General features: G+C 43.7%; 1 protein-coding gene across 2 annotated transcripts; it reads right to left on the reverse strand.

The window, feature by feature from the left end:
• Positions 1-13,453: 13,453 nt before the first annotated feature.
• Efnb2 (ephrin B2) lies at positions 13,454-56,806 on the reverse strand. 2 transcript variants are annotated; one of them, XM_005316995.5, is made up of 5 exons: positions 55,974-56,806; positions 34,886-35,169; positions 19,388-19,480; positions 18,565-18,678; positions 13,454-17,111 (listed from the first exon to the last, which is right to left on the reverse strand). In XM_005316995.5, exons 1-5 carry the CDS (start codon positions 56,093-56,095, stop codon positions 16,726-16,728), a joined length of 999 nt encoding a protein of 332 aa, XP_005317052.1. In that variant the 5' UTR covers positions 56,096-56,806; the 3' UTR covers positions 13,454-16,725. The 2 variants fall into 2 exon arrangements, with proteins under 2 accessions (XP_005317052.1, XP_040137646.1); XM_040281712.2 differs by lacking the exon at positions 19,388-19,480.
• Between the last annotated feature and the right edge of the window lie 6,525 nt (positions 56,807-63,331).

Consider the following 63,331-nt stretch of genomic DNA (forward strand, 5'->3'; position numbering starts at 1 on the left):
GCTCCTGCCTGCCATGGGCCAGGCTGACCTCTCAAGAACAAGCCCTGCGGTCAGCCCTTCCAGTGTCCTGGGGTGGCAGAAGGGGTCCGGAGACAAAGTCACTCCTGGGAAGGGGAATCTGAGGTGGACTCCGCACTGACTGAGGGGCTGAAAGCAAATATGCTTCTATCCAAAGGGAGTTGCCCCAACTCAGAGGTTGGTGAAAATAAAGACGTAGTTTTTGTTTTGTTTTTCCTGTCTGAGCTTATAGATCCCAGAAAAATAATTACAAACTGTCTGTGGGTCACAGGTAAAAAAAAAAAAACCCAGCAGCAGACGATGGTAAAGTGAACTTCTGTTTTCTGGATCAACTAGTCAAGGGTCAAGTGGGCTTCTGATTACACAGGACTCCTCTGTCTCTAGCAGGTCCTACAGGAGTCCTCCAAGGGAGCCGTACTGTATTTAACAAATTCCTCTTGACTATAAGGCAGGAGTCACTGAGTTTCTCCTCTGCCAGAGGAGCCAAGGTCCACCAAGTCCCTGCCCAAGACACTGAGCAGCTGCCACTGAGGCTGCAGCCTGGCCCAGTACCCCTGGCAATACTGTGCATTGGCGTACTGCACAGACAATAATGATCCGGAAAGGTTGCCGCCGAAACGTGGAAGACATCATTGCGGGGGCTGCTCATTCACCCTTGAGTGTTCTCATCTCAGTTTTCAATGGCTGCCTTGAAAGGGGAAGTGAAAGGAAGCAACTAGGTCCATTTGCATTTACGGTTTTAAAAATTAAATAATCACGAAAAAGCTGCAAATTTATCTAGTCACTAAATCCGTGTGTAAAGGCAACAAAAATAATAGCCACGCAAGCAGACAGTGCTGTGCCTTTATTCCCCTAACACCAGGCCAGTCACTGAGGCAAGATAGTGAGAATCATAAACCCGAGGCCGCAAGAATACCTCTCACTGTCCAGGGCTCCCGCAGTGTCCGTGGGACACCCCAGCGCGCCCCTGATCTGGTCGGAGAATTGTTCACTCCATCCAGTGTTTCAGGTGGTGGGTTTGGGCCCCTAGAAGTTAGGGAAACTTGTGAAATAAATGTAATGAGTCAGACTGCCTCAAAAACAAAAATTGAAGAGAACAAAACAGTATACGAAATATCACATGAAAGAAAGTTTGTGAGGAATAGTCAATGTTTCTGAATTTTTTGTTTCAGTTGCATGGTGTGCGGGAGTGTGCTTCTGCCTCCGCCTAGCTCGCTCACTGTGACCTGCAGCTGGCTCTTAGGAAAAAAAAAATCAGCACTGTCCCTGGCCCTCACTTGGTCCAGGGGCAAGGCTGTGCAAATTTGGGCTCCTGCTGTGTTAACTAGAGCCTGTCTGCAAATTTGTACCTGGCCCTGATCCTTATCTGAGCAAAGATAGCCTATCACGTCCCCTCTGGAGCACAATGACAGTATCTGCCAGTCCTCTCATGGTGAGAGCACCAACGAGAGCACATTATCCTCATGGCAAGAGTTAAGTACAGACCCCAAGAAATGGAGCTCCACAGGCGACAGGATTTGCCAGGGACAGTGATGGTGAAGGAGCCCGCCACAAGGCTTCGCTCCTTGCCCTCAGTGCCCACCCCCCAGGCCGCTGGGGCCCTTCTCCCGGAACCGCCGCCCTCCCTCCCTGCTGCCCGGATGGAGGCTGATGGATGCTGTCCCGAGGTAGCAGCCCACCAGAGGCCCATCCTCACCTGCCGTGGGTTATAATTACAGCCTCTTACCCACTCTCTCCAAGAAACAAAGGCCTCTTGGTGACTGACTCAGCCATCTTCACCTGTGTCTCTCTCATGCGCCGCTCGGTGTCAGGCACAGCTGCAGATCACTTAGTAGTTGTTCCATCTGAGGGCCTTTCCTTCTGGTGTAGACAGTTTCATATTCAAGTTAGTTAGACCTCATTTAGATTTTTAACTGGTACATTAAAAATCGTGCATATGTGTGGGCTCCATGGGATGTTTAGATACAGTGTACACTGTGTAAGATTAGCACTAAATGGCCGGGGTGGTGGTGCCTGCCTTTAATCCCAGGTACTCAGGAGGCTGAGGCAGGAAGATCAGGAGCTTCACACCAGCCTCATCTTTTTTTTTTTTTTCTGTCTCAAAAAAATAAACAAAAAAAATCTTAATATCACACACATAGATGTTTAAACATAATTTAAACACAAAGGTTAAAAAATAGAATTATTTAATGATTTCTTCAAAGAAATATGTAAGCTATGTTATGATTTGCACATGAAGCATCCCCATGTGCAAAGGCTCAGGTGTGAAGAAGGCTCGGTCCTCAAGGCTTGATTCACAGGTGGGCTCTGGGGAGGTCGCGGGATGGTGAGGGTTCTGACCGCCATCAGGGGGTTGATCCAGAGCTGAACAGAAACTGTAGGTGGGGGTCCTGGTTGGAGGAAGCAGGCCACTGGGGGTGCCCCAGAAGGGTATTTCATGTCCAGAGCCCCTTCTTTTCTTGCTGACGCCCGCCCCTGCATCCTTGCTTTCCACCTGGCTACCATTAGCGTCAGCTTTCCTCCACCCCAACTTTCCTTGGTGATGTTTCTGCCTCGGAACCATGGACTGAAACCCCTGAAACCATGAGCCAGAATAAAGCCTTCCTCCTTCCAACTGTCCACATGAGGTACTTGTGCCAGCAATGAGAAGCTGATCCACACGAGACACGAGTACCTGTGCCGTGTGTGCCTGTGGGACTTGGCACGCTGGTGGTCAGCACAGATGCACTCCAAGAAATAGAAAGCAACGCTCCGGAGAAGGGAAGGGCTGGCCTGGTACCTTTTTGCTTCAGCCTGATGCTGCAATCTGATGCTGATAGCTTTTCTGGACACGGAAACTTCTCAGGCTGTGCTGGACTCAGCAGGTGTAGCTGGTCTCCAACCCCAGCACTCTGTGCAAATAGCTTCACCACTGTGCGCTTTAGTTACCCATTTATCATAAAATTTGGAGGTATGACTCATTGGCAGATAACGTCCAAGAAAATTGCCTGCTCTTGTCAGGCAGGGAGATGTAAAAGAGTCGTCCTCAGCTGCGGTACCACTCACTGCCTGACATCCACACGAGATTGGGGACAGGGCGACATTTTCCCTCTGCTGTATCACATATCCTCTCTGAGTCGTCACTCTTGCCTTCACGATAAAAAAAATGCTTATATTTATTTAGCCAGCATGTTGTTTATCCTGATCTTAGGATGGGGCCCCTGTGACACGTCTTTATACCCATTGTCTCCTTTGATTTCTACACACTTCCCGCGACCATCTCCAGTTCACATGGAAAACGTTTAAGACTGCCGCGTTTAGGGGGTACAGCCAAGGTTGCACACAGGGCAAAATCGAGAGCTGTTTGTAGCATGAAACGAGCATCAGGACCCTGAGCTCTGGAAGTAACACTTAGTCCCACGCTTCCCTCTTAACCTCTATGCTACTCTGGCTGCCCAAGTTGCAGGGGGACCCAACAACCAAGTGCAGACACCGCCCATCACATCGAGAGCTGACTGTTCCCTGCCTCACACCCTCGTGGTTGTGTATGACCGTATAACAAATGTTTACTCTGCTTGTGGACACTCCACCTCCTCCCTTACCTGTGTTTGGGACAGTCCTGTTCCCTGACTGCAGCTACCAAATGCAGAATCCTGATACAGGGGCAGTATTCTGTAGTGACACATTCAGTGTGCACTTTTATATGACTGCACTTTTAGTTTATTGCAGAAACCAGGAAAAAACCCAAGATCTCCCTTGGGTCTGAGTCAGTGGCCCTTTGGTGTGTAGCGGATGTTGGCACTGACATGGGCAGAGCAGAAGGGCACCAAGATTGTTCTTTCCTTACTCTGGAAAAAAATTAAGAATAGTTTTCCCCTTTATTTGGAGACATTGTAAGATGCTTATGGAAAATGTAATGTTGTTAACATTAATGTGTGCAACTCCACTGAAAGAGACTTAGATATATATATTTTTTTAAAAAAAACAGCCACATAATTATTTGTGATCAACAGTAAGATCCTTCAAAAAACCAGGCCTGAGATCAGCTATTTGAAATCTGAACACACCAGTCAAAGTTCATCACTGAGTACCTCCTCTCTCCCAGACCCCTGTGTGCACATTGTTTCTACTGGTCTTCACAGCAGTTCTTCAAGTGGGTGTTCATAGACCTCACTTCCTTGATGAAGAACTGAGGTGCCAAGAGGTTAAGCAGCTTTCTCAAGGACCCATAGCGAGTGAGTGGCAGGACAGGGCACCCCCAGAATCCACCTCCAAGGGAAAAGAACTTTGAGTATCCTCCACAAGGCCACTGGGATGCCATTGCAGTCTGGACAAGGGCCCCTTCCCATATCCAACAGAGGACCTGGAGTGATAGGAGGCCACTGCTCAGCCGTGGCTGACAGCTGCACAGCCCTGGATTCCTAACGCAGGGGGAGGCATCGCTGCTGGCCAAGACTGCTCTTCCTTGCAACAGGATCTTCTCCTAATGTGTTTTCCTAACGCTCTGCAGAGGCCTCCTGCAGCTCAGATCCACAGAGCACAAGCCCTGTGAGCTGTTGCCCTGTGTGTGGAAATTGGCAAGAAAGAAAGGGAGAGAACCTAAAAACAACTACCACCCAAACCCACTCCATTGTCTCTCCTCTTGGTTATCACCGCTAGCTATTGACTGCATGTGTTTGCTGAAATAACGAAAAGCCTCACCCAGTCTCTCAATTTCTATAAGAAAAAAAATCGAGACTGTTCGTGGTGTGAAAAAAAAAGAGGAAGAAGCAAAGCCAATTATGCTCATCCTTCCTGTTCTAGGGAAGTGCGGCTGAAGCCAGTTGGGCATCTGGAGGGGGAATTCGGCCTTTGGATGCTACTGAGGAGCCTTTGCTGCCAAAAAATATTTCTGCATGGACTTTCTATGAGCTGATATTTTACTGGGAAAAACAAGAAAAATTAGGGGGCACTGTCTTCAAAGGCCCAGTTAAATAAACCACGTGTTTCTCAAGCCAGGCCTTTTAAGCTTTAGAAACTGTTCATCAGATTAAACAGTGAAAATTGGGGGTGGAGGAACCCAGATATTAAACAGGGGCTTCAGGGGGTGTGGTTCAGGGCAGAGTAAACTTGGCAGCCCAGTGGGATGCAGAGGCCATCAGGGAGGGGCACTGGCCCCGGAGCTCAGACCCCAGACATCCGCCTGGAGACTCCGAGGAAGGAGGAAACAGAGGCATCGAACAATCTCTAAGGCGGACCCTTTGCCAGCCTCCCTCTTGTCTGATCTGCTGGCTTGATGTCTATTTTCAGCCCAGCTGTGCTGCGTGCAGACCCGTGAGAGTCAGAGGGGCACCGAAGAGGCCAGGCAGAGCAGGTGTATATCTCTACTGGGAGTCCTGCAAGATTAGTCGGGTCCTAACCTAGACAAAGTGGGCGGCCGCATGCGCAGTATGATCTGAGGAGTTTGAGATCTGAGTTTCATTCCTATGTCTGAATAATTATATATTTTTAAAAAAGGTATGTGTAAGCAACATATTCTTCTCCCCATTCTTCCTTCTTAGCTGGTAACTGGAATTATGCTAGAGAGCTTAGATTCCTTAATTGAAGAAGTTGAGCCCTTGAGAGAAACAATGGCCTGCTATGATGGGGTATTTCCATGCTAGGCATCTTGTGTGACTGCTGGGAAAAAGACTCTTTGTCTTTTTTGGTCACACCAGCCACACGGAGTTTGAGCCTCTGGCTTCAGACACAAGGACCTCTATTTTAAAATGGGGTATGGAAATTTACAGAACTGCTTCAGTAGACCTCCATAATTCTCAAAACAATGATTTACTCCTTAAAATTCTAGGGTTTTTTTAATAGAATTTTTTTTTCCCTAAAAGGCGTGTTTCTTCTTAGGAAACTAAGGTCACCATAGTGTGCTGTGATGGCTGCTGCACAGCAGCTCCGTCATGTGTGCCTGCTGCCTCTCCTGCCAGGCTCCCAGCATAATTTTAGGCAAATGGAGAGGTTGTGGGGAGGGAGTAGTGAATGTGTGGTGAAATGAACAGAATGCACGTCTCTTACCTTTGCACAGGACTATCATCAGCTCATCCTCCCATGGGCTCCTGGTCTCGGTCTGTGTTTTTGGAGCCCACAGAGACGAAGAAGTAATGAAGTATATGAAACCACAAAGTTACTACCTAAATTTAGGGAAATTTAATTTTGTTTTCATTACAAAGATTACCAATTGCAATTAAGCGATGTATGCTTAGGCATCGTCTCTATTAGAAACATAAACCTCTGCATTATGGTCTAAGACCCACAGCTCAGGATCCCAGAAGATCTGAACTCACCAGAAGATGTCAATTCCTGTTTTAGTAGCAAATACACAACGACTGAGCTGTTGTGCATCCAGAGCTACGCAACAGAGGACAAAACCATGACAAGTTGGGGTCAGGATTTTTGATGTTTTTAAGTATGTGACTTTTTTCTGATTCTGAGAACTGGCACCAAAGTGGTATGTAGTGTTTCAACTATTGTGGCTTAAATAGAGGTAGTAGTTCAAGTACAGCAACACACCAACAAAAACTTCCTTTAAGTATTAATCTTTTTTATATTACTTGTCCCTTATAGGTTTCAAAGAACATCCCAGAGTAAAATTTGTAAACATATTTGAAAAGGGAAGCAATGGAGTGGAACAGAAAGTGTATATTTAAGCCCAAAAAGAAGAGGAAGGAAATTGGAAGACAGTCCAGCAGGGCTCATCAAAAGTTCAAAAAGTCATCCCCTATCACACAGTAACCCTAGGTACTCACACAAGTCGTCCCTCAGGAAAGTACCTGGAGCTGTGTGGTGTGCACAGGGGAGGTGAGCTTGTGCTGTGGAGTAAGCCTCCAAGTCTTCAAGTGTAGCTCATTCATTTTATTTCTCATGCAGAGAAGTGAACAGGAGGTTCCATTCCACTTAGTGACTCAGGAACCAAGCCTCTACCACCCTTCAGCCGCAGCATCTGAAACTTGGGACGGCCTCATTCACCACAGCAGGAGAGGCAGGGAACCTGAGAAACCATATCTGCTCTTTTAAGCTTCCCCACATCTTTCCAATCGGGGTGCCTTGCTCTCAACCTCACTGCAGGTGAATGAACACAGGGAATTCTGTTACTTGGTGAGTCCACCATCTCAACCACAAATCAAGAGGTGCATAAGGTCTCCGTGTGGGAGCTTAAAAGCCAAGTTTTGCTAGTAGGTGATGATTTAAAGAAACCATGCCATATTATGTGAGTTTTTAAAAGTAGATCTCCAAATGTATTATTTCCAAAGAAAAGGAGTAAAACCATGGGTATAATTGTAGCATTCGGTTTTTTTTTTTAAGAGTACATGCATTATATGCAAATGTGGGCATACTATATTTTCCTGAAAGGATAGATAAAACTGCTGTTGATGGTTAGTTTGAAGGATGGAGAAAGGGATGGAAAAGGAAATATGGTTTTTTGTTTGTTTTTTGTCAGATACAAGTATTTTACTATTTTTAACAAGAAAAAATTAAGCTAAAAGGATAAATTTAACAGACTAGATAAATGTTTGTTAATGCTCTCAAGATTGATAGTGATATTGTGCTGGTAGGGGAGGATCTCTTCTCTTTCTTGGATGCTGAGATGTGAGAGGGAAGCATCGTGAACTCTGCAGATGCTGTGGTATAAAACACGCACCCATCCACACACATATATAAACACCTGCCTACACACACAGAAACACAGGAAGCGTGCACACATGTGCAGAACATGGCTGCTGCTGGAAGATGTTTTGAGGCTCCTTGATCTTTCAACTGTTCCATATATCTGAATGTTTTCCAAGTAAAATGCTAAGAAAATAAAACATAGCAAAAGGAAAAGTAGCACAGAAACCAAGAACAGTAAGCTCCACAGCTCCCCAGTCTTTGCTTCTTGATGTTGGTGAAGGATTTAGGACCAGCCATGTTCTAATGGCAGAACTCAGGCACTGATCTCTCTAATCAAGGAACACCACAGTGGCAGGTCTGTCCCGCTCAGCACTGTCCTGGGTGGCCTTATGATGCACACCTAGACTCCTCCCAGGATGTCCTTCCGTCATCATCCTGGACCTGTTTGCCTAGAGGTGCTGCTTAAAAATTCTACTGCCATATTTCAAATGTCTTTCTGGAATCTGTTCTGCAAGTTGGTGTGAATGAGACTCTTAAATAAAATACTGCACGTGGGCACGAGAACCCACGGGATTGCCCCCATTCTCTCTCATGTCCTGAAGGAGGTGTCTGAAGGCAAAAAGCATGCTCCTGCTGGTCCTCCTCAGAGGCGAGGTGGGCACATCCCTTCCAGTGGACAGCTGCTGGTCCCCGCGTGGTCAGTGACATTGCACACCAGGCTGGTGAAGCTGGCACCGGTGCCGTCCATAGCTGGTGGAGTCCCCCACTTTGCCAGCGGTTCCCTGCAGCGGGGCGTGGGAGCTTGGGCCAGCACGTTCTCAAGGTAGACTTCCCATTGGTCAGCCCGGGGCTGCCCCTTTGGAATTGGCAAACAGTGCTTCTGCCACATCCAGCAGATGTTTTCATAAACCCTCATGTGCCTGCTACGCACGCCACCAGTGTAGCAGGTGCCATGGAAAATGGTGCAGCCATTTTCTCGTCCCTCCCTGATCCTTGGCCAGCTAGCTTATGGAGGAATAAACCCACGGAAGGTGATGTGTGATTAATGCTGTCATTACTTTTATCTGAAATATGTAAAGAGCTGGTATCTTTATCTGCTCCTGCCCCTTTGCGAGGAGAGCTGCTCGCGGCAGGCCTGGGCTTCTGCGGGAGGAGCCCTGTGTCTGCCCGTCTGGAGCGCTTGTGCTGCCCGGAGCTGGGAGGTCACTTTGGCAAACATCCCAGATGCTCAGACTTCATTTTTTTTCCTGCTGTTTTCGAGCCCAGTGCTAACTACTGTTAGCAGACATAAAGCGCTCTGCAGTTCTTTCCTCAGCACTAGCTACAAGAAAACTACCAATTATAGCCAAGAAACAGTCTTTCAAGTACACATACACATTGTAATGTGGGCTGGAAACCAATTGGAAACCTTTTGATTTGCCCTTTAAGGCCAGAGGCAGGCACGTAAGGCGAACTCCTAAGATGTTTTGAAGAACGGAGCAGTTATACTAAATTTAGCATGCTAACCAGCCAGTTGGCACATATGTAATGAAAGATTTAAAAGGAAAAAAATTCAACCACAGAAACAGCAGACATAGATGGATGAAAAGAAAGCTACAAATAGACAGAGACATTTTTTTAAAAAGATGCTCAAGGAATACAACATGGGGGGTTATCAGCCTTATCACCTCCTTTCATGCAAGAATCTGAGATGCCCAATTGCTATTCATGAAAGTTTTGAATTCCCTATTAGGAGGAATCCACTCTTTCTTGTTGTAACTGCCAGCACAGTGCACACTGCCTGGCATACAGTAAGGGCTAAATGGACACAGGTTGCATAATTGAACAAATTGATGTGTGTGTGTGTGTGTGTGTGTGTGTGTGTGTGTGTGTTCACTGTACAGACGCTTCTAGACCTTTCCATAAGCAAGAAGTGATTGGGTGGGCTCAATTCTGTGTGTTCGCCAGTTGAGTAAAAGGTTCAGCTGAGGATGGAAGACACAGTGCTGTTTCTGCCTGTCTGTCGTTGCTCTTACTAACTGGAGAGTGCTTTCCACTGGTAAGCCAGAAACAATGCTTTTGACTTGTTGTATATTATAAACTACATTTCAAAATGTAGTTTGAATACATGAAATTGAGTTAAACCTTAGGAAGCTCCAGAGAGCACCCATGAGAATCCACATTAAAGATGGTGAGCTGGGTGCAGTGGTGCACACCTGACATCTCAGGAGGATCTCAAGTTCAAGGCCAGCCCTGGCAACTTAGACTCTGCTCAAAAAGAAACAACAAAAATGGGAAGTACTGGAGATACATCTCAGTGGCAAAGAGACCTTGGCCAAAATATATAAATAAGTAAATAAAAACAAAGGCGGTTGGTGTACATGGAGGAGCATGGTTTACCTGTGGTCACACAAGAAGCCCGGCCTTGCAGACAGCAGAGCCTGTGCCTCATCTCAGAGTCCACTCAGACTTCATTGAAGGAAACCCAGTTACACTAACACTCATGCAAAAATTTTGGAGCGATGGTCGTGGAAACCTGTCTCACATTTTCCCCAGCATCTTGAATATTATGCACAATACTTTGTTGATAAAGAATGAAGGGACCCAGATGGAGATGGATCAAGCTGGGAATTCTCCCTTTTTTGCTTTTTTTTTCCTTTCCCCACTTGGTGAATCCTAGAACAACACATTCATTTCTACTACTTTTTTTTTTATATGTTGCATTAATGGAGTCTCTGCACAAAAATGACATACCTGAAGAAGAATTTTGTAAAATTTAGTTGAAGATTCTAGTTGATTATAAGCAATTTTCTTTTATCTTCCCTACTGTCCTTGGACTTAAAGTGTTCTTGTGCCTTTAACAACGCACACCACAAAACACACACACACACACACACACACACACTCACACACACACACCTCCCAAAAAACACTCTCTTAATTAAGCATGAATGGCATTTAGTTAGAAAATAATGGCCATATTATCAACTCCAAGGTGTTTTTCAGCTGTGCGGTTTTCCGTGGCAGACTGCAGATCCGAGGTATAAATAATGAAGGAAGCATAAGGACCTGTTCAGATGCAGGTCTGACAAGAGTGACGTACTAAGCAAATTCCTCGAAAGACTACAAGGAAGAGGAAGTGAAGATGGGTCAAGTTAGTTGGTGGCCAGGGACTCACTGCCACCTGCCACTCTGCCTGGCCCACATCACAAGGGCCCCAACGAGGTGATATGAGAACAAGAATGTGTTGGATATGCTGGGCTTGGAAATGTTTTTAAATAAAGAAAAAAGATTTTACTTGACAATTAGGCTGAAGGATTGGAAGCACTGACTCCATTTGGAGTGTGTCAATGGTTAGCTCAGGGACTTTTGGGATTCTGATTCTGGGAAGGGTAGAGAGCAGCAGAACTCTGAGCCTCAGATGGAGAAGGCAAGTGGATGGTCAGAAGCAGCACAGCAGGACACACAGAAGCTTGATTCAGAAACTTTCTTAGAGGGGAAATTCCTGGGGACTTTGTTTTGAATTCTTAGAAAACTCAGGGCAACCTTCAATATCTTTGATTCCACCCTTTCACTTTGCAGATGGGACAACTGAGGCCCAGGACACAGATGGCTGTGCTGAGTGGCCCCAGTGTGAACCAAAGCAGAGCTGGAAGCCAGCTATGCTGTGTTTATTCATGAAATATACTTACTTAACTCTGTAAAGTGGACCTTAAACTGGGTTGGTAATAGTATTTCTCTTATGCCATATATTTACATACCTGAGGATTTTTTTTAACGAGATGGGTAGTTGCTTTCTTCAAATAAAATTGACTTCATATAAAGAATTGTTTTTAAGAGATTCCATCAAGCAATTTATTGATGTATAAAAATCTTATGCTGAATATATCTTTAGCATTGGAGCACAGGTTAATCACTAAAATTTTTGATTCATTTACCTCATTTGCTACATTTAATTACAAATATAGTATTTTAATACCCCGCCCCGTCACTAATGAGTGCTTGTCCAGCTAGAATAGTGAGTAGAGTAGGAAATGCTCTTTTTCATTACAATATTGAAAACTTTCCTTCCAGTACATCTACAGTGGACATATCACAAACACAATTCCAAATCCAATAAAAACAAACCAAACAAAAGCACACCATCCACTTGAGTGTCATTGGTACTTCAGTAGCAATTATGTCCCCCAAATTATTCTCCCAAGACCTATTTGCTATCCAGTAGGACAATTGTCCCTTTCTTTTTTTCAAAACTTTCTTTTCTTTTTTACATAAATAAATTTTTTAGAAAAGTAATTTTTGCTACTCTGGATTTTGTGGGTTTTTTAATGCATCAATTCTCTCTGGGCTGGGTCCGGAGACCGACAGCAAGCTAGACAGCAGTTACTGAGTGAGGGCTCTCTTACTGATACTTCCCCCCTTTCCTTTGAGAACCTTCACTGGGGTAGCACTGGCAACTCGAAGAGCTGCATTGTTGGCACGTGGTGATGGTCCCACAGAGGTTTCGACTCAGAAAGGACGAAGAGCATTCCCGCCTCTGCAGGAAGTTTCAGGAGGTGCCATTCCTTCTCCCAGTTGAAAAGATAACACCCAGGCACATCTGAGCATGAGCCCAGCTGATTCCATATGGGAGATGTAGCCTCAAGAGCAAGGCATGCTTTGAAATTTACAGGATTGTAACGCGGGCCACAGAGTAACAGAAGTACAATACTTCATTGTTTCTCTTTTCTTTTTCTCAGATTAAACATTAGGCATCATGGTACGTAGGACTGAGCATCCAGCTTAGTGACTTCCCTGTAAATCGTGCCCCTAAACTTGGATCTGCCAATGAGAGGCGGTTAGGTGTAGCAGAATAAATGCTGCCAGGTGAAAACTACCTTTCTAATGTCAACCAAGGCAGGGGGCCTCCTGGGATTTATGTATTTTTAACAGAGACATTTACTCAAATAACGTTTCTTTAATACAAGTGCTGTGCCAGACTGAAGCTGCAGAGAGCCATGGCTCCCAGAGCAGCCTTCCTGGGTGTCTCTTGCTCCTTCCACTTGCCCGGGCTGGGGTCTTGGGCAGGGCTGTCGGGCTGGCTTCAGGACGTCAGGGCCTTTCTCATCCTTCCTACCTAAAATGCCTCACTCCTTCTGGGATGGATTAACTGAGATAATGTGCACAGATTTTAACCCTCAGGTCCCAGGTGAGGAGGCTTTCCCTGGGGGAAGACTCTCTGCTCCCAGCTCCTCAGGGAGCTGATGATACAAGACCTTAAGACCACCAGAGGCCTGGAAACTACTACCGACCCTCAGGGCACACAGTCACCCTCCTCGGAAAGGAGATCGCTGAAAACTTGGTCAGTCTCCCTGCTGGCCTCTGGCTCATCATAATCCAGAAGCAAAAAATGATTTTCCTCAATGTCACACTTTACAAAGAACACTTGACTTTTTTCTCTCCCCTGGGATTATTGTGTGAAGAAAAATAAAGCGATCCATTGTGAACCACTGTGCTTAAATGGGAACAAGATAAACCTGCAAGTAAGTGCGAGGTAAGAGTACATTCCCTTCTTTGTCCTCCATAGCTACCTGTGCAGGTGACCATTCCTACAGTGCATTGCAGGTGTGGCAAGAGACACGGCCTGTTCAGGATGATTAGGATGTCATAAACCATTATTCACATCATGTGCGTGACCAGATTTGAGGAGCCAGGCCCAAAATATTCATGGGCAGAAGGGTCTGGATAATTGTAATTTTGGAGTAACAGAGTTGAAAGAGGCAAATCAAAATAAGAAACAAAAAGAAAGAAAAAATTGAAAAAAAAAAAAAGGAAGAAAAGGAAAATACTTTGAAGGCACTTTTTTCCATAGGAAAAAAATATTTTATTTTTTTAAGAACAAATTCAGTTTGAAACAGACGTGGAATGTGACTTCACGGGTCTCATTTTCTGGGGGGGGGGGTAACTGCAATGTGGAACTAAAGCAGATTTAAAACCTATGACAGGCTATTAAAATAAAACAAAGAAAGAAAAAAATATTTATAACTCAAGCATAATACTGTGTTACTTACAAATTGGACAACGAAATTTTAAATAAATATTCATGGTACATAATTACGGCACAAATATGCAGCAATTTGGCAACCTTTTATACCATTTTTTTTCCTCATTACAGCACAAAGGGGAATGACACTGCCGTTAAACAAGCTGTAGCTAAATACATTGCAAAATTCAGATTTTATACAAAACATCTTGCTTAGACTTTATAAAAAACCAACATTGCTCTATGTACACAATCTGGGTAAGAAAAACCATTTCTGTCTTGTTTTCACGTGTATTTTTATTAAAAAGGTGAATAAGGCTACTGTAACACCCCGAATCCATAGACAGTAAAATCTGAACCTATTTACAGCATCTTCACTTAAACACGATGGTGCAAATTCCGAAGTCAGGTGACTAGGGACGATAATACAAGCAAGGCATTTACAGTAACTTTCCAAAGCTGAACCAACTCCAAATAAGGGGACAGTTGGTAGATTGTCATCTTCTGCACCAGACACAAAACAGACTCGCAGAACACTTTTCAATTGGTTGCAGGTAACTCTTCATCAACTCATTTGATTTTTCACAGTTTAGCATATAACCCAAATGTAGCCAACTGATGATACATAAATTGGATTTCATTAAAATCAGACTGTTTCCCATTTTTCCCCTCCTCGACCCTCTCCCCCATCCTACAAGTCACTTCTGATGGCTTACAAGAAAATCTTGTATGAATGCACAGAAAGGAGAGGTTGGGGTGATGGAAAGAATTACATATGTACTGTGACTGGTCACCATGGCAACCCTCCACAGAAATATGATATAGATATATATAATATATATTGGAGATATATATTATACATATATGTACACATGTATACCACACACCCAGTCATACACACAGACACGCACTTTGGACCAACATCATTTTCAGGTTCAGGAAATAGGGAATAATAATTTCTGTGACAACTCATTTTTGCAGGTACTCACTGGAGGTTTGAGAACCTTCAAATGCTGTCGCTACATTTTTTTTTCCCTCCCAATTCAGAAAGCAAAGTGTTACCATAGTAACAGGACTCTGCTAAAGATGTCTATTTTGCATAGCACATAAAAAGTAGGTTTCCTGTTTACTCTTCTTGTTTCTGGAAGGGTGGGGTGGGGGGAAGGAGAGGAGGAGGGAGCCCAGCCAGACTTTCAACCGAAACTCCCTCAGTGTGACTGCTGGATTCTAGAGAACACTTCAGCCCATAAGGCAAGGGAAAACCCAACACAGAAAATAAATGCCGGAACATCTTGTCATTGTTAAATAGATGACGCAGTCACATCGACTTCCTGGTGTTTGGGGCTTGTATTTCCTAGTCTACAGTCTGTGAGATGCTTTCCGAAGACTGTTATTTTTGTATTTGCTCTCATTATTGTTATTTTTGGAGTGGTATTGTTTTTCCCAGAAGTCGCTATCCAATTGTTACATTTCATTTCTTAAAGCACTGAGCGTTGGGATCACTTAATTGCCACGAATGAATTTCACATCTTCTGGTGTGTACTGTGTGCAATCTTAAAATATATATTAGTAAAAATCTTTCATTTTATATCCCTTGTGTTCTATACACCTATTATAAATATGTCCTATCTTCCTTCTCCCCCTCGACATCATAATTCACTTCCGTCTTAAGGACTCTAAGAGGTTTGCCTTGTGTGCTTCACTTTGACACCGAGCACCGGGCACTGGACTCGGCAGTACCTCCCTGTGGCCTAGCAGCCCAGACAGCACCGCCATAAACCAAAGTGTCGTAAGGCTCAATTGGGGGAGGGGGTGGGGACGGGGGCATTTAGGGGGGCTGGGGAATCTGACCTACCTTTTACATATGAGAATTCTTTAATAATGCCAATGGTGATGGAATTACAGCCTGTTTGACCTTTGGCTTTTCAACTTTTAGGTCAGATTTGGCTCTCTGCTATTCTCCTAAATGCTTTCCCTGTGTTTAATAAAATGTGACAAGTATAGCAGCTGAGTCTGCTTAAAACATCACCCAAAGCAGACGACTCTCCTACAGCTCCAGCGCTGTATGTCTTATTGCCAGTACCACGACAGTCCTGCCCGAGTGCGTCGCCAGCGGCCGACTTTCTCCCTCCCCGCCAGGCTCTTCCACTCCAACAGTGCCCCGCTTTGTCCCACTGAAGGAAGAGGGACTTGGTTTCCCTGCACATTGCTGTTTGGTAACAGTGACCGCCTCCCACGACCGCCATCCCCTGCGTGTGTTGTGTCTACTGGCTCCGTCAGTCTTAGCAAAGCCAAAGTGCTGTGACCTACTCGCTTCTCTCTCCTCCCCCACTTTCCACTTCAGGGGCAGCAGCGTGGACCTGCAGTCGCAGCCAGCCCTTTCCCTGTGGCCCTGCCACCAACTCCCAGTCCTCCCGGCTGGCTGACCGCCTGGCGCCTGGGGGGCACCTACAGCGAGCAGGGTTGGAGGGGACTGCCCACGTGACCCCAGCTGTTGTTGCAGGGGGCAGGAGCGGGGCTCCGGCCACGAGTGTCCCGTGAGTGATGCAGAATGTGGAGGTGCGGAGCTCAGGTGCGGAGCTCAGGTGAGGAGCTCAGGTGAGGTGCTGCCGAGCCCCGGACAACAGGAGTGAGACAGTGAGGACTAAACGCTAGGGACCGCGGAGAACCTTACTTAGCCCGAGGTCCGAGGGACAAGTCCAGTGTGCACCGCGGGAGAGACCCACCCGGGCAGGACTCCTGGGCAGCAGCGCCTTCGGACGCTCGGCCCTCTCGTCCACACCTCGCGCCCTCCCTGGGCTTCGGCAGAGGCCTGAGTGACTGCCGCACATGGCTTCGAGGACGCGGGGCGCGCAGCAGTCCCCACGATCGGGCGTCTCAGTCTTCCGGCTCGCAGGGAGGGTTTGTGGTCACCAAGGCCGAAATGCTACAGACTAGAAAGCTGTCCAGCTGGGCTCTTCCCGGAGGCGTGATCCCGCTCCCGCGCCTGGCTCAGTCAGGGGCCGGTGCTGACCGGGCGGCGACAAGGCGGCGGCCGCCCTCAGCGGGAGGGGCGCCGAGGTCCCTCTGGGGCGAAGGAAGCCGGAGCCTCAGACCTTGTAGTAAATGTTGGCGGGGCTCTGCGGGGGCATCTCCTGGACTATGTACACCGGGTGCCCGTAATCGCCGCTCACCTTCTCGTAGTGCGGGCAGAAGACGCTGTCCGCAGTCCTTAGCGGGATGATAATGTCACTGGGCTCGGAGCCGTTGTTGTTGCTGCGCTTGGGCGTGGCCAGCGTGCTGAGCGACAGCGTGTTGGTGTGCTGCGGCGAGTGCTTGCGGTGCCTCCGGCGGTACTTGAGCAGCAGCACCACGAGCGTGATGATGATGACGATGAAGATGATGCATCCTGAAGCAATCCCTGCGAATAAGGCCACTTCGGAACCGAGGATGTTGTTCCCCGAATGTCCGGCGCTGTTGCCGTCTGTGCTGGAATCTAGGGACACGGAGCGGGGAGAGGAGGACAGAAATAGTTACTGCTGTCGCCAGGGCTAATCAGCGGCGTTAAAAACGCCCCCCCCCCCAAAGCCAGCAAAACCAGTGACTTAAAGGGCAGCCAGACTTCCACGAGCCAGGTACCTCGTTTAATAGCTAAATGCTAAACGGCAGACGTCAGCAGTCAGTGGCAAAGGGGACGGATGCCCAGGTCGGACTTCCAAGCCATCCCCAACCACATCGTTTCCTTTCATGTGTCCTCATCCCTCAGGAGCGCGAACTGGCGTGACAGCCAGCCCTTGATCTCCCTGCCTCTTTAACCCGAACGCCAGCCTGGGGCCACCGCAGGGAGGAAGAAAAAGAGCGGCCACCACTGTGGGCAGTGTTTAGCCTTCCTGTGGCCGGGCTCGTCCCCTTCCCTTCAGAAACCCGTTTCATGTGGATCTTCAAACAGCCTTTCTTCCGCGGCAGAACCCTGCCTACGGCAGAACAGCGCCAGAACCTGAACAGAGTGACGGGGCTTGGGAAAAGGTTCAACTCGAAACTCGTTTGTATTATTTGATTTACACTTAAAATATATTTGGAAGGCAGCAGACACTCTCGCACTGAACAGACTGCCAACCCAAATGTTAAGCACTAAAAAATTGCCTGGCATCATTATATTATCCATTTATCAGTTTGTCACAAGAATTTGACACATCTTGTCATTGAAAATCAGAAATAACAACTTCCCTCCTTGACTCTTGGAAAGAGACAGAATATTGCTGCAGATGCTAAATTTGCACAACTACCAACCAAGCACACAGATCCCTAATACAAAACGCTGACGTCTGCTCACCAGCTATGTATGAAACATTCATTAGCATAGTAACCAATATACACAGTTCCAAGACTGTTAAGAAAATCAAGTTCAAGGGCAGCCAATTTTATCGGGTATTCTGAACCTTAGTCAGGAATCCATTTAATATTTTATTTTAGTTAGAAGATGTGAAAAAATTAACAATAGCCACCTGAAAAGCATAGTATTATGCAGTATTAAAAATGTTACCATCTAAAATTCAGAAGAGGATCAGTGAGACTCTTTGTGGATTAGACATAATTAGATGGAGGATTAGAACATTAATTACATATACATTAACATCAGCTTTAAGCTGGTGTTGACAATGAGCTCCATAAAGTGTTTTCAGCCAATGAAAACTGTGATTTGAGGGAGTAGTACTAATAACTGGCTCTTACATCTGATGAATTCTGCTTTTCTGAATGTAAGACTTTCATGGCAATGAATTATTTTGTCTAGCTGAGTTTAATAACAACACACTGAGAGCAAAGATTACTGATGACTGTAACTACTAGTTAATTCATCTGGCACAGAAGCACTTTGACTCTCTTCTACCTCTTAGGATACTTAGAACGTGGCACACACAAACCCACAAACACAGACCACACTGCTGTACCTGGGTTTCGTTTTACAAAGGGGCTTGTTGTGGAACTTCTTCCATTTGTACCAGCTTCCAGTTCTGGACGTCTCGTTGGATCATTATTCCTGGTTGATCCAGCAGAACTTGCATCTACATGAAAAACAAATGATTAATTACAGCACCAACATCTGATAGCATCTAGCTTTAAGAGATGCACATATATCTCAAGAGGCATGAATAGCAATGAACATAAGACTCCTTATGCAAAGCACTGTGAAATACAAGAATATAATTTTCCTTTTAAAACACAACGGTTATACTAGTTATTTCTGAGGTTTAGATTGTGAGGCCATCTGTGGAAACTATAGGGATTCTTGCATTTGGCAGGCAAAGCACTGCAGATGACATTTCAATTTAACTGAGCAAGTTGATTGACTACTATACCAATTTCTAATTAGAAGAATAATTCTTTCTTTCTGCACAATAGGTTATCTCTATGTGAAAAGGCACAACGAACACAGCTCTTCTGTAGTCAACATTCAGAAGCGAGTAAAACTGCAGAAACATAGTTTACATTGTGGAGATTTTGAATTGAATCAAAGAGGTGTTTTGCTTTTTTTAAAAGAATATACATATATGGCAATAGACATTCTGCCTGGCTGACCTTAACTTTTAGAGAGATCTCCAGTAAGAGAAGCTTATTACACTGACTTGAGGAAATTTCAGTGGCTGGAGGTGCAGAAGTGTCTGCTTTCCAAACTAAGGAGAAGAGGGATGAAAGCAAGTGTCAACACTGGAGCCACACTAGTGGGGCCTGGCCAGGGCACAGTGACTTCGGGAAGTAGCAGGTGGTCTTTACCTTGTCCAACCTTCATGAGGATCTTCATGGCTCTTGTCTGGCACACCCCTCCCTCCTGGTTATCCAGGCCCTCCAAAGACCCATTTGATGTAGCTGATTAAAAATAAAATGGACAAAACAAAAAAATAAAGAAAAATCAGGAAATCAATAAGCCAAGTTTACATGAACATGAAATGTCTGAAAACAATTTGAAAAATAAGAATTTACTCTTAATCACAAGTTTTCTAAAAGTATGGGATGCCGAAAGCTGAAAAAAAAAAAAAAGAAAGAAAAAGAAACAAAGGAAAATGGACATTGGGAACATGGCTGCATGTCAACTACCTCCTCCTTCTCCTTCCTTCACACGCGGCTGACAGGGCTGGCCTATGGGGAAAGGGACAGCATCTTCCTTTCTTTGGGGCCAAGCTCCAAAGAGCAAAAGAGTGAGTATGGCAATTCTGAAACATGGTAATCACCCCAGGACACCTGCTTCCTCCACTACAGATTTCCTGCTTCGAGAACAATTAGTTTGATGCTCCCTTTGTCAAACATCCAAGTTCTGTAAACACTAGAAGGGGAGCTTTCCCACACCCTTTTTCTTCCTTCTCCAGCCTTAAATGTACTTCAGAAGTCCACCAGAATTCAAATTTTCAAAGTCTGATTTTCTTTCTCCATTAAGGTAGAAATCAGAAAGAACCCATGTGTGACTGTGGCCAACCTCCTCCACCAAGGTCCCTGTTGGGTTAACACAGGAACCTCTGTCTCTGGGTCCTGTGGCTGCTCTGGCTGTAAGGTGAGAACTCCTAACAACCGCCAGCCCCCAGTTCAACAGCGGGATTCCCTTCCCCCATCAGCACTGAGGGGGGACAGAGCGCTTCTGCCATTTTCAGTGGGGATTTTCCCCCTTTTCGTTTTTCAAATGCAGACTGTGCTCTCTTTAAACACATTACTGTCTGTCTCTTTAGGTCGGGGGTTCTCTGAACAGCTTTGTAACTAAAGCTGCAGAGCTAGGCTGCCGGGCACTCTAATGAGGAGCAGGCTTTCAATTACAGATCCAGTTCCAGGCGGGCAGAGGTGGAGGGTGCTGGACACTGCACACCCCTAAAGTTCAAGGGCCAAGGAACAGAAGTGTTTCATATACACTTCTGCAACTTAAATCATCTTCCACTTTGATTGCTGAAGTCTGGTCTACGAACATTGCACTCTGAAAGGAGCTGAAAAAGGGACAGGTGTTCTGGTAAAAAATAAACCTGAAGATATCCTTTAAATCAGGTTGCTTTGTTTGCCAGATAGTAGGGTCAGCAAACAAGTTCATTTACAGTGGAAACATGCACTCCATGCATAAGTATATAACTGAAAAAATAAGGCACTTATTTATTTCTCCTTGTGTTCTTGAGTTATCAACTTCTACCATCACCATTTTCCTTAAAAACAAAGGCAGTGTCTTCTGCATGTAAATATCTGGCTTATCAGAGAGCTCTAACTCGGGTCTCACCACTGCATCTCATTTTTCTGCTATTGCTGACACCAAGTTTTTCCTGGGAAAACAGGCAATAGTTGCCATAATAATGGGTGTTGTTTTGGCAGGAAGGGTAAGAAGTAGACATAATCCGTTCTTAGATTATGGAGAGAATGTTTAGCAGATAAGTAAAAATAAACACCTGAAACCTTTGTATGCTTCTGGGAATCTAAACAACCTCCTCCCCATTCTTCAGTCTTCTTTCCCAGCTTCCCCTTCTCCAACTAAGTGGCTACATTTCAAAGTATCTACTCCTCCCAAGGCCTCAGAGTGAATTCCCAGGAGCAGACTCTGGTTCTGCACAGTTTCAGAGCAGCAGTATAATCTCTGTTTAATAGTTTAGTTTTCTCATTTTATTTTTAGAAAATTAAGGTATGTCTTCATATAGAAAAGTGGAAAACTGATCTATTTGGCAGATGGTTTTGCATGTTCAGTGGACTTAATTCAACTCAAATCCCAATGTCTTTTTAAATTCACATACATGTAAATGCACCTCCCTGCAAAAAGTGCATGAGCTTCAAAGTTAAATGACTTTTTCTTGCTAAAAGTTTCAATGCTAAATTGATAAATGACAAAATGATGTCTAAGAAGTAGGGCACAGGAAAAGATAAAGAGAAACAGAGATGTGTTTACTTTAATCTTGAGGTGGGTGGAGGGGACAAGTAAAGATTCAGAATGAAAAGAAAAAAAGAAGTTAAATGGATACCAGAAAGGGGAAGGCAGGCACTGGGGAGCCTGGCGCTTCCCAGCGTAATTAACACTGCATCTGCAGAGGGAGGAGCCTCTTCAGACTGCTGTGCCAGCTGGAGGGCAGGAGAGGTGGGCATTGTCGGAGTGACTTTTTTCCTTTTAATTTGTAGGTCAGTGCCTTTGTGCCAAGCTCCCAGGTTTACTCAAAATGATGTCCAAACAATCCCCAAACCATAAACAACTCTAAAGGCATTCAAATTAAATTGCAATCCATAATTTGACATCCATGGACTGTTAGGTTAGTAGGAAGAAAACTGTTATATAAGGATGAAGTTGCTTTGCACCCTGAAGAGTTGAAACTTTTTCCTCCTTAGTTAACAGAGGGGGAGAAAAGAAAGAAAGGAAAAGAAACAGGCAGACAAAAAAGAAAACAAGGAGAGGTGGAGCCTTTGCATAGCTCTTCTCAGGAAGCTGCTGCTGGGTAAGGACAGTGCGGGAACATGCAAGGGAGACACCATTCTGAATGAGGACAATTTTCCTCCCACATTCCAAATTCTGCTCCTTTTCCCATTAAGTCAGCTTATAACTTGCAGAAATCACGGGAAGGTATTGAAAAACTTCATTACTAATGTTACAATAGCATCTGGGATGACTGCCTGCTTAAAAATGGGCTGTACTTGAAATTACCATTTCATGTTCCACCATGAAAGATTTTGACCATGAGTTAGGGATAGTCTATGTTATTACAGATAATCCTTTCTCAGACATTTACTACTAACCAACACGCAGAAGGTAATCTTTAAAATTAAGCTAATTTGGAATGACTTCCCTTTCTTATTTGATATAAATATAATTTTCCATAGTGAAAACTAACTTCCCTCTTCCTTTGGGAGTGCTCATCAGAGAATGCAGCTCTAATTCTAGAGGTCTTGGTCTCCACCTGAACACTGACATGACCAAAGGTGTCCTATCCTGAGTGTACCTCTTTCCCAGCAGTAAACTCTGAAATACAACCACAAGATTAGTTTTCTGATTTCTCCTGCAATAGCCAGGTCCCCAGAAGCTTTAAAAGGCTTAGTGGTTGATTCTGAAAAAAAAATCATAAGAAAATTTATAATGCTTGGGAATAAAATCTATTTCCATTTGGGGAGACAATTTTGCAATTATTTTTATTGTTCATTTGAATGTCCTCAGAATTTTCAATGTAAGACAAAGAGTAAAAATAAATCGTTATCTCATTACATTGAGTTTTTCCTTGTATCTCTCCATCAGTATTATCTAATGTAGCCACACTCAAATTATTACTAAATGGATAAAATTGCATTTAATCATTGAGAGACAGGAAAAAAAGAACATTTTTATACCTAAGCTTTTAGTGCCCAAGCATTTTTCCCCCTTGGCCCAGAGGGAAAAATAAAAAAGACTTTATAAAATTAAAAATTACAAGAAGTTTCTCCCTCCAGTTGGAAAATAGGCTTAATAAAGATACATGGGCATTTTACAGTCTGCTTTTAAGAGCTTTTGCTCCAGGGGTCTAAATGCATGCAGGGAGTCTACAGAAATCATTATATGGTTCCTCCAGGGTCTGACTTCCAGTGGGCAGAGATCACTGCTCAGGAAAGAGAAGCACCCCCAGTTCACAGGCCCTGAGAGTTGTATGGTACATCTGAGAGCAGGGGCAGCAATTGCACCTGCTTATCTTTGGTTCTCACTCACCAGGCAGAGTGACAAGGCTTATCTGACTAGAAAAAGAGAGAGAGAGAGAGAGAGACAGAGAGAGAGACAGACAGACAATATGAATGAGAATATGAGAATCAGCAGGTGGTAAAGGGCTCAGAGGTCGAGAATATTCCTGGCTGTATTTTAGACCACCCCCAAAGAAAGGAAGACTATTGCATTTTCACCTGTCTTGGTTTGCTTGTTACACCTCTGCTCACCAGGAGGCTTAGCTGCAGCTCTGGGTAGGTCTTGCCTGCTGGAGTCTATCAGGCTGGCAAAACCATGCTAATCAGATGGAGAATCAAACTGCTGCCTTTGGGCCCCTATGGGGTCTCATTCGCCAGGAGATTAGAAATGAGGGCAACCAAAAAATCCTAAAGAATAGGAGCATCTCTATGAAGAATGCTTTTTAGGTTCTTAAGGGAAGAATGAAGCCTCAAGATAGGTTAATACTGTAGGAGATATGCCAAACTATTTTACTATGTAGCTTATTGGTGGGGGTCCTTGAAAGGGCTGCAGATTGATGGACATTTGAAAGCAAATATTTATATCAACTTCAAACAAGTCCACCAAAGAGCAACAGATAATAAGCATACAGAGTCAGGAAAACCACAGAGTAGTAAGAATAAAAAACCTTAAAGCTTGTCCTTAAAGCTGAGCTAGACATAATTCACGCTCATTTGATCATGAAACAAACAGCATTTTATGAAAATCTTCTGTCAATATCACCCTCTGTACTATTTGTTCCCACCATGCCATCTCATGCCCTGTGAAGGAGGGTTCTTAGGCCAGATTGCCACACATGGTTCTCCTAAGGCTCAACACAGACTTCTAAAGAACCAGAATCCTGTTATCTGGCAAACCATGGGACTAAAAAAGAAAAAAAAAACATAACCCAGTGAGAAACATGGAAAGCAAAGCCACGACTTTAAAATAGACATGACACACAAAACTAGATCACTGTTTTCATGTATCATGGTGATTGAGAAAAAACAAAACAAACAAAAAAGGAGAAAGTAAAAAGAAGGGGGTATACGCATTTGAAATACAAGGAAGCTGACAGAATGTGATTATTTAAAGCCAATGCACAACCCAGGAAGTCAAGATCTATTTACTTTATCTTGGCATAGATTCAAATCAAAATATGTGATGCGAACTCTGTTACAGAAACAGGGATTCCATTTCTAGAACACAATTCATGAGATGTCATGCCTTGAATAGCACAGTTGTCCTCTAAGATACTAACTCAGAAGGGGGAAAATCCTAAACATAAAAATAATGTGTCAAAAATGAATGACTGCTTTTTAAAAGTTAATTAACAAAGTATCTGAAACCTATATTTGTATAATGTGCCCCCAAAATCACTCGAAAGTCTTTTTTTTTTTTTTTTTTTTTTTTTACTGTGGCTTTAGAGTGAAAGAAATGAGGACCATATCATTCTGACTTTCCAAGGGCAGTTAAAACATTATTGTTAATATTTGGCTTAATATAAAAAAAAAGTTCAGCATTACTTTTAAATCACATAGCATGTCATCCAACAAAGTCAAATTTGCCTTTTCTTAGAGCAAATGTATATGTGGTATACTTCTTCAATAGCTTTATTTGAAGAAAGAAAAAACACAAAGGGTAATACTTTCAAGATGAAACATTCACCAAATCTTTTTTTTAAAAAAAATAAAAACCCCTCTCCTGGATGAGATAACTCACTGACTCTGGATGAACCCTTACCTTTGAAACTGGAAAACTGTTCACAGCTAAAACACAGTATGAACTATCAGTGATGTAGGAGGTGTGAATTTCTCACCAACTGAATATTGTTCTAGTTCGATAAGAAGAATCACTTGAATTAGGCCACATTGTTATGGTTGTGTTTTGAAATTTTAAAGCAGCAAGTCATGCATAGAGAAGTAATAACTGGCTGAGGTTCAGTGACTTCTATACAACACAATTAATTAGTTTCTCTACTAAGCAGAATGATGTGGAAAAAGTGAATTCTAAAATGGATTCACAATTTAGACCTTCCCTCCTGTTTTCTAGCACTGGAGAATGACTGACAATACCACGAATCATGTACAAGTTCTTGAATAAAATTGTTTAATTTTATTTCCTCGATTTCAAAAGTTCATGGTAAACAATGATATGGTAGATCAATGACAACTCAGAAACAGAGGTTTTAAAAAAATGTTGCAACTCTGAAAAATGTTTACTAAGCTGCTTTTGTTTGTATGTGCACTTAAAAGAGTTTAATGACCTCGATTCCCTAGCCACTTTCACTTGGGAACAGACAGGACCTGAGATATACGTGGAAGGAGTGTGAAGATGCTAACAAAGTGGAGAAGGCCTGGACACTAGGAGGCCAGTGCATTGGAAGGACAGTCATAATACACAGCCAAAAATTTCACACCTAAAATGCAACATGATTTATCATAGCTTAATCATAAAACCTTTCAACCATCAAAACTGTGCAAAAAGTAAACAAATGGCAATCATCAGAGATGACAAGAGCCTTAGCTGTCTTTGACGGCATATACTGGAAAGTAACTAGCTACCTACAGTGGAAGCAGCAGCAGTGTACACACTTGTGTGCATCCAGGAGCAGTGATTGGGAAGAGAAGCAGAAGTGCAGTATCCCTATCTAAAATGCTTGGGATCAGAGGTTTCAGGTTTGGGGATCCTTTGGGGTTTGGGGATTTTGGACTTTGGAAGGTTTGCATAGACTTGTCATGCCAACACTCAATGTTTCAGATTGCAAAGCATTTTGGATTTCAGATTTTGTATCAGGGAAGTTCAACCTGCATCTCCAGGTTCAGCCCAGTATGTTGACACCTTTCTGGGAAAAGATCAAACAGTGCTGGCAATAAACTGCTTCCACCCCCCACATTTTTTTTTCTTTTATCTGAGCAGTGCTTAAACACACATGATTATTTATGAAGTAGTTTACTTTATTTCCCCTCAAAACATTGCTTGCAACAATGTGGTGATTTGGTTTTTGATAAATCTGGCTGAGGAGAAATATTGCTATCCAGGACTAAAATTTTATTGCTAAAGTTATGATGATTTATACAGGTAGAATTTCTCATTAGGTTAAAAAAATTCAACATGATTTCATAAAAAAGGCTTTTCATCTCATGCACTTCAAGGAGTTTTCCTATTGCCACAGTGATTCAGACAGTTAATATACTGAAGACATTTTAGTCAACAGTAAAATAATAATTACCTTCCCACAGAAGAGTCAACCTCTACATGGGCAAAAACCTACTAAGAAAGGAATTGTGTTTTAAAAATAGGTGTCCAGATGACCAATTCGATAGTAATGACTAAACTCACATTTTTTTTAAAGAAATGAATGATGTAATAGTTCTCAAGATAAAACATAATTCTCTATTGTCTATATTAGCTTAAGCATCAAGATTTTTAAAAGCCAAACTTCCTGGTTAAGAGAGCGTGATAGCATCTAATGAAAATATTCTGAACCATGAAGCAGCATGTGTTTGAGTGAATTATATCTAGCACATAATCCATTGCCCACTCTCTAGTTTTTAATGATTTTCATCATTAAAATACCTTTGCAGAGATATGGAAATGTCCAGCTAGGACAGGGTCAGAGTAAAAAGTTCATGGGCGGGGGAAGGGCACACCTCCCACAAACCTCTAATTCATTCTCCTGTCACTAATCGCATGCAATGATATTAATGACCCAGTAATTGCAAGCCGAGCAGCGCTGAAGTGGAAAACATCCCTCTGAGGCTGGGTTCATCTCTAGGTGGTAGGACTTCACCAGTGACTGAATTAATGCCTGCTGACAGTTTAGAATATAACACTGCACATGAGAAAATGTGTCACTCTCATGGCATAAGACTTTAGATGGACATGATGTTATTTGCTGTGACCATGTAGAGACCAGCAGTAACCCCAATAAAGTGCCCCTGTCTAAATCTGCCCTGCGTGTGAACCTTATTCCATTCAGGGGACGTGTTCTACACTCTAAGAATCCAGGGCAATTTTCCACATGTTTGCTTCAATAAAAGAATACCTTCATCTCCTGGTTTAACATGGGGACAACAAAGCTGGGCTACTTCACTAATGCAAAAAGCCACTTTTGAAGCAGAAGTGTCTTTTAGTAACACACAGACTGGCTCCTCTGTAATAGGATCAATTACACTCCTGCCTGAGTTTGGGCCAATCCATCCAACCGTGCATCTGTCCAACCACCCACCCATCCATCCATCCATTCATTTGAACTTGGCTAAGGAAATTTGAAATCTCTGTTATCTCTGTTTTTATATTTGACAGATTTTTATTTTTTAATAAACTTACTATTTAGTACTATTTTATTACATTAGCAAATTTCTACTTGCTAATGTAATAAAAAGTACAAAATAGCAGACTCTTATTTAAGAAATGGAATTAATAGACCTAAAAGGAAGAAGAAAATTCAGGATAGCTAACAAATTGCTATTAGGATCTTTCCTAATGGCCCTTACTCCTTTCTTACCAACCCGTAGGTTTTAATTATGTCTTTGTTTGTTTTTTGTTTGTTTGTTTGTCTATTTTTGAGACAGGCTCTTGCTCTGTTCTCCAGGCTGGCCTTGAACTCCTGGGCTCAAGTGCTCCAGTTTCCCTTGTAGCTGACGATAGCCACGAATTACTCTACCTGATCCCACCTACCCTATAGGATGTGTGTGTTCACCTTTGGGGACATAGGATTAAAGTTAGTTGTGTGTTGTACAATGTATGTCAGGGTATCAGGGCCAACGTGCCTGATGCCAGCAGAATTCATCATTTGCTTTGCATGAGCTCCTTTATTGTTGCTATGTATGCAATGCAATATATGCACTCTTCACTGTCATTGTTTCTATGCTATGAATATAGGGACTCTGTCTTTTGTGCTACCATGTATGCAATGTGTGTGTTGTGTGTGTGTGCGTTTTACTTTCTATAAATGTGTGCTAGGGGTGTTTATGCACCATTTTTATCACTGCTGTGGATGTAATGTGTGTGCACGCACACTCTCTGTGTGCCACATGTGTTTGCATGCTGTGCACCTGAGCCAGGAGCACCTTTACACACTAACAACTGTGGTCTAAGGGTGTGACAATCCAGGACTGTGTTTCGCCTGACATTTCTGCACTAAGCGACACACACCATCGAGTTTTGGTTTTCTCACAGCAGCGAAAACTGCTTCATCACCTGTGCTTCTAGACTTGAAAGTGAGATAAGAGTGTGTGAAGGCCACCCCGCGTCCCTGAGTGATCAACACCCAGGCTGAGAGTTAGAATTTTAGGATCAAATGTGTGACTCATAGCAACTATATAAATCAGTTTTCTCAAAGTAATCTTTGCTAACGTCTGTCTATGCCTGTTGGCTATTTTTTTAAAGTTTTATTTTGCTTTAAATTTTATCTTCATGATGAATATTTTAAGTCTGTTAAGAAAAAAACCTTGTCCTCTTTTATGTTCGCACTAGGTCTCCAGGATTGTTCGATTATTTATAAATCTAAGTGAACCTTTGAAAAGCTATAAATACAGGGCTGGGGATATTGAGATGAGTTCTATGAAACAACAAAGGCAGTTTTATTCTGAGCAGTTCCTAGGTAACTCTTCCTCGGGCTGTCCTTCATTCTTCATCTGCTCTGAAATCTCTTTGGCATCCATAGCTTTTCGTCTCCCTCCCTTCCTCACCCAGTCCTTGTCACTCTGGGAAGCACAGTCATCTTTTCACTGGTTCCTTTGGGAATGAGGACTGGTGCTGAATGGAGATAAGCTGTCACCACTGCCTGGGCGACGCCACAGAAGGCAAATCAAGTCTTCCAACCCCTGAGCCACCTGGGACAGACATCCCAACCGTCATGACTCCCTCAGACCCGGAGCTGGCAGATTCTCCGCCACTCTCCAGCAAAGCAGGGGTGGAGCTGCTGCTCCTTAAGTGTAGGTCTTCATTCTGAATCCATGAGGAGCCTTCCTGGTCCACTCCAAGGGAGGCCTCCCACAGCCCAAAGAGGAGCTCACACTGCTAATAAACAGCAAGATCCACGCTTCTGTTACGGTGTCCTTTCCCAGCTAGTCTCATGACAAGGCAACCTGACACATTTGTTCCCTGAACAGATACTTGTCCTGTATTAAAGTGCTGCTTAATGTATCAATAAAAATGCAGGGTTTTCCCCGCTGTGTTCTAGGGAACCGAGAAGAGTACTGAGAAACGGGTGAAATGGAAAGTGGGCAACATGATCACATGTGTCTGAAGACTCCTCCCCTGTCTGTCTCTTCTGGGTCTGACAAAGGACCTGTTAACAAGCTTGGGCAATTCCAGGAACAAACCATACATAAATGCATGCTTCCTGGTAAAGAAAGCCCAAGGACAGAATAACTTTAATAAGACTCAAAGAAGACAAAGAGAGATCTTGTAATTAAGTCACCCAGCATTACTGAAACTTGTAAACTCTCTGCAGCTTCATTTTATGGGTGGACTTCAAGTCAGTGAGGCATTCTGTGTCATCCCGCTGGGTGCTCCAGTCTTCAGGCCCCTGCTTCCTCCCTGCTCCAAGGTGAATTCTTACTTGTGCTTTTTGTGCCAAGCTTGGAAGCAGGCTCCTGACATCTACCTGACACAACCCACATTACCCTCTGAGCAGGTGCTACCACCATCCCCATTCGCAGATGGAGACATCAAGGCACAGTAACAGGTTAGATTACTTGAATAGGGCACTCAAGAGCCCAGGACTGCCAGACCCCAGACCTTCAGCTCCTCGGCTCATCTGTGTTAGTGGTACGTATGTTTACTTTCTAAGCACCATACTCTACAGTGTCTGGCAAGATTTTGACAATTACATTACAAAAAGAACTGTTGTAGGGAAGGACAGAAATGGGTTTAAAAGCTTACACTTAGTAATTATGTGCAAGTTAGCAAACATGAATCTCCAACCCTAAGTCAGGATGTAAGGGACAGGATGATTTTGCTGTATCACTTAGCCTGATCTATGTTAGGATGGAAGTGTGTTGCTTTTGCCACATTTACATGTAAATAATCCACCAAATGAAGTGCATTATCACTTTATAGAAGTCACGTATTCTTATGTATTTCAAAAGATATCTAAATACCAAAAGACATTTGAAAGCTCCCGTAACTTATTTTGCTAGGAAAGAGATGACAGCACATTTAGTATATGTTCGTGTCCCCTGTCATTCCTATTCCCCAAACCTAGATCCATAAATGAAAAAACAGCAGAAGAAAACAAACATACATACATATGCTCAATCAAAATAAGGAGTAGGATCTACTGTTCTGCTTGGGTTTTTACAAGTGTTGTTTCATTCTATTTGTGTAAGCATTTACTTGATTTTGTGATTTTGCTCAAAAATGGAATACATGTCCAAAAAAACTGCAAAAGGTATCTGTGGAGCCTTCCAATTTTGCATGCTCTTATATTAAAAAAAAAAAAAAAACAAACAAACAAACAAACGGACAACCAAACCAATGAGGGGCCTAAGAAATGGCAGTTCCTCCAGAATCCTTCCGTGTTTATCAAGGAAGGCTGGAAAGTGAGGGCTGACTTCCAGAAAGACTACTGTGAACACTTCAGGCTGAGCATGTGTGTACACATAACAGAACAACTATCAACCAAACAGCCTTTAGAAATGATGACCTACAGGCTACGCCACAAGACCACGTCCTGGCTACAGGTTGACAGTCAAATAATGCAAAAGCCACATTAAACTAAATGGGGAGGCACTCTATGAATATTATTTTATCCACAGCTCTGTTGTGGTCACTGTGCACTTAAAATGCACGATCACAAAGGCATCCGCATCTCGCCCATCTCTGATTCACACAGTTCTGGTAGTGTGACGGAAATCTCTGTATCTTGAAGGTTTTATGCGAAGGTCATAAGCAACCTACAGGACTGCCCTCAGGACTGTGTGGCAAAGACCCACACACCCAATGGCCGCGCCACACAGCTTGGGATTATTACCTTTAAAAAAGATGGTAAGCCAAGCAGAGAGGGCCTAAGGGACACTGTTTGGATGAAGGACAGGGAGGCAGGAACACTTTTAATATTAGTTGGAATGTTTACTTATGTCCAACACAGAGCTTCCCTTGAAAATGGGAATCAGCATGAACATATAGTTATTTCACAAACATTTGCACAATTTTAAAGACATGATAAAAATAACTGGAGTGGAGAACAGGGGCTTATCAGACCATCTTTGAATCATTTAATAATTAGATTTTTATTATGCAAATTAAGCCCAAGGCTAATTAATGAAACAGGTCACTTGAAAAAGTCAATTGTAAACATGAAGAAAATCCATATATATCATTTTGCCACATGTCAAAGCAAATAATCATCTATGAGAAGTATTAATGAGGATATATATCATTTTATTATGTCATTTCTTAAGAGAATTTAGTGGCTATTTGGTAGGATTAAAATAGTTCTCATTAAACAGTAATATTTATTTTTAAAACTCAAAGTGTGATGACTATTTTAAATTGGGTAATTCTACAAATTGAATGAAGAGTCTTTAAAGAATTCAGAGTAGATCCTGCCCGTGTCAGCTGAGAGGAGCCACCTTAACAAGGTCAGGTTTAGGATCCTGTCCAGCCATAGACAGCCTGGACCTAGAGGAGACTGCTATTGTTCATCTGAACAATAACACCAATAATCAATGTATTTTCTAGAGAAGGAAATTAAAGTTCATAGAAATAAAGTGACTTTCTTATTATGCTCAGGCAGCAGAACTAGGATGCAGGACTCCGGGCTCCTGGTCCAATTATTCCAAATCTCTGTTCCCCTGTGGAATCACAGACCCCAGTGTAGTCCATGGGGACTGTCCCCGGGGGGTCCATCCCACCCCCAGTGATGAAGATGCCACCAACCAGACACAAAGGTTTGGAGTTAAACAGAGTATTATATTTCCTAGCAATTCAAATGCCCATATTACTGTCTCAAAGAGAACAAGTGCTTTCAGGAGTTAAAAATACACTTGTAAATCTGGTTATTTTCCATCATGCTACCAGCACCATTTTATGAGTGTACCATTATAAAAATCAATATCTTCAAACATTTACTTTCCTTCTTCTGAAGAAAGGCAAAGAGTCTGACTGTGACCCTGTGTGTGCGCACACACGGGTGGGCATTTGTTTGATATAGAAATTAGTAACTTTTACAAATCCCTTAATTATTTTGGTGTCTTGGAAGTCTTGAAGAAAACAATTCAAAGTCAACATTATTTTTTAAGACTATTTTAACATCTGTTCTTCTAATTTCCCATTTCCCTTCAAGAGAGATTTGTGTATTGATGAGCTTTGCTATAGGGTGGGTAAGAAACTGGCTTCTGCTTTTTCCTAAGCATCTGAAATGCCCTCCTCTGCCTGCAATGTAGTAGAAACCTTTCAACTCTGCTAAGGTGTCACTGGACTTCCAGGCCAATTTCTGAGCCTGGGCACTTACCAACCCTGGGGCAGTCTCTCAACAGCCAACATTCAAAAATCTCCTCCTTTTGCAAATCTGCAACCCTCAATTCTGTTTAAGATTCTTTTATCTCAGTTCACCCCATGGTTTTGCACTGTAAATCACAATTCTAAGCAGAGTTTTGGAGGCCAGAGTAGCTCAGCTACCTGCAATGAACCTGCTAATGTGGCATAATGAGTTTCCAAAAAAAGAAAAATAAAGGATGCCATTATTGTGTAGATTATTATAATTATAAATTAAACTATGCTTCTAAATACAAATCTCTCATGCATTGATAAAAGCTAGCTATTAAATGCACTACATTAAGCAAAGAGATGTTGGTAAACCATTTATTTATTTGCATTTCTTGTGTAGTATTTCAGACTAAAGGTTACGCCTTTAATGTTTACTGAAATCCCACGTGCACTCAGTGGGATCTTAGAATTCACAAAGCCATCTTTATGAAGCCATGAACTAAGATAAGAGAGAGAATGGGTGAGGGTCTGTTGGCTATCCTCCATGGCTGGGTCAGCAGGCAGCCTCAGGCGTAGGGACAGGCCTTCACCACCACGGAACATCAATCTAGTGCACCCACTCATCAGAGGCTGCCACTTGCCATCTCTACCCCACAGGGGCAGAAACCTCTTCCTGAATTCACTGCAGGTCATTTTCACTATCAATGTTATGCTAGGCATTAGGATCCACTGAAAAAGTCTTTACATGGTCTTGAAAAAAAAAAAAAACACTGTTCAGCTTACGAAAGTTTGGTTTTCATCTATTTTACCTTGTAACTATTGTGTATTGTCAAAGATTTCCCTATTATTTTGTACACTTTACCACCCCATCTGCTTTGTTTCATCTTGGAATGCTTTTATTTTCATTTTATGATAATTATTCCATTAAATACATAATTTACCACTTTCTCCTTTTCTTTGTTACTTATTCTTGGAAAGCTGCTCTCTATGTATCAAGTTGGCTTCAAACACAGGTTTTTAGTCTTTGTAGCATTTCGAAGCAACAGACAAGATAATTAGGTACCCATGACCACCTTTTTTAAATTCCTAATGTAGTAAAACATACATATTATGGAGCACTGGATAAATATTCAGTGAATTATTGGTTCTGAGCTCTAAAGAAGCCGCTTGTACATGGAGAAAGCCAGACCTTTAATCTGATCACCAAGCAGTAGGGGAGCCCAGCCAGCAGAGGCAGTTCCCTAATGAGCTCAAGTCTACGGAAACAAATGGAGAATTCCACTCAGTTAAGAGTATAATTTTAAACTGAAAATTTAGGGAAAAATATTTCATTGCTTGAATCATGCACACAGCTGTCTGAGCCTCCCAGACTCCACTCTGACAGAATCCAGGGCCCTGGGAGCAATCTGGGCTTGGTGCTAGCTCAGGGTGCACACAGTAGGCCCATGTTCAGGGTGTCCTCGTGGATTTGGAACTCACAGCCTCATGAGTTTCCATCAGATATAATCCAAGAACTCTGTACCATCTATTCCTGAAACAATGTTATATTTATGGGGAAGGGAAGTAATTCAGTGAGAAAACTAGGTTTTGCTTTACCCTTCAAAATCTGGTTTTAAGAAGTCCATGTATAATGGTGCTTAGTCTTGCAACCCTAAACCTTCCAACCTATGAGATCCATCTTCTCCAGGCTGGCACCGTCATGCAGGAAGTCATCATTATGCCACCATGTCCAATGCTGAGTCCCTGACACTGAAGCACTGTCACCAGAACAAACACTGAATGGATGGATGAAGGGACAAATGGATGGGTGGATGGATGGATGAAGAGAAAAGGCATCGCATAGATTTACCCATCAAAATCTCATCAGTGGTCCTTAAAAATGGTTTTGTCAGTAGAGCTGCTGAGTATATATTCATTTAATCCATTTATGTCAATACTGTAGGAATCCCAAGATGTTTTTTCCCCCTTTGGGTATTTATATTTAATTAATACTGTTACTACAGGGTCCCAAATTCAATTAAAATTTCCTTGAAAAAGTGGACAACTCTTCAGCAAAGATTCTCACCCAACTATTTGCCACAATAATTTTAAGGAAACAAAAATTGATACAAACCTATTTAGCTTATCCTAATTTCTACAAAATAAGGAAACACAATTATACTTACATATAATGTAGTAATCTTTGTTCTTCTGAAATTCTAGACCCCAGAGATTAGGGCTGAATTCTTGAAACTTGATAGTAAATTTCACGTCTTGGTCTGGTCTGGCACAGTTGAGCAGAGGGGTATTTTCCTTCTTAATAGTGCATCTGTCTGCTTGGTCTTTATCAACCATATAAACTTTATAATATTCATACTGGCCAACAGTTTTAGAGTCCACTTTGGGGCAAATAATATCCAATTTGTCTCCTATCTGTGGGTATAGTACCAGTCCTTGTCCAGGTAGAAATCTAAAATATAAAAGAAAAGCCACTGAGTTGATAAAACTTAAACAGTGTTAATGATATGTTAACATCAAGCCAGACACTGCCAATAATCCCAAATTGCAACTTCTTGGATCCACACTTTTACTTACTGAAAGTCTCTTTGTTCATCAGATCATCATTGAGACTTTTTGTTTTGTTTGCAGGGCTGGGGCTGGGACCAGGGCTCCACACAGGCCGGACAAATGTATTTAGGAACTAAGCTTCAAAAACCAAACAAGAAAGCAGACTCCTTCTAAGCCGCAGGGTCAGGCAGCCTGCTGACATTTCGTGGCCACCTCCTCCCTCAGAATAGTTCAGTACTCCTTTGTGTAGCTTTACAATAACTTTTCCTCCAGGGTGAGTCAGACCTTCCCACCTGTTTGTTATTTTTTAACCATTGGCAATTTGGGTTTATTGGGCATGCCACAGAGATCTCATCCATTCCAGGGAACAGTGGGTGCACTAAGACTTTGTTGTCCTGTTGGTTTCCATTTGCTGTGGATGTTAATTAACAGACAAGTTTCATCAGGAATGTTTCAAATTACTTATCATAATTAGTCAGTCACGGATCAAACAATGGGTTTTTTATTACACTGAACAAAAGAAATGTCTTACAAACCCATAAAAGATAACCAGAAATAATTAGTCCTACTATTGATTCACCTGCAAAATGAAGAGTCCTCTACTTGCAAGGATAACAACTTCAGTCCTTGCTCTACATAGCTTCTCCCCTCCCCTGAGATGTATTTGCTCCAATTAATTCTTAGGGGCAAACCTTTAGAGCTAAGGCTACTGATACAATATCCCTGGTTGCACACACCTAAAAGTCTCCCTCCTTCCTTCCCTCGCTAGTCATGCTGCTGAAAGATCTTTCCTAATGGGGAGTTTCTCTGAGATACTGAAACAAGAGCTTCCTAATGAACATCCTGGTTCAAGTACTAACACTAACAACACACTCAGAAGTCCCGGGCACTTATAAGCAGCCAGGCCTGTGGGCTCATTAAGATATTAAAGCCTGGGAAAAAAGCATTGCCCCGGAATCCTTCCAATGCAAGGTTTTATTTAACCAGAGAAGCCCACCAGCCACGATGTTGATGGGCCAGGATGCACCCACAGAGATAAAGCAAGGGGTACAGGCACTCCAAATTTCTAGTCCACACTGAAGTAACCGTGTATGGTTTATGCTAATGAAGTATTCATTTTCTGAAGAGTACATCAGAGTGGCTATGAAACAGCCATGTAATATGATTATATTATAGCTTTGTTTTTAGAAACCAATACTTTTATGGTAGGAAAAATGCAGGTTGCACATGGTGGCTTGTCACTCTCTGGGGAATGTACAACCCCAAAGAGAGGGCTGTCCCCCCTTAATGTGGTACCTTTAGCAAGAACATATAACATTCATTCGTCCATTTATTTTTTTAAATATTTATTTTTTAGGTGTGGATGGACACAACACAATGCCTTTATTTATTTATTTTTTTATGTGGTGCTGAGGATGGAACCTGGGTCCCGCCTGTGCTAGGCAAGGGCTCTACCACTGAGCCACAATCCCAGCCCTCATTCATCCATTAAAAAAAAAAAAAGTGGAGAACAGGAATCATCTAAGACAAAACCTTCCTACAAAGCAGAATTCAAAATTAGTACATCTGATAACAATGACAGACTCTAAACATCATGTGTGCACTGCCGAAGAACTCTCTGGAACTTCTGACCAGGGGTGCTCACCTCTCAGAGAGGCCTCTCTGTGCCTTCTAGGCCATGCCACAGCTCCACAGAGAGACACTTCCAACTCTAACCTGGGGAGGGGTTGGCGGAAGCTGGGTGTCCCCAGGCGCCTCCCCTCCTGCAGTCCCATTCCCTGTGAAGGGCTGCATCTGAGCGTTTGTGGAAGAGGAATTTTCGTTTTTTAACTGCCCTCCCCACGGGACACTCAGTGATTCTGAGGCGTCCTGTGGTTAAAGAACAGGCCCCGTGCCTGGCAGCAGGTACAGGAAATTCCACGGGATCAAACTGCTCTCCTTCTGAAGCTGCTTTGTCTTTTTGCTTACTCCTCCACCTTTGCAGGACATCTCCACCTTTACAAAAACCAGGGCCCCTGCCCTGCCTGGGGTTCCCACCCTGCTGGCACCCAGGGACACTGCGTGGGAGTGACCGAGTGTCGGCACCAGCATTCCTAAGTAACCAGAGGAAGCCCAGGCCTGCTCTACTCTGCAAAATTCCGTGGCCAGGTGGGGCCACTTTAACCTTCTATCAACTGCCCGGAGGGCTTCCTGGGCTTAGAGGGCAGCTCCTTCCCAGGCCGGAGCAGCCCGGTTCTAGGTCAGCCTCCCTCCCCAGCTGTGCGCCTGCGCAGCTCTGGAGCCCATCACAGCCTGGCCAGCAGTTGGGCTTGACAAGCTCTGAGCTCAGAACCTGCCAGGACCCCTCCTTCCTGAGGATGCGCTCCTGCTGCAGTGAAGACCCCCGGAGGCCCCCTGTCCGCCCAGGAAGGCGCCTGCTCTGGACTCTCCTGCCGCTCACCAGGCCCAGGGCAGCTCTTGCTGAGCTGGATAGAGGCAGGTCAGTGGCCCATGGCGCAGGGGCTGGTGCGGCTTCCTGGACGACCTGGGCATCTTAGGCCATATTTTGCAGAAGGCACAAATCACATAAATATTTAATTGGCTCTTAACTCATTTTGCAAACAAGCTACACTTTCTTAACACAAAAGTTTTAATCCAGTGTATGCAGTCCAGCTTTGTCTAGGACTGTGTCCTAGCCAGTGACAGGAGGCTATGACCCATGGGACGTCCAATCAACATGACAGTGCAGGGGAGGGGGGGGTTCAGTTCAAACAAGCATATCTGACACGCTCATATCAAACCCTGACAAAACCCACTGTCCCTAAAGCTCAAAAAAAAAGTTAATTACCTTTTGAGTATATTGTGGCAAAAAGGGGGCGGGGCCTCCCAGAAACTGGGCCCTCCCCGAAGCCCTATTTCCTAAAGCAACAGGGTCTCAGTGAAGGGCACAGCAACCTACTCCTTGTCAGATGCTCTCAGAGAGAAGAGGTCCTGCCATCAAAACTTCAGCTCCTGAGGGCAGAAGTCTGGCTCAATACTAAAGAGCAGCGGCCCAAGTGGGGGAGACGCCGAATGAGACGGCATTAGTTAGTTGAAGAAAAAGGGAAGTGAACCACCAACGGGGGCCACCATACACGCATGCAAGTCAAATCAGGGCCTGCCTGCCGCAGACTGCTCGCAGATCACAGGCCTGGCAGGGATTCTAAGACGGAGCCACGTGGAGTTTCCAAGCCATGTCACCCAGGGCAGACTTCTGACCCTTTCTCTGTAGAAGGATGTGTATGAATCCTATGCAGCCTTCTAAAATTCCTCCCCATTTAAAATACACGGATTAGCCACTTCCAAAGTCACTCACCACGCCAACACGGCAGCTGCTGGGCACTTTCTGGTGGGTCAGCAGGTCCACAGAGCTCACACCACACACCCCAACCTGCAGAGCAAGGGGCAACCCTGGCGCCCATGAACCGGACAGGGGAAGCCTGACCCTCCACCGTACAGTTCTCAGTGCCTTTTGAACTGAAGTCCAAATCTGGTTTTGTGAGATACTTGTTTTCCTAAATTAAGCTTTTTATAGAAAGCCATGAAGCTAAGGAAAATCAAGAGAAAACCAAGATGCAGCGCAGGCCTGTGGCTTCCCACGGAGAGCTCCAGGGGACCTGGGGGCACGCACAGCACACACCGCTGTGCCTGAGCGCTTCCAGCGCTTTGTGGCACTCATCTGAGGCCCTGGCTCCTGCAGGCGGCCACCTGGTATCCTGCTTTGCCCCAGGAGGCCAAGAGCCAAAAGGAGAAGAAGAAATAGGCCGACCACATGGAATTTGTGTTTTACAGGCCATGTTACAGATGCATTCCAGACCATTCATGTAAACAGCAGATGGGAGATGCAAACCAAAAGGGGTGTTTCTTAATAATAATACCATTTTCAAAAATGGAACACAATGATTCCTATATGTTAGAATCAGGTCAGTAAACAGTAATGTTTTTGAAGCTAAGGGTTTTATATTCGGATTCTGTCAGTTATCATGTGTTGACTTGGAAAGTGTTAAGAAATCATCTGGTGATGACAACTGGTTACCTTGAAATTACTGCATGATCATTCCATGGTGGATGATAAACACAGATTTCTTTTGGTGAGCTAAGCTTCATCTTGAACCCAAGCCAGCTCAGCGAAACCCCCATAGTTACAGCTCACACCACAGAAGGAATGGAGCTCTGGTTAAATCTTGCCCCAAACAGTGGTCACAGAGAGGGCCATTTAATAATGTCTCTTCATTAATGTCTGTCCCTTGGTGCTTCACATCCTAGACTGGAAAGGCGGAGCCAGGGGGGTTCCCCTCTGAGCCTGAGGTCAGCATGGGCAGCCTGTGGTGTGCATCTTCCTGCCCTGGGAACCTCAGAGCCCAAATAGGCAACTCCTAAGGTCTTCCCATGAGTCACTGCCAAGCAAGACAACAGATGTCATGACCTTGAATCAGATACACAGACAACAGAAGATGGGAAAAAATGGAATCTCTAAAGTGGGGTTTCCAAAGCTAACTTGCCTTAAAGTAAATTGACTTGATTTTAGCGGCTATTTTCACCTTTGGATTACCTATTGAATTTAATTCAAGTTTTTAAAAGTTATTCGCCAAACTAGACTCCAATACTCCCACATGGAATACTTTGGATGATAAATCTAATAATCTAAATTAGACATTAATATTTAGTAATCTAAATTAGATCTCTAATAATTATTAGACATTTCAACTTCAGAGTACTAATTGTAAAAATTCTCACTGCCATTATGTGACATAATATTCTTCAATGTTATAGATGAGAACAGAACAGAATTAATAATAAGGCAAGAGCAGGGCGTTTTAATCAGGTGGAACCCAGGCTGGTTTAACACAGGGCAGAAGGTACTGAAGGCACCATCAACGAGGCACTTGGGTTCCCAGGCCACCATGTATGAGTTCGGGGACAGGGTAGATCATCTTGCTTTGTGATGTAGGGTCAGGGTCCTTCTGTTGATCTCTACTGCACCCCCAGGTCTGAAGGGGGCCTGGATTCAGATGGAGGCAGCAGTCACCAGATCTCTTTCTGAACCCACTCAGTGCAACAGGAGGACCCAGGAGAAGCCAGTCGATGAGACACCAAGGGACAGCTGTTCAGGGACCGTAATGTCACACCCTTCCCTTCTCCCACCAGAGGACACTGTGCTGTCACTGCTCCCTTCACCTTGCCCCCTCCCACACTTCCATCGACCACACAGAACGCACCTTGGTAGAGACAGCCCGTGACTTATTTGGCCTGACCACCCAGGCTAACCTGGAAGAAAGCCCACCAGTGGCCACCGATGCACTACTGATTTAGTTCAGTAAATACTCATGAAGTTGAGTTGGGAGATGGCCTGGTGGGTCTCCTTCGAGAAATGGTGGATACGTGGATGTAAATAGCTGTCAGAATGTGCCAGAGTTACCACACAAACAAGGGTGAGTTTGTGTTGGTTCTCAATGCAGAACTCTCAAGCTGACAAACGTTGAGATCAAAATAAAAAAGACACAGACAGGAATGACCAGTTTCTGCATCCAAACAAAGAACTAGGTCAGGTAAAGCACTCATGCAGAAACAGCAGTGTTTCGTGCAGGTGCTGGGGGAGGGCTTCTGTTCACACAGGGGGTCAGCTCAGGCCCAGAGCCACAGCTAATACCACACACAGAAAGATCTATTTAAATAAGATACTTCATATTTCCACATAATTAGGGCAGGTATCAAGCACACCAGGAATAAGGCCGGGCTACTCATGTAACACGACAATGCAAACCCTGCTCTACTTGCTGCTACAGGTGGAAATGAGTAAGTGGGGAGGTGGGAGGAGACCCCACAGGAAGTTTCTCTACCTGCAAATCACCAAGACTTGCCCATGAATATACATTCTGTACTGCAGAGAGTCGATTTTATTTTCATTTCAAAATTATACCATTAGAGTTAGTCAAGCCTCTTGTAATGACATTTTAGTCAATAATGGGACCAAATATATGACAGTGGTCCCATCAGATTTCTGTCATCTAGTGACACTGCAGCATCTTGTGTGTAAACATGCAACAATGCTCAGGTGACAGAACCGCCTAGTGATTCTATGAGGCAATGCAGGGCTGCACGTGATCACTTTAAGTAAATGGACTATCTCAGTGGAAAACATTTTACACATATGTAAAATGTGTGACATGTTGTCCCGATTATTTTGCTGACTACACAGAGACTAATATATGCAGATGGTTACATGCGGGGCCTCTACCTGGGCTGCTGTTGGCTGTGGGATACAGAGCTAAAGAGACTCTTAGGTTTCTGTGGTTTTTCAAAGTTCTCTGCAATAAACACTCAAAAGCTTTTGTATGCAGATTGGAACATTACTTTTTAAGGTGTAACTTCAAACACCAAACAGTACTATCTTCTTGAACTAGCTCTCATAACTGATTTTTAAAAGACATGTCTAAAATATTGAAGGCTTGGAGACATTTTAACTTTTTGATGCAATTTCTTAGAAAGAAAATAAATGAAGTTATCATAGTCTTAACCATGGCCTATGCAATTAGTTTACAAGTCCAAAAAGCTGGAATAACAAACCTGTATTTTCCAACAATTTATGCTTAATCACTGAGCGCCACAAATCTGGACATTGGCTTCTATTTCAAGGAGCCCGAATCCTTCCTAATTTTACAAACAGGTTCACCCTAGCAGTTAGCAAACCTGAAATCAATACTAGCTTTATTCCCAAGCCAGTGTTCTGCATTAAGTATGCTGTGAATTTACCACATTTTGGAAAATGTACTTTTTCCTTACAAATGCTTTCATTTTTGCTTTAAATAAATGTCAAAGACTATCAGGAAGAAAGAAAACCAGAGTGTGAATTGGTTTGTTTGAAATCTGAACAAGGACATGTCCTTCAATCTAGCTGTGGTTGGTGGGTCCTTCTAGTCAGTCCCACTCGGGTGGCACGATGCTCAGGAGATGCCCAGCACTTCTGGCCTTCTGCATCTATCTGGGGCTAGAATAGCTTACACAAAAGACCCAGGTTCCTTTCACAATTGCTCTGTGCACCAGGGAACACAAATACTCTCAAGGAATGGCGTTGCACGTGAATTTGATGGCACGTCATAAACAGGTGGAATCTTGGGTGTTGCGTTTCTTCCATTTAATACTAGAGTGCTGTCACAGCTTATTAAGATTTTCCAGAAACGCCCCACACAGAGTTCTGTTATAAGATGAATCAGTGAAAGTGGGACCAAGGATGACCCAGGTAGCGACTTCCGTAGGAAATACTGGGGAAACATTTCCCTTCTTTTGTGGAAAGCACTTTACTGCCCCCTTTTGCACTTTAACTTCAGAACAAATTTCCACGCAGACTTCTCCTGAAACCAGAGCAGCCGTGGGGTGTAGCTACTGGGTGTCGGGTTCACACAGACCCGGGCTACCAGACACCACTGCTCAGAGTAACAAGTAATTACCTTGAAACTTCAGGCCAGCACACCACTGTCTTCTCAGTGGCTTTGACCTCCATGAAGTGAGGCAGCCATGGAGGCTGTAGTCAACACTTTCTGCTTTAATTCAAGTGGGTATGTGTGGGAAGCACTGCCTGTTTCCACAGGTGCCCCTTCTTTCACAGTTTTCTAAAACAAATATCATCTGCAACATGAACCCCATTTAGCCGAGGACAAGGGAAGGGGCCCCAGAGCAGCCTAGACAATTGGGGACATTAAAGTGTGAGAAAGGGGAGAGCAGGAGTGGGGTGTACATTTCAGACTTCACACCAACCACAAGCAAAACCTTTTCAAGAAAAGAAAGATGAGAAGCCCAGAAATTCAATTGCCTGGTGAGCCCACAGGCCCACAACCAGTTCAGCGGCTCTCCCAGGTGAGGCGCACCCGGCCTCCTCATCCACCGCCCACCGCGCACTTGGGAAAAAGGAATTGAACTGGAGTCCAAAGGTAAGTTTTACTTATCGGAATCTAATTTGCAGCAACAGAGCTGGAGGGCCCACTTCTTGGCCCAGTGACCTCAACTTGCATCTGACGGGGTCTGCGTGTGCCGTGGTGGGCACTTTTATTGAAACTTATCCATTTCTCTCTGTCAGTCTACAGTTACCAACGACTCCAAATAATATTAAATTTCACAGCTCACAGTGCTGCACAATTGAATGAAAACTGACTCCTTTAGATGTTAATCCTGTTTTTTATTTATGACATAATGCTCAAAACACTGGTGGCTAACGTAAATTTTGTTTTAAAATGCTCAAAGACAATATTCTTATGGTTTAAACCATTTTCCAGGAAAATAACACAAGCATTTATTGCATTTTTATCCTTGCTGTGATTTTCAGTGTCATAAAAACCTCCAATTCACAGAGGGGAACGTCTCTTGCAGGCTGAACCTGAGAATATATGCATTAATCACCTGCAAGTCATATTTCAAGTGTGTGACGCATAGATAGATGTCTCTTCACAAGTTCAGAGGCTGGTCAAATTTCTGCCCTGAAGTTTTTTAAAAATCAACTGATCTCAAATCAAAACCAAGTTTTATTTGTGTAGTTAACTAAAAAGTACACCCAACTTTAAAAAAAAAAATCACTTAAGAGCTCTATAGCTAGAGCAGGCAAAATGTGGGGGTTTCAGAGTGACGCTGGGACACTGGGAGATGAGGTGGGAAGTGGGAGTGGAGTGACCTCCGAAGCAACCCTGTCCTGCTGGCTTCTCCACCACGTGGCTGCATGATTGAAACTAGGATTTCACAACTCAAGAGACACTGCAGGCTTCTTTCCCAGCCATAATTTGTTTGCACCTGTATGGTCTTGTTCCCAGCCAGGCTTTTAGCAAGAGGCCATAAAGGAAGGTGGAACCTGTGTTATTTATAGGTGAGGCACCAGAGAGGAAAATGGCTCTCATCGGGAAAGAAGCTCAAAGGGCACTTCCAGCTGGCTGGCTGTTGTTTCAGACACAAGCACACGGGTCTGTCTGCTCATGTACCTGGGTGGGAGAAAGTCAAAGGTGAAAGCCACAGGTGAATCAGATGGTCAATGTTGGGGTGTGGGGTGAAGGTGAGCGGCTTGGGCTGCTGCACCTTTTCTCCAGCCCTGTCCCAACATCCCCACCACCTAGTGTTTTGTTCTTTAAATTCTAATAATTTTGCTTAGGTAGAAAAAATTCACTCGTGCCTTACTAAGAGGAGACCTCTCCCTTTGGGGAGAAGGGTTCCTGCTGCCTCCCATTGGCAGAAGCCCCTCACCCCCTCAGACTGGGTGGGTGCTCAGGAGGTGCCTGTGCAGTTAAACAATGAATGAATGACTCGGATAAAGAGCAGGTCAAGCGCTCCCAGGTCTCTCTCATGGTGAGGAGGGACTCTCCTTGCAATCACAATAAGCCCAGCAACACAGTTTGTAAGGTTGTGTGCAGCTGCTTTACAAGCCGCTAAACGGCCGCCTCCCAGACACCTTCCCGGGCTCCAGGATGGGTCAGGTACAGGTTGGTTGTGCGACAGGAGACACCTTCGTGCATCTCTCGTTCTTTGTCACGGCCCGTGGGGCAGGGGAAGAAGGAAGCAAAGAGAAAGCGGGTGCAGAACTGTTCACCTCAGGCAGCAGTGAAGCTGGACTGGTCACCAAAACTAGGCACCTTAGAAACGAAGGGCGCTCCTCTGCGTCCACTGCAGCTCTGGGCACCACAGTTTATGTTCCTGCTCAGTCACCACAAACAGCCTGGAGTTACTTTAACCAAAATATAAATGCACTTCAGAGTTAAATACTGTGAGTTATTTAAAGAGTCTGCTACTGAACTAAACAGAAGTAAATTGGACAAGGAGAAGGTAAGAGGATCCAGCAGGCCCTAAGTTCTAAAGGAAGTGACGCTGTGGTCCCCAGAGACCTCTGGTCACTGCGGGGTCTTGCAGGCAAGCAGATGAGGAGCGGGGCGAAAGTGCGAACCCAGAGGCGCCACTCTGAAGTCAAGAGAACCCCAGGCCCACCGGTATTCACCGCCTGGCTTCCTTCAACAAACTGCTCCAAACTTGCAGAACATCAAAAGCCAGATGGGCCGCACTGAATGAATCCACAGGCAAGAAGCCAGATTCCCAGTTTGCTGTAGAAATAGGCCTCGACTTGATTCGAGTCTTCTCAGCTCTGACAAGCTGGAAGCTGGCACAGATCCCAAAATCCAAAATAAAATGGCATTTAATTGTGACTAGACTCTAAAAAAGATGTCATACTATCTCCTTAGCTTGATACACACACTCAGCATCTAACCCAACACAACCCTCCTCAAAAATCTGACCTCTTTTTCTCCCAGCAAGAATTAATCAGTTATTTAAATTTTTAAGAGGAAAATGTTAAAAGTCAAAGGAATAATACTGAATAAATGCATTGGTATCATACACTGTAAAAACTACCTCATCACCCTTTAAATGAGCTGATGATTATTCTGCTTCCAGTGGTGTGACTCGTTATATCAAAGATTCAAAGGAGCCATTCAGAGTTACATGTCCAGCATGAGAAAGGGACTCCAAGTCAACATGGACAATGAAGAGTCACATCCAACACGTCCTCTTCGCCAACCTGCACATACACTGCTTTGAGCAAATGCATGCTCAGTTGCCCAGTAACTAACGAGGTGAGGCAGGGGATTAAGAGGAGGGATCCGGGCATCAGAGGACCTGGGTTCCAAGCCACTTCTCAGCTACACATGACTTTGGCCTCAGTTTCCACACTGGTATAAAAGGGATAAGAACCCTTCCTTCAGGTGGTGTGCTCTGAAGGGTTACGAGTGTGTGTCCAGCAGTTGGAATAGAGCTGGCCCCTGTGAGCACTGTGTACCACCAAGATGGACAACCACGCTGTCATGAGAAATATCAGGTAGTATTAATGCAAAAACTGCTACCCATGCCCTTCGCAGCCTCACTCAACGACCCAATCTCCTACTGCACCCTTTCCTAGAGGATACAAAACAGATTGGGACAAAGCCGCCATTGTGAGTGCATAGCTGAACAGCGGAACAAGTGTCCAGAGTCCTAATGTTCTAAAAAGCACAGAGGTTATGGAAGCAGGAGTGCTCAACTTGGTAGGAGACAGGAAATAAAAGGAGCAGGACACCTTCAAGCAGAAGGGGGATAGTAAACCAAATACCATATGACATCAGACAGTTTGCAAGGTGGAAGTCCTATTTTACTAAATTAGTATTCTCATTTTTTCTTTGGCGTGAGAAAGGCAAACTGAACTATAGATAGGCACACAGTAGATTTTCAATTAATTTTTAATAATAGCTGACATTTACTACTGGTTCATTGTTCCAAGCACAGCACTGGGCTCTCTAAACACATTTCATTTTACCACAATCTTAGTACTCTTTATTCAGTTCTATTGTATTATTGCTCCTATTTGGGGGATAGGGCAACTGGGCAACATGGGGGTCCTTCTGCCAAGTCACACAGCTCCTGGGCAGCTCACCTGGGACTGTCTGGTTCACAGAGGTGAATTCCCAACAGATGCTCTTCACCAGGCTAACACACCCCTCTGTCCTTGCTAAAATGAAGTGCCTCACCTGGCCAGGATCACCTTGTTCTGAAAAGCAGTGTACACGGATAATCCTCACATTACAGAAGTAGCTGAAATCAGTGGGCTAGCCATCCCACAGGGACTATTTGTTCTAGCTGTGGGATTTGCCTTTGTGCTATGAAATAATGGGGCGTGTTTACAGGTGGACACTCGACAGATAGGCACTGCCCTGTGCTAAGCAGTGCTACTCTCTGGGGCTTGCTTACCGTCCTCCATTTCAGCAGGCTACTGCAGCAGGCTACTGCAACTTTACTTGGAGTTGCCCTGTCTTTCAAGACTCAAGTGCCTCCTCCCTGGGCTGCTGCCTTGTCCCCTACTCCAGGGTGGCCACCTTCTCTTCTTCCTATGCACTCCCTGAACATGATGAGGTCATGGCACCCTAATGTGGAATGTGCCTGTGTCTACCTGGCTTTCTCTCAGGCTCTTCACCTGAGAATCAGTGAACTCTCCTCCATCGATGGTCTAGATCCTTCATGCTCCTAACGCAAGAAAGGGACCACAGAGCAGCAAGTCAGGGAACCCAGATTCCCTCAGAGATCCTCAAACAGGCTTTCAAAGCAGGATAACTCAACATTGAGTCTTTTTCCCTGAAGGACTGACGGAGGGCGATGCTTCTCCAAGTACAGTCTAGAGCAGCAGCCACTGCATCCCTGGGAGCTTGCTAGAAAGGTAAATTTCCCAGTCCCATCTTGGACCTCAGGGATGAAGAGCTCTGGGGTGATTCTAGGGCCCTGAGGCCCAGGCGGGGTCTGGAAGGTAGATCTCTAGTAGTAGCTAGACAAGCTGAGCAGCCATCCATACAAGACTGGGCTGTGTCTGTCCAGCCCATGAATGCTTCCTGGATGGAAATGCTGGCTGAGTAGGGGACTGCTGAAATGAAGCCATGTCTGTCCCTGACTTTTCACACAGGAAGGGTGGAAGAGAGTCTGCATTAGGAATGGGGACCTGTGGTGTATACTGTTCTTCCTGTACCCAAGGTACTTAACTACGAGTGCCATGAGAGTACAGAGGAAAGATTTAAAGAAATCACTTTTGATCTACACCTTGAAGGAGGGGAGAGAACACATCTAGGAGAAACCTTGAATTTTGCTGGATAGTCCTAACGATGATGTGTTTTCCCATGGGGGAGATTGAAAACTTAAGTTTGTTTTCAATCTTAAGTGTACCCAGAATATAGCTCTGAAAATTAAGTAAAAAGGGACGTTTTCCCACTTCTTCTGTAGACAGAGACATTCTGAGGTGGACAGGAACATGGACTGCCCAGCTGCAATCACTCATTAGGCGATTGTGATTCAGCCCAAACAAGTTCAAGTGGTGACCGTGAGTAAGGACTGAAATGCAGAAGCAGGTGATTCAAGTATGCTGGCTCAGGTTCCTGAGCTACGAGGAGCAGCTAGAAGAGGTCATTTGAAAGACATAGACTTTGGAAGTCAGAAATTCTGTGATATGCTCATAGAGAGGGAACAGCAGGCCAGTAGACAGGCAATAGCAAGCCGCCCCCCAACACATACACCCGCCAAGCAAGGTGAGGCCTCAGACCCACCTATAATCCCTCACTGCCCCACAAAACACTGACCCTAGAGCCTCAAAAATCTATGTAGTTCTCATACTTATTCTGGGGTGATACAGGAGTGATCTGCATGAAAAGCACAGATCAATACCTTAGTGGCAAACAGGAACTTCTGTAGACAGTATTGGAAGAGTCATACAAATAATGTAATTAAAATTGTATGCAACTGAATTTAAAAGAAGAAAACAAAGTCGATTGTTTAATGGCTCTATATAGAGTCTACTTTTAGTCCCAAAGCAAAGGATGTTTTCCAACTGTGGCAGAACACCAGTGGCTCCTTCTCAGAATTCTGCACTTGCCCCTGTGGAGTGGTTTGAACACTTGTGCACGGTGCCTTACAGAGGGGAAAGTGAGAACTATCCGTACTTCACTACTACCCATTCGCTCTTGGTATTTCGTTCAGAGAATTACTCGAGGAAGAAACAACTTGGCTTTTGTTTGTAACAGAGCTTTTTCCTAGTATTTCTTGAAATTATTATTTGAACTCAGCACGTATGCACTCACCACAGAACGCTCTGGCCTAGAATTACGTATCTGAACTTATACATGGAAAGGAAAATATCTGAATAGCTTAGAGTCACTGCTGAGTTTCTGCTGGAGCCACACAGCCAGGCTCCCCTGGCCATCGGCCTGCAGGGAAACAGGCGCACCTGCTCACCCACTTTCTCTCAAGGGCTAGACCCAGCACCCTCACGCATCATACTTGAGAAATATGTTCACAAGGCACAGCACAGAGCTGACTATGGACGGCAGTTAGTAAACAAATGGCAGCGCTTTCCTGCATCGTTTCTTTAATCACTTTAACCCTCTGTGTAATAGAAAGCTGGAGGCCAGGGCAATTCAGCCTCTCCTTTTGTCATTTGCCTGCCATAAATATGCACCAGCCTGCATCTGAAAAGCTGAAGGCGGCTGCAAGCTTGCTGGACATTTATCATGCTCTGTTCCCTGCTAACAAGCAAATACTTTAGTTGAATGGGCCATTAGCAATCATTGTCAAATGGAGAATGCAAGGTGCTAGGATGTGACCAGCTTGTAAATTAGGGGGTGTCCCTTCTCTTTGATGAATCTAGACAAATGAGATGGACCTTTTTATATAGATTACTGAATTAAGTTAGAAAGGAAGGTAAAGTAGGTACCGGGTATAGGAGATCTGTGCGCAAGCATTTAAAAATGTTTTTAGTCTATGAAAGCTACTTAGTAATAACTATAGTAATCCTCATAGTGATGAGAAGACAGCAGCAAACGTAACGTCTCTGTAGCCGCACATATAAAGTCAAGTCAGCAGTCTGAGAACTAGGAACAAAGTTAACTAAATGGGTCTAAAGTAGACTATTTAGGATTTAGAGAGAGTCTTTATCAGACACCCTCAGAAGCAAAAGTCTAGAAGGCCTCAGGCTGCTGTAAATAAACAGCCCTTTGTAAAAACACACCCAAGATCCACTCCACCAAGACAGTCAGACCCGGGGGTGGCAGCCTGCAGGACTTGCAGAGTCTTAGAGTTCCTGAAGAGATGCTGACACTTTTCTCTAATGCCAAATGGAAGGCAATAAAGCCAATATTTCCTTTCTGGCTTGACCCAACGGTGGATGTCACTCTGCATGTCACACAATCATGGAACCCATGGTTTGTCTTGTTTAATGACTAAAGTGGCAGTGTGGCAGCAAAGACAAAAAGCCCAGTCCACTTGCCAAGCTGCTCAGGACAGAGGGGGAAAAGAGTCAAGAGGGCAGAGAGTTTTGTTTTTAATTTAAAAGCTGGGCAACACTGTCCTTTTTATAATAGTGTGATTTACACCAAGGACCATATCCCATCCAGCTCAAAAGTGACAATACACATTTTCTAGATAGAGTTCACAGTTTTTGACATCTGAGAGGTATTAATTTGAATTTAAACTAAAGCCCTACTTTAAAAGATGTCTCAGCCGTTTCTTTACCAGGGTGCAGAGAGACAAACTCCCAGACGCGTTGCTGGGAGAAAGAGGGGCCAAGGGCCGTGTTGACGTGTGCCTCTCTGAGAGATGGCAGCATCAAAAGGCCTCTGTTTTCTTTTCAGATAACCCAGCCCTACCTATCCCTCCTGGTCTCCACTGCTGCCCAGCAGGGCCCTGCCTGAAGCCCCAATGGATGAAGGAGAGGACCAACTGCGAAGTGCGGCTAATCCTTCAGGATGGCTGGGCTGCCAGGCCAGGAGTTAAGAAGGAAAATCTTCCAGGCCCTAACGACTGCAGTGATCTGAAGTTTTAATCAGCCCCAATCTCAATCTATAAAAAAAGGCAGTCAATGAAACCTACCTTGGCCATATTATCCTCCACCAATGAGCAAGAACTGAGCAGCTTTTCTTTGCGGCTCCAGCCACCCCAGACCACAAGCGGAGCTTTCATAGTTTGTAATCCCAGTTTCCAAGCCTGTGTGGCTCTCACATAATACCCAACAGCCCCGAGCAAGGGCCTGTGCTCTGCACCCTTTCAGAGACGTGTCATTTCTAACATCAAGCTCATCTATATGTTGCCATGGCTTCCCCTTTATCTGCCTTTACATCTCATGAACTGCATGGATTTACCACATTATTTTTATCTGAAAGACAGAAAATGGTGGTTTTATTGCCATACAATCAGATTACTGCTGCTAGTTTCTCTAGGCCTTTTTACCATACTTCAATCAAAAGGGATCAGTTTCTTTATGCTCTGCCCTTGATTTACATTACATCTGTAAAGACCTAGTCTGGGTTGTAATCCCCTTATTAACTATGACCAGGGTTGATTTGCCTAAAAATAAAAGCAAATTGTGTCAGACCCTTTCACTTTGTTTTTGATTCGGAACTACAAAATGGATTACTAAAGAAATCTTCAGAGTTCACACGGCTGGGACAGTGCTGAATTTAAAATGAGAATTAAACAAGTTAAACAGGGGAGCCATGTCAACGGCTTCCATTTTCCATCATGGGAGAAGGGCTGAATTGCTGATGTCTTTGTATTCTTTGGCTTTATAGAGACAATGAAGCCACAGGAGTTTTTCCAAGCTGTTCGGAACATGTCCCATTTGCTATCCTTCCTTCTTTGCTGTTCTTATTTCTCCCCCAGCTCCATTCTAATTCCCCCCTTGAAGGGAAGGGGGGCAGCTCTTCCCTGAAAGAGCTAATTCCTGACTAGAAGCTTATAGTTCTATGGGTCCTGCATATTTTAATCAAAATATTTTAAACAGTTGAACACTCCTCTTTAAGGCTCTCCTCCACCACACAAAGGGTGAGCTCATAAGCAAATCTATGTAGATGTATAATAAGTGACCTGAAAAACAGGTTCTTTATGTCAGCAGCAAAAGAAGGTAGAGATTAGGCAAGACATGAGGGCCATTTTAATCATCTTTCCTACAAGAGCACTTCTTTTTGTCCAATTTGCAATTAAATGTTTTAAGAGAAAAAAAAATTCTATAAAATGTTAAAGAAAATCTTTCCTAAGAAATGTTTTCATTGGGGTCTACCATCTGTATTTCCTTCTCTCTGCCACTCCCATTGCTGTGACGCACCACCGCAGTCATATTAGGTGGGCTCACTGTGAAATGTAGCTCCCAGTTAGGTGTCATATGAAGTTCTGCAAGCGACCTGAAATATTCAGTGCAAGACAAGATGGCGAGGTTCAGTTGCTCCATTGACAAGGTCCCTCTGAAGGCAGTTACGCTGCTGATCCACCAGGCAAGGGGGTTAGCTCAGTAAGTGCACACACAGGAGGCTTGGGGTAGTTAATATAAATATACAATTGCTCTTCCGCTGCTAACTCTACCGGCAAACCAAGCATCCCAACATGTAGTTTTAGGTTGTCTCCAGGTGATGGCTAATTCACCTGAACTCATACTTTATTTAGCTCAAGGGTCAGAAACATTAAGGAATGTTGGCATCATTTGCATTTCTTTGCATCAGTAGGACAAGTGTCAACAGCTATGCTTTTGTGAAAGGTTTAGAACCAAGTGCTTAACAAACCATCTTAACCTCCAGCTTCTGTTTCAGAGGCTGGAAGCTGTAATTGTTGAGGTTAAAAAGTGCAGTCCCGAGACACATGATTCCCAAATAAATTCTCATCTGAATAGAAGGCTACCAACCATGTTGTAAGATATCGCTTTAGCTCTGTCTTTGTGCTCGGCCTGGCTCAGTTGTCCTGTGAAACAACGACAGTCCATTACCTACAGTTTATCATCCTGACAAAACGTGAGGAATGTGGATGTGAAAGCACTCACAATTCCACCCCTGGTGCTTTGTGCTTTTTTCTCTCTATATTAAAACCGACAAGATTAACCCACACGCAAACTGTGGAGCATAGTTCAAGGGGCTATTCAATCAGTGCTGAATGTGCATTTGTTTACCTACAAAAATAAGAATTTCAGACACAATGGAAGGCAGGCTGGCGTATATATGTTTTTGAATGGGCTGTTTAAACAGCACAATCCATTGTAGTTTATTTTATCAATCTGGCAGCTCTGTATTTATTCAGAGCCTGACTGGGGTGAGGCCCGTGTATTATAGGTTATCTGGATATTATCCAGCCATTCTTTTGTATCAAGTCAATCAATATTAGGAATTCAGCATTATGTAGAAGGAAAATTAATGAGAAAAGCAAATGCTTTATTAAGTAACTAGTTTGTGATGCATGGGGAATAGCAACTCTAGACATAATAAATTAATCTTCTACTGAAATTTGCAACAATGTAATTCATTCTAGAATACCATACCAGTATAGATTTGCTCACCTTAAAGTGAAATTGATTTTTTTAAAAACTAACTATTTTATTTTAGCAAAAAGAAAAAAGTTCCACTGAAATATTAATTAGAAATGGAAGCTAGGTTTTGCTGTTCTCCCCATTAAAAAAAAAAAAAAAAAGTTGAAAGGATCTAAATGTTACCAGAACCTATTGATGCCATGTGAATAATCTAACAGGCAGCCACTAATGTTTCAGTACACAGAACTTTTTTGGATTATTACAGAAACTCTCAGGATGGAAGCAGAGACAATGTTATTAAAGTAGTTATGGAGACGCTGAATTTGCAAAGGGTTTTCTGGACCTGTATGCAAACAGCTGTTGTCTGCTCTCTGGGTATACCACCTGCTAAAAAACTGACCTCCAGATGAAACAAATCTAATTGCTGATGGTTGCTTCGTTACAAATGAATTGTTTCACAGTTCAGATACAGTGATGTGAAACTTGGATGCCTTTGATTACCTTGTGCTACATTATATTTACTGCTTGAAACTTTTCCCTGGAAATAAAAATGCAACTTCTCCAAGTGAAGCAAGTCCCTGGCACCATGGTGAGTTTATACAGCCTCAAACTCAAGAATGGCTCTTTCATATTGTCCCCCAGGAAGATATCTTTCTGGTCTTTCAAGCTAGCATTCAGTTGCATACTTTCCAAAAGTAGATATTTTTCAGAGAAACCTTATCCAGTCCTCCAGGCAAGCCATTATCCAGGGATTTAGAAAGAAATCTCACTTCGGAGGGCTGGGAGCAATCACACCCACGCAGCAGCAGCAGCAGCAGCAGCAGCAGCAGCAGCTCAGGGAGGTGGCTTCTCCAAAACGCAGGCCCCTAGCAGGTCTCCCAGTCTGTGGCCACAGCTCGGGAAAAACAGACTTAAAGCTCAGGCCGGGGAGTGACTATCAGTCACCTTCCTCCTCCAACATATTGAGAAAATATTACCATTTCAACCTTGGATGGGAATAATCCTTGTCCCCCACTCAGTAGGCATTTCTAATCCTTCTCCCAGATACACACAAACTATTGGTTAGATACTGAGAGCTGACCGCTGAAGGAGTTAAGTGTAATTTTTTCAACTCGACTTAAATATATTAAATGCGGATAGAAAGACAGAAAGAAAAAGAATCAGCCCCAAAGAGAGCCCTGAGTGAAAGTGGAAAGTGGAGCGGAGCAGGCGGCCTGGGGGAGGGGCGCGGCCGACCCGCGAGCATTCGGCATGGAAGAGTGACCTCTGTAGGCACAGAGCGAGCAGGGCCCGGCCGCGCCCGGACTCGGGCCGCTACTGCACGCAGGTCCCAGCCAGGCGCCTTCCGGCACCACCTGGTGCCTCAGGATTCGTTCTCCTGGTAAAGATGCCACCGCCAGTACAGCAAATGTCATATCTTACTTTAAAAAATTAAAAACAAAACTACAAGGTCAGACTACATGGAAGGAGGCTGCATTAAGCAACTTTTAAATATGAGCAGTGTTTGAAAGTACCATCCATCGAACAGCGGGCAAGAAATTGCTGTTTAAAGCTAGTTATAAATGCAATGTTTTGACCATTTAGTGGGAGCATTTGTGGCTAACATGTTGGCAATTCGAAATTCACATTTTCAAAGAGAGAGGATACATTTCTTTAATAAAGATGTAATTTCTAAATCAATCTCCTTTCTCTTTACTCCTAATTCCATGCACCATTTGCACAACTTCAAATACGCCATTGATTGTGCTTCTGATTTCAAATATTTTCTCCAAAAACTAGGCAATGTCTCCATACTTTCCCCAAGTTTCCCAGGGCTAAAATTCCAAGATTCTATAAAACACTTTTTGGCTTTGATTCGAAATATATCCCGAGAATGAGGTGAAATGCAGCACCGAATGCCCAGATGACTGCGAGTGTAGTCATATACATATATGGAGGGAAAGCATTTTCTAAATTCTGAATATACCCTGATAGCTCAAACTGAAAGTTACTCTCCACAGGCCTGATTTTCTCTAGGCTGTGTTTGATAAAAGCCAAGTCTGATCCAAAGAATCCTATTTCGACCCAGGGCCTCTAAAGGCGAAGGCTTCTGGAGAAGTGTCGACTGGGCAGGGCCCTAAGCTTTTGCAGAATTTGCGAAATTAAGCCGCTACTGGGACCTCACAGAGTTCTGGGCCATCGGTATATATAAATGAAGGGAGAAGTGACGTGCGGAGGGCCCTTTGGAGCAAATCTAAGGCCCCTCTCCCCAAGCGGAAAAGAGAGGGCTCGCTGCCTGAGTTCTCCTGCCGGAGCAAGAGAACTCCCCGCCGCACCCTCGGCTGCTAGTGGGGAGCCGAGGCACACGGGCTCCTGGACGCTGCGGGAAGCTCAGCAACCCGGTCTTCCCTCTCCAAGGCTGTACTCCTCTGCCCTAGACCTACAGGCCCCTTAGCCCTCCAGCCCGCGGCGCCCGGGCCCGCAGCGCCAGCGCTCCTTGCAAGCGCAGCATCTCCGCCGGTCTCCGGAGCCCGCCAGTCGCAGCGCGTTGGTCTGCCCTGTTTGTGGACACTTCCTTCGTCCTCGAAAAGAAGTGAGTTCAGGTATCGCCATCTGACACCTTCCCAGACGAGCCACCTGAGCCGCCAGGGGCTTTAGCACCCTGAAGCGTTTAGGAGAGGAAAAGAGGGAGAATGCGCCTTTTGGAGACGGCGCTCGGGCTGAAAAGCACAGCTAGTCTCCACCTAGTGAAATGTGGCAGGGTGGGTGTGGGGAACAGGAGACCCGGGTTCCAGATACAAGCTCCGAGGCTCAGCAGGCCCACCCCTCCTCCCGCCGGGAGGGCGCAGCGGACCCCGGGAAGGGAATCGAGGGGGATCGCGGACGCCACTTACTTGGAGTTCGAGGAATTCCAATAGATAGGCTCTAAAACTATCGATCTGGAAATTGCAGTTCTGCATAAAACCATCAAAACTCCCCAGCAGTACTTCCACACGGAGTCCCTTCTCACGGCCATGGCCAAGCCGCTCCCAGCTCCGCGCACTCCTGACGCGAAGAGACTGGATTCGGGGCGGGATCCCCAATTCTCCGGGGTAGACGAGAAGGAAGACCACAAGCGCCTGGAGGCAGCTCTGGGGCGCGCCGAGCAGCTCCAACAGTCGCCGAGGCCAGATGCGCTTGCCCTCCGAGGCCCTCAGGGCGCGGGCTGGGATCGCTCGCGCGGGGCGCGGCGGCGCGGCGGGCTCGGGGCTCCGGGGCGCCGCGCCGGACGCAGCTCCGACGGCCGGCTCCTGTGCGGCTCCAGGGTGCCAGGCCAGCCGCGGCGGGCGGGCAGGCGGGCGGAGGGAGGAAAGGAGCGCTGGGCCGGGACAAAGGCCAGAAGCGGAGAGACGGTGCGGGCCGGCGGGCACAGCGTCCCGAGCAGGGCCGCCTCTGACTATAGATCCAGGGGAGCGGGCAGCAGCCCGAGCGCGCGGGCGCCGCGTCGGCGCGGTTCCATGTCCCGGAGCGCGGAGTGGAGAAGGGCGCCTCCCGGCGCGCAGGAGCCTCCTCAGTCCTCGCAGCTCGCGGCCCGAGGAGCAAGTAGAAGGGATCTCGGTCTCTGCCGCGGGCGCCGTACGCGCGCGGGCCTTTGTGTTCGGGGAGGGCGCCGGGACCGACTCCGCGCGCAGATCCTCGCTCCGGCCGGCGCCGCCGTCCCCGCCGAGGAGAGTCAGCGCGGCCCGCGCGCTGTCAGAGAGCTATAAACACCGGGCCCCGCCCCGCGACGCGCAACCCATTGGCCCGCTTTGCAGCAGCGGTGCGATGATTGGGTAGTCGGCCCGTCTGTTCGCCACCCCCGCCCGACATTGGGCGCCGCGAGGCGGGGCGCCAGCTGACAGGTGAGCCCCGCCCCCGACCCCCGAGCTGAGAGCTGCGAGGCCGACCAGTACCTAGGAGAAGTGGCCCGGTGTGTGCACCGGGCGCCCCTAGAGCGGCGGGAGGGCCTCCCAGGCGTGGTGGGAACGTCGAAATGGACACTGCCGAGGGGGAGTGGGCGATCGTGACGGGCCACCTGTCCCCAAGCCCGGCTGCCCTCTGGCCTTTGTCGCCGCGCCCAACAGCACGCCTCCATTGCCTGGCAAGTGTCCTAACTTCTACTGAAAGGCAAAGCTTTCACTTAGGCGGGGCTGAAGGCGCTGGCTTTCCTTTTGGGTTTTACTTAAAACGAAACGTTTCCTTCTGTGTAGGGCTAACACACCGCACACGCGCGCATACAGTTCCCTGGCTCCCTAAACAGTCAACTCGGGTCCGACCTAAGTCAACAGCGTCGAGAAATGCGAAATGATTCCGGGGGACGCGGGGCCGGAATTTGCAACGTATAATTAGGTCGAGATGTCTGTACCTCCCACTCTCCCCTGCACTTTCCTTGCGGACGTCTCCCTTCCGTTCCTCACTTTCCGGGAAAATAGCACCTCCTAGGCTCTGCCTGCAAATGTCACTACTACAGGACTTTCTCCTACTAGCTTCAGGGAGAGGCTCCTGCTGCCCAAGGTTACCAGGAAGTCAGCAGGTGACGCGTGCATATTTCCGCGTGTGATGTACAAGTCAACGCCAGTATCTCTTATTCAGAGTCTAAAACAGCAAAATGGAGAAGTGAAAGGAATTCTACGTTATATTGATGATCGGTTAACTGCTAGCCCAAAGAACGGCTTTGCAGAGCTCCACATATGACTTCCACGGATCCACAGCGCCCACTAGCGCCCAGTTTTACTTCTCTGCATCTTTGGAGCACACGTCGACCTACCCGGAACCAGTAGCTAATCAAGTCAGAAAGCCCAAAATAGGATCTTTTAAAATGCCTAGCAGCATGGAGAACAATCCAAAAATAAGGCACAGATCAAATGTACAGTTCATAGTTTAACAAAAATTAAACAATAAAATATGCTGTATAACCAATTTTATGTTTTTAAATGCTGTCCCTGCCAGAATTTTTTCCAAGGAAGAAACCAGACATATTCCCAAAATTTTCACTAAGCTACATTAAGAGAAGATATTATGTTAAGACACCTTATTTAGTTGCTTATTAGTTTTTTAAATACACTCCATATAACAATCTGGGGATTTTCAGAGTGCCATGGTTTTTGAAGCAATAACATAAGTTAATGCATACTTCACCTGGAGTGTGTTAAATTTCTGAAGACTAATTTGTTAGGATAAAACACACCAAGGTGTGCAAACAAATCTTTGAAGAGAAAACGTTTCGTTTTAAATAAGACTTCAATTTAAGAAAATACATTTTTTAAAAGTCTCAACAGGGGCTGGGGTTGTGGCTAAGCGATACAGAGCGCTTGCTCGTATGTGTGAAGCACTGGATTTGATCCTCAGCACCACATAAAAATAAACAAGCAAAATAAAGGAATTAAAAAAAAAAACCTCTCAACAATGATACAATTTGAACTTACTGGCCCATTACCAGGAAGACTAAAAAGACAGGAAAAGGCAGGCACAATTACTCAAACTCCATGAAGATAGTAAAAATGAACTCATGTTTAATGCTTTAAGAAATAAGGAATTCATTTAAATCTATGTAACTAGCTGAATTAATTTTTGAAAGAACTGAGTACCTTTCACATTTAGCAAACTTACACTGTGAAATTTAAGCTGTGACCTCCTTCATATCCTTTCTCCAAGTAAGCTAGGAAATAAAGGAAATTTGTATTGTCTAAAAATAACTAAGTTTCCAAAAATACCATCTGGAGTAAATCAGCTATTCTCACATCCAAACCATTTTACTGGGGGAAAATGTAAAATGTAATTATTGATTCTTTAAAAAAAAAATCAGTGCATAGTACACAACCCCAAAGATTGGTATTGTGTAACTTTAAAAGTATGTAAACTTTAAAAAACTTACTTTCAAATTTCAGTAAATATAGATTTTAGAGAATAAATGTAAAGCATCAACAACTACAAACAACTCTGTGATGTAAAAAGTCCACTTTGATTAGATACTTTGTTAACTAAAAACATAACCACAAACCACTTCCATCATACATCATCCCAGGCAAAATGTCATCTTGCCATGTACAAAATACTAGAGAAATTCTAAAGGATGCCAAATCAAGAACCCACATCAGTTTAATCTATTTGCATTTTGACTTCATTTTGCAATTACATTCTTGGTTGTTTTTGAAAATCTCTAATTTTGCCAGGATGTAAAAAGATGAGACCTTATTTCCACAGATGAAGTCACTTCTGTTTCCTGGAGTTATGAAGTTTCAAAAGTCAAACTAATAAAGGCTTGGGGATTTCAAAGATATGGGCAATTTTAAAGTTAATGTAAATCAATGTGTATTACAAAGCAGCAAATACAAACACTGGTAGTTCCAGTTAAAGAAAACGTAATTTACTAATTAATCATATTCTCACCTTCGGTTAACCTTTAAATCCTTGTACTTCTAAATACATAAAACTTCTATAAAAACAAAACCTTATCTAAACAATATTGCAGAAAAATCACTGAGATATTAAGTGTGGTGGTCTAAGCCATAAACTTTTTATTTACATAGACCTCTCCTGAAATTGCACGGTTTCCTGGCATTGTATGTCGTTTCATACAAGTCACTTAACTTTTCAGAACTATGGTAAATCACATTTTGGTCAGTTCTCTCAAAAAAATAAAATCCTTTCTTAAAAAATCAACTTTGGCCAGCCCAGTGGCACACACCAGTTAATCCCAGTGGCTCGGGAAGCTGAGACAGTTTAAAGCCAGACTCAGCAAAAGTGAAGTGCTAAGCAATTCAGTGAGACCCTGTCTCTAAATAAAATACAAAACAGGTGGGGATGTAGCTCAATGGTCAAATGCTAGAGTTCAATCCCTGGTATCAAAGAGGCGGGGGGAATCAAAACTCAACTTTGCCACACAAACCTATCCCATTTATCTGCTTCTGAAATTCAGATTACTAAAGCATCTTAAAATTATAGCCTGCTTCTTTACAGCTGGCAGGAAACCCTACATTAGTCTTCATCAGAATTATTCCCTCTGGCAAGTTTAGTGACATGTCTCTTACTTCTCTGTTAGTGGTCACCTTGTCTCCAGCACAACCTATCTTTTCTTTTACAGCATTTCCATTTGAAAAATAGATACTTGAAAGAATACAGAAATGGCTCCAACTACCTTGGGCACCTAGCATAAAACCTCATTTCCTTATTTGCAAAGAGAGGTTTGGAGAACCAGCCAAGCTCCACTTGGCATTAGGTAGTGGTGGAGACAACGGAGCACTTAACAGCTCGCTCTGCAGGGTTTCCAGTGTATTGGTTACTTTGGTATCTTATTCTTTATGGACTGATACAGACATTCTACATGAAAATTCCAAGTTAAATGCTACTATTGTAAATACATAAGGGGAATTACTGAGGACCGTGATGAGGTAATAATGGATCTTCTATTTTAGGCCCAAACCCCCTTCTCAACCCTTGTCCTCCTTTGTAGGGGAGTTTGACAACTCAAGTTACATATTCTTTATTATACCTATTTAAAGCCTAGAAAATGAGGGAAAGAAACATTCAAATGTATAGTTATTAATCTCATTTTATTTAAACCCTAATAACTCAAGTTCAGTATCAAGTTTTAATAATCTTAGAAAATATACTACCACTATAACACATACATGCATAACTTTGGATGCTTTATAGTGAAATTGTTGGAACATTGCAGATATTACTTTCTACTGGCTCAGAGAAGTACTCCCACATCCTCTGATCAACCACTGGATAAGGGCGCAAAAATTATAAATTCAATAAGGTATGAAACAACATATCACTGACTTGGGGGGCACTCTACTAGATGTAAAAACAAACAGATTTCCATTACTTTCTAGGATCAGAGTAAAGTTCCAAAGAAATACTCTGTAGTGTAGGAGGATGGTTCACACACACCCTAGAGTTCTCTGCACTTCCCCTTCCCTTGTGGTTCTTCAAACCATTTACTCTAATAACTGTAAGAATATATAAGAATATATAAGGCAATGAAATCTGATTACCATAAGTAATGGTAAATCAGCTTCAAAATGTATAGTGCAGTCTGTAAGAAATGCAAATCTACATTACTACATCCCTGGATTCTCCCTCTTCATGGACAATTGAATTCAAAATGAGCACTTAAAAAAATAGCAAAGGATTCAAGACCATTGTTAAAAGGCAGTTTAATCAATGGTTGATGGAAGATAAAGACCTACTGCTTGGACCTTAACTGACTCTCTATTTCTAATCTGAGGTCCTTCTTTTACCTTCCATACTCCTAGGTCCTTTCATTAACCAGTAACAGATCTAGTGTTTATAGAGAATTGACAAGACTCTCCTACAGGGGATGGATTTCCCAAAATTGGATGGTCTGTCTTCAGCATTTCTCATAGCCAGAAATGCAAAACACATAGATGGTAATGGGTATAATGGAGTGAAAAATAGAGACACCTGAAACACAAGTTCTAAGAGTTGATAGTTTGAGAAAATGTAGTTAAGTGACAAACTGAGAATCCTTAATATGAGGTATTAGAAATGATAAGCAAAATTAACTACAGGATTCTGTTTATTTTATTTCAGAATATTATAAAGAAATATAAAGTCATTCAAAATTCCTAAAGCAAGGCTTTATCTAGGAATTATGGCAATAAAAAATAATTAAGGAAAAAAAAAATCAAGCAAGCTATGGACATACTAACCCAATTAAATAAATAAGGAGAGGCCAGAATCAGTTTAATATGCTAACTCTTACAGAGAACCTGAGGTCATAAGTCAAACTACAAGCCCCTTACCCTACTAAAGCATTAAAGAGTACTCACACCAAGCTAATTTAAAGGTTTAGTTTATACAATTGATAATTCTGCAAACTCCACAATATAAATGGCAATAACTACATGTTTTAAATACTGTAATAAAAAATAAACAGTCATTGGTTATTCTGTAATGCAATAAGAATTAATAACCTAAGAAAACAAATTGTGAATAAAGGCATATTTAATAAATTAGGGAACATCTGAACTAATGGATTAGGGGGAAAATTTAACTTTTATAGTATGTACACAAAGGCAAGGGAAACAAATGAAGAAAAACAAATTACTACATTATTGCAGCACAGAAAAGATTGGGTGTATATTATTAACAATTACAATCTCTTTCCTGTAGCCTGGCAGAGAACAGAAGTCAAGCACAGGGACAATTTCATCTCTCAAGTGAGTCTCCAACAGCAAGTAGATACGGCAATTTCATTAAGTGACTTACTGTTATTTCACACAATACGTGGCAGTAAGAAACTTAAAAAAGGATTAAAAGGCACGCATACGCTGATTTCAAATATTTTAAGTTCAGGCTACTCTCTTCAGATACAATGTTTAAAACACTAGTATAGCAAAAACAATTTTTAAATAAACATTTCCAAAAACTTGAATACACAACTTAGGAACAGTGAATCTGCATCAAAAAAAAGTTACAATAAAAAAAAAGTGTCAGAATCATAAAATAATCACAGCTAATTTATATTAGAGATAAGAAAAACTTGTAGGTAACCTATTTGTTAGGGAAATAAAGTGAATGTTTGATTTTAGAATAACAGGTATCATGTTTATTAAAAGTTCTCACTACAATTCATGCCTACTTAAAATTCTATCTTTAGAGATATTTAAGCTGATTTTATTATTCCTTACCACAATTAGACTCATTGAAGAGCTCAAAATAAAGCAATAGCATTTTTCTTAGCATGCACACACTATAAAATAATCTACCATTTAGTCATCTCATTAACTTGTTTCCAAAATTTAAAGAATGATCAAACTGTCTTGAAAATACTGGGGAACATTTTCTCTAGTGTGACATGTTTATGCATCGCAAGTAGCATTTTTATATCCATATCCTTTTCTTGAATAAACATTTTAACACCAGTAGACTTAAACATATATAAGGATGAGGCAGATTCTAGTGTATAAGATGGAAGTCATCCATAAGGTTCCACGTGCAAAACACAAAGCCGAAGTCAAAAAGGAAAAACGAAAAATCAAAACAACAATCAAAAAACCCATCAAACAAAAACCTTATATAAAAGTTTAAAGGTGTTCGTCCAAAAAATAAACATGCAAGGATGATTTGACTACTTTAGCCTTTTTGAATGTTCAAAGCTAAGTCCTTTCTGATGGCCCCCTTTTGAAAATGATCTAATATTCCATAAATTTTTAGATGCATTTTTCTTGTCTTTATTAAGTATAATTTGTGGTGACAATAC

This window comes from Ictidomys tridecemlineatus, chromosome 6 (genome assembly GCF_052094955.1).
Source record: "Ictidomys tridecemlineatus isolate mIctTri1 chromosome 6, mIctTri1.hap1, whole genome shotgun sequence".
Lineage (NCBI taxonomy): Eukaryota > Metazoa > Chordata > Mammalia > Rodentia > Sciuridae > Ictidomys > Ictidomys tridecemlineatus.

What these genes read in the sequence shown, in the direction of transcription:
- Efnb2 (XM_005316995.5), bottom strand. Translation starts at nt 56,095, where the DNA reads ATGGCCGTGAGAAGGGACTCCGTGTGGAAGTACTGCTGGGGAGTTTTG. An exon ending in CCTCATGAAGGTTGGACAAG is followed by an intron (nt 18,679 to 19,387) that starts GTAAAGACCACC and finishes TTTTTCATGTAG; the next exon opens with ATGCAAGTTCTGCTGGATCA. An exon ending in CTTTGTAAAACGAAACCCAG is followed by an intron (nt 17,112 to 18,564) that starts GTACAGCAGTGT and finishes CCGTGTCCCTAG; the next exon opens with ATTCCAGCACAGACGGCAAC.